The sequence below is a fragment of the Helicoverpa armigera genome, chromosome 11 (assembly GCF_030705265.1).
Source record: "Helicoverpa armigera isolate CAAS_96S chromosome 11, ASM3070526v1, whole genome shotgun sequence".
Taxonomy (NCBI): Eukaryota; Metazoa; Arthropoda; class Insecta; order Lepidoptera; family Noctuidae; genus Helicoverpa; species Helicoverpa armigera.
Window position 1 is genome coordinate 5,351,190 of NC_087130.1, and position 72,089 is coordinate 5,423,278.

Sequence of the window (72,089 nt, forward strand, 5' to 3'; positions counted from 1 at the left end):
TTAATCAAAAGGTAAATTTATTCAACGTTGACAGGAAGCAATAAAGTTGCTTTTCGGCTTGACCACATGGCATAAATGGCGGCCATTGCTCGCATATTTTGTCGCTAGTCAGGTAATTAATTTTATTAACATTAACATAGTAAATATTTTGAATAGTTAAGATATTGGAATCGATAGCTTAAGCACGCTTGATGATTAGATAAGAGAATTAGTTTGATCGAAATATTTAAAGAGAATTTATTGACTGTTGATTATTTGATTTATGGGGTTTTATTTTTAAGTTAAAAATGTAGAATAAGATGGTTTGTTAATTTGATCTTTACTATCATATAACTACCACATCGTCGACAAGTAGGTAATACTTAGGTACCATGCCTTATACCTACTTAGCCTACCATGCTAAGGAAAAAAATGCTTTCTGGGAGTGATAACTTTGTAAACATTTTATCTTTATGTCATCGCACTACATTGTATAAATACCGTAATCCATGAGTCAACTAATAACTCAACTTTATACAAACAATTGTGTATGTCAATTCGAGAGACCCTTTAGTTGATAAAATTTACCACAAAGTATCTACTGCAAGACAAGTAACTAATAACTTCTTAATCTTAATTTCAGGCATTTTTACCTTCCTCTACTTACGCAAAATTAATTTCAACCATAAATCAATTCCTATAATCCCCGTCTCCAAAAAACAGAGACAAAAATGTTCTCATAATTCAAATCTAATTAAAATTACAATAACCATCTGCTGCAACCCTCATCAGTGGCGAATTACAAAATGGCGGGTATAAATCCAAAAATAAAATCCTCTTTGGACCAAACTCAGGTAATTTATTGTGGTACTGCGAATAATCACGGAGGTGTCGTATAAATCGTGGACCATTTGTAAAATAGGAATTACGATTCGCCTTCGAGACCATTGTCACCCCTCTCTGTCCGCTGTAGATAAGTACTTTAGTATATGTTGCGGAAGCCGGGTAGTTAGACATGGATATTGCGTGGAGGGATCGATTTGGCTATTTTTTGAAGTAGGTACTTGTAAAAATTTGGTTATTCTGACACCCATAGCTTTAGTACTAAAGGTACCTAAGGTAAGAAATAAAAACATGAAGCAACCTTTTAACAAGACTGCTTAACTTTAGATGGTCAAATCTCAGGTGCTCAGACCCTGGTTTCTTGAAAACCACTTGATAAAGTTGCATTGATCCTAATCTAATCTATGTATAGTACCTACGTTAATTTCAACTCCTAGTACCTATATTCTTGTTGACCGTCAAACCATGTAACCAAATAATTTGGAGCAAAACCCGATTTAAGCACTGGTTATACCATTCGGGGTATCATGTTCTACTGACATTTTAACCCACACCATGTCCTGAAAATTCAAAACTATACACAACGCCTTCATTTTACTAACATGCAAGCTTTATGCTGATACCTACTTACATAAAACCTTCACAAAATCTTGTCAGGGGAGAGGAAATTTTCTAATAAACGAGTCTTGCACTCAACTCACGAGCTGGGACCGAAAATACACGACGATACGTCGGTTCGGCGGAATTTTTAATAGTCTCACCCCTTCTTGCGTCACTGCCTAATGTATTTGGAATCTGTCTCGAAGCTTTATCTATTGGAAATGGCTGTTTCGAACTACTGTTGGCCTTACGAACTACTTTTAACTACGAGTAATAAATCCAGTGTAAGGCTGGCTACCGGGTCTGCAACTCTGCATAGTGGGGAGAAAGGTGTCAAATAGTTACTGTTATTTTTGCAGTATTTTTGTGATATTGTTCTTTATTGTGTTTGAGTGGACAACGTTGGATTTGTTCGGTTATTTTTGAAGCTAAAACAATTCATTCCACGGAGACAGAATAACTTCATCTGTCAGCAGGTAATCATAATTTCAGTTAAGAATAGTGTAGGGGTAACAGTGATCGAATTATGTGTGTTGATGCTTACTGCTTTCAAAACATCAGCGATATTACAGACCAGACAAGAAAGTCATTTAAATTGAAGCAAACAAACTTAAAACATCATAAAATTAAGCTTGGCAGCTAATCCTTATTTCGACCATAAACGGAAAATTGTTTCCTCCAAGTGCTTGCATAATTAAAATTTAAACGTATTGTCCATTGTAGCCCGACTTCCCCATAGTAGTGTATCGCAGACTGGGGCTTTATACGAATCTCTCCTCTCCACGAAAATGCACATTAATATTAAATGGCTTGGAAATGCTGCGTCGTGGAGGAGGGGAGGAGGGGGGGAGGTGGCTGCAATAAAAAAGCAAACGGGCGTCGATGATACACCGAAGGTGGTTTGAGACTCAGTTGCTTCTTATTGTTCCGATGCAGATTCTGAGCTTCCTCACTCATTAATGATCGGAAATAAGGATGGTTCGATAGCCTGCTACAGAGACGAGGGTAATTAAAATAAGGAAACATTTTATGAGGAAAATGTCGAAGCTTATTAAATGAAGACTTGCTTTTTTGTTTGCTTTATACGATTCCTGTGTAACACCTTACAAATGCATTTGAGTATAATGTTGTTTTTCAAGTACCGGAAAAAACTGATTCAAGCATCCATTTATCTTCCATCCCCGTGTTTTATATCGTTATTCTCATGTCACATACCAACAAACGATTTAACTCAGAAGCGTGCAACTATCAACTCTGAAAATGTCAACCGAGCCATTTCCCTTACAAAGCTTGCCGTACGTGTTTTCCTTATATTAACTACGTAACACTATTCCCCCTTTCTCCCTACCCCCCACTAGTTACAGCATCCAATAAGAGATGGCGCCCGAACAAAACTAGCGCCAGTACTCTCTCTCGCAAGCAATTTACTCCTTACACTAATTAAAAGAGCGAGCGAGATGCCACGCCCACCACTGAGAACAAACAGAAGAGGGGATCGCACCCGCCAATCGGAAAGCTTGATTATTTGTAATTAGAACGACCCGCTCTTCCTTTTGCCAAGATGACCAATGGGATTTTGTATTTAGCGGCATTATTCTGTCGTCAAAAGGAATTTCTGTTAGTAATTTAATTAAAATTTTCCACGATTGTGAAACGTTCTCATTTGCTGAGAGCAATCAGTGTTGCGAAATGGGCGTTATGTTTTTAGATTGGAATGAATTACTTTTTACGATCCGCGCCTCCGCTGTTTTCTTTAATTGATGTTGGTACAGTCATTTAAAAAGGTGATTTGAAATCTTGTTTTTGTTTAGATGAGGTTTTCTATAGATAAAAAACTTTGAGTATCTTTATAATCAAACAGATATTGTTAGCATTCTATGTAACCGTTGCCTTTATAATCATACTTCATCCAACCATTGAGACATACAATATTAAAACATCTCTAGATACAATAAAAACCAAAGTCTTCCCTCAGCTCATAATGAAACAAGAAAATCAAACGTACAAAAGCGTCCGGAGCTGTAGCTGAACAAAAACTTTCTCATTCCGCAGACCATTGAAACAGCACAATCATTCAACTAGGAAGAATCAACCGGTCACAATGAACGGACCAACTTTTAGCTGCCAGTTTGCATATAGAGATAAAAGTGGAGAATATTAATGTGAATCGCCCCAACTCCCTCCCCCCTTTTTCTTGGGGAGTTTGTGGGATGGGAGGGGGGCACTTTCTTCCACGAAGGACCACGGGACAGTCGTGATTTTAATTATATTGCGACGTGAGACGAGAGTTATGGCTCCTACAGAACTTACCAATTTTAGATGTTATGTTTATGCGACTGTTATTTGAGTGGATGGTGTCTCGTTTTCTTTCGTTATAATTAATGCGATTGGGAATTAGGTTTTTGCATTTTGGAAGATATTTTAGAGGAGTTCTATGTAGATCAAGTTTTATGAATATTTGCGACTGTGATTGCAATTCTTTATATTATTTATTGTGTCGTAATGTAATACATGAGGTATATTTAAGTAGTAGGTGACCATACAATCAGTATGTAAAATAGTTCCTAAGTATCTATTAGGCATAAGATCGAAAATTGATAACTTACTCATAGTGGTGTCAGTTTTATAGAAATTGATAAAAAAATAACATTTGCGAGCTGGTAACATAAAAATAATAATAAATTGATTGAAACTGTTTACCGTCAAGTTAAAGCATTTGAAGGCATAATCTGTAACAGGAAAATAGCGATAAAAGTAACCAAATACTCTTCTTAACATCGAATGTATTTATGACAATGCCTTTATTCGATATGCCATCAATCCTGAACATTCAATACATCACGCGATTTATCTCATAAAATAGGTAGATAAGCAACGAAAAAACTAGAAAAGTTACAACAATGGGGGCCCATAAAGTTAACCCCTTATTCAACTAAACATTCAACTCACATAAATATCTTTCGACAAACTAATGTCAATGTAAGAACGCTATTACTTGAGTTAAACAAATTCCAAGATCTGTGTGTATGTGTGCGAATGTGTAGGATTGCGTATGTGTGCTGTAAGGTGCATATACGTCATAGTGGTGTACGTAGGGTTGACAGCTAAATGATATAGAGCGCCGTATTTTTGTTTTGTAGTGTAATGTGTTTTGGTACCGTTAAATGTGAAGGTAAAATGCATGTCTGCATTTGAGTGGATAATTCTTATTACAATTTATATTAAATATTACTGATTACAACAATTAACTACCTAATCACTGTTACTTTCTGTAATAAGCATAATTTGGAGCTGCCCTGTAGACTATACAAATAATTTCCTTTTCGGTCGTTGCACCTTAATATGACATACCTCAAACAGTTACCTCAAACAGCCTTGGTGCAACCATTTTTGTCGCAAAGTTTATATGAAATTGAGTCATGATGTTAGTATTTTCTTTTTAATATCCTTCTTATTTACAATTTCTATGACTAACTGCATCCACTGTGGTTTAGAAATTGAATTCTGTATACGATTGTACAACAACCAACCGCGAAAACTCAAACTGAGAACGGACAACCCTAGTTATAGGGTGAATATGCATATGTGGGAGAGTATGTAAATACGTAAACGTTAAATTGTGAGGATGTGTGATGTTGAGGCTCCAGAGCGAGAGGTCTCCCTCATTATCGACCTCGGGTCACGGCGCATGCTCCAACTTTAGTCTCAACCCTGCTAACGAAGGCCTTATTGCGACAGCGGTTCATCGAAGTAATTGAGTTACGACTTTTTACGTAGCAATTTCGTTTTTCTCTTAGAACCGGGTCGCACGCTAATTGGGGCGAATTTTTTTTTCTCCTGCTTTCTTCTTGAACAAATATTGGATTAGGCGCGTAATTCGCTTCAAATAGGTTAGTCTTTGAAGGTACGAGCATTTCGCTTTATAATGAAAGTTTTTATTTTACCTATTTTTTTGCGTAAACTTATTATTGTAATGTAATGAGTTGTTGTGTTTGAATTTTATGTTCATTTACTTTTTTTACTAAGTTTTTTATTATGAATAGAAAAGTTAAATAGCTAATTATGTGCTGGTTGATATCGACTGAAAGTTTCAGCGAGTCGTGCTCGTCTCGAGAGGTTTTCTCATTTGCGATGGGGTTTTTATGCTTTTTTGCTTTCTTTGTCGTGTCTGCGGGGAGAAGAGACGTATGCAGACATAACTTCGTATTTGTGGAAAAGAGGAAGCTGAATAAGTGCATAGATAGAAAGATACGACGTTATAATTTGATCTTCAGTTTGTTTAGTTGCTTTTACGTATACGTACTTTTATTGTATCTGTGAATGAAATGACGTAGCTACCTATGAGTATTTCGTTATAATAAAATATTTACCAGTGGGAATCAAATAGGGAAAGAAAATAAAATGAGCTGTTTCCATGAATAATGAAATAAAATACTAAAAGATAGAAAAATACCTACCTACATTTTCTATGACTGAGAGCTATTTATTGGTAGGAATGTAACAAAAAACGCCAACTCAACATTAATGAAAATCTGATTGTAAAATATAGACATTAGATAAATATTTCAATTACATATTTTAGCATTTTTCATTTGACGAAAAATAACAGACAGACTTAACTATTTATACAAGCTTGATATATCTATTACATAATAAATCCAAAAACAAACAAAAATATTCACAAAAAGGAAAACATCAAAAAAAAAAAAAAATACGCCGCCATCTTTATTATTCCTCCAGTTTGTTGTATGAACACAGTACAATTGATTCGAATGTGTCCAGCCATACGACAGTGCAATGGGATCAAATATTCATTAAATGGCCTCTGTTGGCTGTGGTACCGGGTTCATATTCAGCAGACGTAGTTGTTAATAGTTCGCCCAGCCTGCCTTATCTTCGACACTCAGACTGCAGTGCGATTGTGCAGTCTTGATACTTGGGTGCACTGTTTTTGGTGTTAATTTGACCATAAAAGATAATTTTATGTAGTGTAAAGATCATTTATATGATAGAATGGTCTTTAGTTAAAGATGTAAGACTAGGAATTTTATATGTAGGATTTTTTGTCATTCATCACAGACATCAGACAACATTCATCCAGTAATTACTCTATCCCATAATAATATAGTTAAGAGTGTTTAGGTACACTACACTGTGTAAGTACGTATTTATCCTTTGTACAATTGACCCGAGAGGCACTGTTAATTTTCTATTGTCTTATTAGGAATGGTTGAATTGAAGACTAAACAAAAAAAAAACAATACAAAAATATAATTTAATAACACAAACTTGCAAGTATCAAAAAGGCTGAATCGTAGTAAATTACTCCGTTCCTTACCTTATATACCTAGCAAGACTGCTACAAGGGTAGCGAGGGATGGGGTTGTTCGTTTGTTAACCAACTACGTTATATTAGAGAGGACCTGCCGACCTTATTATTTGATTGTATTTGAGTTTGCTATGGAGAATTTTAATCTTACGCATACACAGTAAGTACTTACATTTGTGTAGACATTAGTAGCTACGAAAGTATAAAAAATGTCGCGTTATTGTTTATTATATTGATTTCAGAAGTTATATCGCAGGCTCTATTGTGCATTTGCAGTACTGGCTTCTTAGGTTACGCATATTAAAAGAAAATGCAGATTACAAAATGCTATGCAGAGATAACTTTTTGTAATTAATTAACCTACTTCAGACTTTCGTTTTGCAAAAGCCTTATCTTATGTAAATTGTATAGGTACTCAATGGTGGGGAAGTATGTGTTGTTCTTAAAAGGGGAGATTTTGTGTAATGAGTTCGTATACCTACCTATTAAATCAGTTGTTGTCAAGCACATGTCACATGTAATGAAACACGTCACTGTTCAGAATAAGTCTTGTCAAAATAATCAGATTCAGCCATGGAGGGCATATCCTCGCTAAGCTACCGTGGTGGGAGGCTGAGGCGCGGTCAGTGGGGGCGTCGAGCGCAAATTAATCTCCATACGTTGCGCCCGCGCCGTCCGACGCTCGTTACTTTTGTATTACAACTGCTATTTGAATCATTTTTGCAATTCTATTGTTGAAATCTTGTTTATTAGACGTGATAATTATTACGATTTTAATTGTGCTTTTAACAAACTTAGGTACACTTTAGTAAAGAAAATAAATCAATATTATTGCATTTTTAACAGCCAGTTTCTTCATCAAAAGTAAAAGCCAAAGTAAAAGTCAAAGTAATGTCTAAAGTAAAAGCAGCGGTCAAATTCATTTTTTCTATTAGTTTTGCTGTCACTTTAGCCTTGAAAAAACGAATTTGACCTTTACTTTTACTTTAGACATTACTTTGACTTTTACTCTCCAAGTGCACGCCACTGAGCGATTTTCGGATTTTTGTAATGAGTTAAAATATTCACACGTTAGGATTTATAGTATAAGGCATAGGACACATTCGGGAATATGAAATTGGTTGGTACAACAAGTAACCAAACCTCATACTCGTAGTAGCGTAAAGTTCATGATTAACTTCTCAACTACACACCTTACCAATGGGGGTATTGATGGAATAATTATGTTCAACTAACATAGAGCTAATTATTGGTAATAGCATTGAAAACAAAGCTCTATTCGAACCTAAAAAACTCTAAAAAAACCTGATAAAATCTACACAGACAACCCTACCAGCTACTGTCAAAACTTAAGTCTCAAGTACCATTTATTTGAACAATATCCACGGCCATAATGTATGGAGATTAGGTGGAGGACAGACGCGCTTGCTCGTCCGTTGATCCGACATGATACATCAACGTCGCAGTGGACAGTGGACACTCCCCCTTACGTTGGATGAGGAACGTGAAGTGGGAAAATGTGGATATGGCAATGGGTGTTTTGTGAAATGGGAAATATTGTGTTTTAGTTTTGTACCTTACTTTCTTGTGCATTCCTTTATATACTCATATACATACATATACTTCCGTATGAACTACCTCTATGTACTCTTTTGTGTATTTCCCATACATACTCCATTATGCACCCACTGATGTCCCTGAATTTATTGCATGTAAATCAATGTGAATTTTCAATCATACCTCTAAATATCTCAACCTTTTTTGAGGCCTGGATCCGCTCCTGGAGCTTTTAATTAGCCTTAAAGGAATAGAAAATTCAGCAAATATTAGACTTAACACTCCATACAATATTATTACCATACCTACAGTGTTCAAAATCCGAACACACTACTACCACAACATACCGCATCCAACCACCCACAGCTTCACGTACAAGACTAATAGCAAACTAGATGTTTGTCCGTCAGCTTTGCATACTGCGCGCTTGTTAACCGAGGAATTAGCGTTGACCAGATGATTAGTGACGGACCCGGTCATTATGCGAATGCTGACGTGTTGAACTGACGTCAGAGATTAGAAGTGCGTCATATTTTAGACTTTGTGATGATGTAAGGGAGGATCTGTTGAAGTTATTAAATGTATTTATAATACCTATGTAGTAGGTAGGTCTTTATTTTAAGTGGAAAGGTGAAACTTTTTGAAAAATTTCAAGAAGCTTATTTTCATATTGTTGTACTAAGATACAAACAACGTGAACATTTCTTGTGACCATTAGGAGGTTTGGTCACAGACCGAAAGTAGTGACGATTGGTGACTACCGGTTTTGCAACTTCGTGATTTTTCAAAGGAGAACAGCGATCCTTAATTCAATGTTCTTATTTCATAACACAGAATAATTAATGTCGTTAGAAGTAGGTACATTAAATTTACAAGGCTTTGCCTTCTCAGTTCCCGTATCCCAAAGACTCCTCTTAAATCTTTTCACCGAAGAACCTCATGCAGCCTCAAAATATTTGGACGGCGTAATAATTTTCTTACAAGTATATCGGTGCAAGTAGCATCTGTTTATCAAAAACACGCTGAAAACGTTCTCTGAACGCTGGAGCGCTTAAAAGCTTTCGCTGAAGAGGCGTTCGGTATAAGCTCTTTATTAATAAAAATACACCTCCAGCCTGCATGTTAGAAAATCGCGAGGGACACAGATGTAGGGGAGATGGAAAAGACAAAAATATCGTCGTGGTAGCTCTAAGTTTTTTTATGATGACATAAGGTGACCAAGACGTCTTTACGCGAATTGAAATTGCAAAGAGGATAACATTGTACACTGGTTAGGAACTAGTTTGGAATCAATGCTTAATTAAGAAGATTGCTATCAAAGTTTCGAGTTCCAGAAAATAATATCTAAGTCTTCATACTCTACAGTATCGTCGATTAACTGCTATTTGCTACTTCGATGATGCTGCAAGTCACTTCACGATTGTCAAAATGTATGAAAAAATTCTACAGCTTCAGTCTAATAACTTTGCCATCGTTAAGTTAGGCATTTAATGCAACGTGCAAGTGCCATGTTTTCTTAACACTAACATATGATTTTGAAGTCACGACTATCCTCATTTAAGACAAGCGGAGAAGAATTGCCCCGAGTCTTTTCCAGCACACGTAACGAGCCACGATAAGGGCACACAACAATGTTTTCGTTCGATCAGAAGCTCGTGCCTCTGAAATGAAGTTGGGTATTAGGAACGTTGCTATCTCCCGGACTATTTCCAATTTGTTTGTTAACATTTCCTCCGGTGCGCATACTACAAGTTTTCAGTGTAGTTACAGTTAGTTCGTCGAGTGTTCCGGAATTTGGTGGGGATGCAGCATTATGGATGTGGTGCAATTTTGATTATTTCTTTACTCAATTAACTTGAACTTCAAAAGTGAATTATGCTATTGACCTCATGTCACATATCTAGATCGTGTTTGAAAACCAGCAGTCTGCAATCATGAAAACGAGTATTAATAGTATCGTCCATAAGAAACGCATACATTTAACTAACGCGGAACTCGCAAAGAGCAAGAAGAACCCAACAATGACTCAGAAAAAACTATTTTACCTTACCTTGTCAAATGAATATCATAATGCTCATTGAAAATCTTCGAAACCCAAAATAAACTATAAACAGCAAAACTGCCCAACACGAGAAAACCCAATTTTCATCACAAACAGTCATCAACGTAAAGTGTCACAAATAATCGAAATTAGAATTTATTAGTGTTGCGTAGGGGTTCAATTTTGGTTCCGTGTGTAGCAATAATGCGTAAAAAACTCATCTCCGTCACCCTACACCCCCCTTTCCTCCCCTCCACCCCCGGGCCCGGTGAAATATGATGTTTTCCCGTCCCGTGTGGACACGATTAGAAAATTCGTCGCGATGCGTCGTAGGCACTCAACACTACGTTGATAGTTTTCTTATGTAGGTTGTTTCATTTGAATATTACTTTCGTGTTTTGCCTTTGCGAAGAAGGTTGTATATGTATTTGTTTCGGTGTTATGTTCAGTTTTCTGCATGGGGATGCGGAAGACATTGTTATTTTTGAAATGTCATGAAAAACTGTTAGTTCTAATGAAATCTTGAATAGGTAAGGCGCAGTTTTGGTGGCTCAAGAATAAGAAAATATGACACAAAAAAATAATGTTCTACTTACAAGGGGATAAGTGGTAGGAAGATAACGATGACAAGCAGAGTTACTGTTAGTTGCAAATTATGTACAAATTACTTATTTTAATTTCCAGTACCCAATAATACAACAACCACTTACAACTCCCATCCATACTTCTTACCCGTCATCCTAACAAAAATAACCAGTATTTTCTAGTATTATGACGTCACAATTCCTTGGCAATGTGCTAATGTAGGCATAAATCACGCAGGGCTGCCTTGAGTCCAACGGAGGATCAACGCCTATATATCAAGCTAATGCTGATATGATATGTTAAATAAATATCGACGTTCAGGATATTGGGTTTGGGTAACAAATCGAAAATGAATGTGACACGTGTACAAAGTGAAATGCCTTTGAAATATTTGTTGGGGATGAGACAATGGTATTTTAGCGATTATGTTCAATAGTTCTATTTGAGTAGAAGTCGTGGTACCCTAGTGTGAGAGGAGGCCTGTGCCCAGCAGTGGGACTATAAAAAAGGCTGTAACAGTAACAGTTCTATTTGATAGTGTTTTAATTCCAACTATGATTATTGTACTTTGATGGTTTCCTCACAAAAAAAGTTACACAGGTCTTCCACTGAATCTTATCAAACTCAGGATACAAAAGAACGCTTACATTTAGATAGGGACAGTCTAAACATGAGAAATGATACAATGGATTTGGTTTCAATTGAAGAATTATATAGAAACAGTTCATTCTGTCCAGATAGATCGGCAAAATAATATTAAAATATATAGTACATAACAACCATTAGTACCTACTCCTTGTAGCTACCAATACAAAAATAAACATGTTATATTACAGGAAGCTTTTACAGCAATACTTCAAACTTTGTAGTGAAAGAGATACGTGGTCTTGTATTTACTCGGCTGTTGGTCACAATCTATTTGTCTGCAGTATCTGTGATAAAGGTTCTGCTGGTCTGGTTACAATTGTACATTTTACCTTTGAAGATTTTTTTTAAGTAGTTAAGTAAGTTTGGAATTAGTACCTGATGTGTTTTGGAAAAATTAAAACAGATTTCAAATGCACTGAAAATCAAAACCAAATTTACCACATTTACATCGGATTTACTCCGTAGAAATCTCGAGACTCAGATTTCTAGAGCGCTAAGTATTGGCTTAATAGGTTACAGTGACTATCGGAGACATTTTGAATTTGATTCCGAATCAATATTGCTCCTAAAAATAAAAATCTTAACCTTAGTTGCTTCACTTTGGAACCTCGGAAGCTAAAATATATGATTGTATTAAGATGATTATCATATTGAGATTACTTACAATGAGAATAACATAATAATACCTCTATTCTATTCTATTTTTATTTATGGCAATCCATGTCGATGCATACGTCGACGATTCTGCCAATGACAAGTGGGATGAGAAGCAAGTAGTGCTTGTGATTGGCAAAGGATAAAATTAAATTGATCTTGAAGTCAAACTTGTGTAACTTAACGTGTTAGTAGGACGGCACTGGTTTGTCTCCTTTACCTAGATGACATTACTATCATGACATTTGATAACAATATTGACAAGAAGCTGAAGGGTGACCACACCACAAGCGTCTAGGGAAGAAACTATTCTTATTTTATATACTGAAGGATTGGATACTCAGTGCAGTGCAAGAAAATCTACCACTGCATCCAAAAAAGAAAATGATAAATGTGTAGAAAACTAGATAAGCTACTCTTAAATAATAGTTATAAATAAATACCGACAAAGAAAACCTAAGTTTTGTCTTATCTTTTATTTCGTTTCCACTGCCATACAAACTCCAATAGTAGGTAGTACCTATATTAGGAATATTGGCTCCACGTCCCTTCTGTTGACGAAATTTTGCTATCACTACACCGCATCAGAGCCAATAGGGAGTGTCGGTTCACACTATCTACAAAAGAAATTACATGTTCCTCTCTATCAGGTGGGGGGTGGGGGGGATGACGTCAGAGCAACGCCTCGAATAAATGTGATGGAAATTGGAGGATTTGTTTACCCATATTCTCACACTTTTGACACTAAAAGGTATAGCGGGCGTGTTTGTGTGTGCGTGTGTCGCTATTGTTTTTGTTTGCTTGTGTGTGTGACTGTATTCGGTAAAGTGTGTTTGGGGACTTTTATGATGGTTAGTTAGTAAGATGCTTAGGGCTTGTGTACATTGTGGATATTTTAATACTTATTCATTTATTTTATCAATAATATTGCTACTAAGTAATAATACTGCCACATGTAAATCTAGTATGGAACAGGTCGTTTAACATTATCTACCTACCTTTAATTTCTAGACAGCACAAATATTGTTATTGGATTCCAAATAGGTATTGTAGCAGACTGCTCCATATTTTAGGTGACTTTTTGAATTATGGTTTTGGACTGCCTACGCAAAGGATTTTATCCTTCACACTACACACACCAATCGAATTTCATAGCCATCACCAACAATTTCCATGAAACTAGTTACCTTACCTCCCACTTCATAAGCTCATTGTAAGTTAACACCTCGACACGCGGCACCCAGAGTCGTGCCCAATTCAATTTATTTAGCGATTTTCAGAACAAAAATATTTTGGGGCACCTATTTATCAGAGTTCGGGAGACGTAGCTGTACCAACACATTTATACGTTACCTCACATACAAAACTAGAGTGGGATTACGTAATATATTCCGGTGTCGTGTGCCTCTAGCCATTTTTCTATTCGTTCTCGACTTTTGAAGGCGTGCAAGAGACGAGAAATTACGATGCCTAATTCAAACGGTGTGTTTGAAATGAGAATTGTTTAGGTTTTGACGGGCGTGACTGTTAGCATAAGTTGATGACTTTATGTGAAAGCTTTAAAGGATGGAAAGAACTTTAATTCAATTTTTAGTTTTAGTTTCTGCTAGTGCTTAGTTTCTTCTAGCTGCAGTGGACGCTGCTAAAATAACACAACTGTGATTTAGCCAACCAAATACATATGAGGTATTTTTCGAGTTGCATTATATATGATAGCTCAATCTATGTAGATATCAATGTCAAAATAAAGATGTATACCTAGGTAACATAATCACATAAGTTCCTTTAGGTAAATTGTATACTTTCTCATAACATGTTCAGAAGAAAACTTCAATAGTTTCTAATTCACAGATAAAAAGCAACGTCACCCAAACCCATCAAAACTATCCATATAATTTCAGTAGGTACCATCTATCTGCGACAGCACTAACTTACAATAAGTAATAACACCAAAAAACTATAGTACTTCCTCATAACATACGTAATAATATCGCGTAAATTTCGTCGAAGGAAAGAATCTAATAGGAGGGCCGGGCAACAGTCCAAGCTTATCTTGGAAAGCGTAAAATTTATGTTAATGACACCCCTTAGGAAGGGAAGTAACGTTAGTAAAAGAAACTGTATGATAACGTGTCTTTAAATGAACGAGGGGGCTATTGGTGTGGCGTTCGATTTGCATCCGATACGTTATTGGGAGCTTTGTATTGTCTTGGGACTTTTTTTTTAACGACGTAAAAAATCATCAAATGACCCCACCCGCTGTGGGTTAGCAGCGGTGAGGGAGTGTCAGACTCTTACTGACTAAAAACCGTAGAGTACCAGGGCCGCGATTAGGTTATGGCAAATGTTGGCTGGTACTGTTAAGGGCATAATTTTTGATAATTCAAGAGGAAGTTACTCTAATCAATTGCTCATTAAGTAAATAAATGTGAAGCTTCTGAAGATTAGCACTATTGCTTATTGCATCCTTGGTTTTTTTTGCAATAAAAAAATCTGTCTTTCCTGCTGCCTAACTAAGCCCTGAACACAGCTAGCACTGCAACTAACTAATTGTATTATGGGCCACCAACAATTTTATTATTGAGTTTCAACATCTTATCGCGTTAACCAAAACATGATAATCGTCATCTAACGCCAGTCTCCACCCTCATTGCGACTACCACAAAGATGGGATCCTAAAAACTACAGAAGTACGCAAAAAACGTAGCTGGGAGCGAGCAATTCATTCGTTCATTCGTTCTCATATCCGGTTATCGCCGGTTTATCATACGCCCGGGGCCTAGTGTAACTCCTCCCGAGATTATTTTAAGCTTCAACCCTAAATGTTTGATTAAAGTACCATTCTTTGCTGGAATTGCCCCCTTTCTAGTCGCTGTTAGGTTGGGATTCGAGACGTTATTGTCAATGTCATTATGTTAAGGGCATTAAATTCAGCATACATTGCTGGTTTTGTACTATATCGATCTTGAATTGTATGTAAAACTGAGGTTAGTTCAAAATAAGAAACTCTTCTCAATATATTGTTCAACTCTTCTGCAAGTTAAGTAATTGCAAAAAGCTTGTTTTAATATTATTTTATTATTTTTATTTGAAGGTGAATGAATTAGATTTTGAATAAAAATATAATTAACAAATCCGCAATTTGTCAAAATAGAAAATACCCCCGATAACCATAACTTAACTTAAACAGACCAATCTGTTCAACATCAAAGGCCCTGAAATAGAAAATTGTACAAGAAAAAATATCCTATTTTAAATACGGGCCGGGTAAAATTAATAGCATCTCACGTCTGCCCTTTGGGAAGTGCAATCACGCGTGTGGAGGCTGCGTCGCTTTGTCCCATTCTCCCCTTTTCTTTTATAATTTTCTCGCCTCAGGCACAGACTCGGACCGCGGAAAAAATGCAAAGGTTTTTTACCTACTATGTTGCAATTTGGGTGTCGTGAGATAAATGTGTACCTCCCCTTAGTTTGAAATACGTGAAGTGGGTTTTAAGAGCTTTGTGTTTAGGGGTGCAATGAGTATATTTTGTTTTTTGGATACTTAAAAAGCTGCTTTCGTAGCCTCATGACTCGCCAAATCGACAAACTGATAAAGAAAAGCTGAAAAATATATGATGCTATCAATATAATATATTCTTATTGTAATGATTACTAAATAGGTCATAAATCCTCCCATAATATGTGTTTTACACCCAAGTATTTACCAAAGAAAAAGATTTATTTATAAAACTAAGGTTTATTAAGGTATAATGATCCCAAACGTCTCATAAAGTACAGCCATTGATTTACAGCGCCAACACATTTCAACTGAATCCATTTGCAATCCGCTCCCACAACTATTCCAAATAAAAGGAATTCCTCGTACAAAAGGGAAACCTGGGAAAAAGAAATAAAAAATATAATAATTCAAAATGGCGTCTGGCCACTTAATAACTGGCTGACACCATTGGGAAATATAATTTAATTTTTCTTTAGCGCCGTACTGTTCGTTCGTAATTCAAATGTGTATTTCTGTCCCTGTCTAGCGTTTCCTCGGTTGTGTCCCCCTCGCGCCCGCCCCCTCAAACTTCCGTTTGTTCGGGCGCCCCGTGTCACCCAGTGTTCTGGACAAGAAATATTTGCGATATTGTGTATTAGATGATTTGTGTATTCGTATGTACGTGGTGGGAATTTATAGGACGTACAGTCGCGTAGAAATTGTTCGATGGTTACTCGATGTTAATGGTCCTCTCATCAAAAGTTTTTAACAAGCTCCAGAGCGATGTTGTCTGTTTATTCTGCCTCTGATGTATTCCACGTTATTAGTATAAGTTTGAGATACATACAAAGGGAATTTATTTTGCTTTCATACTCGTTTGGAATAAAGAGTATATTGTTTCAAAGAAATAATTATTAATTAGCAATGCATGATTTTATTATTAGTAACACTCTTACAGATTCCTCTTTAGCAATGAATTTTTAAAATGAAGCAATGAAGTTGACTTTCCATTTCCCGTCTTACCTTAAAGTATAGCTACCTCATAAAACCATACTATTCACCATTACAAAAGCAAATTATGACACATAGTTCACGCATTACCATAAATTACTTCCGAAAATCAGCAAGCAAACCTCCTGATGGCTATAAAACTATGGAAAAACTGTATTTACGGGCTCAGCCTAGGGGACAGGTGTGAGAGCAATATTCTAATGTCGGTAGAAGCCCTCCATCCATAATAATATAACCCCCTCCCACGCCTTTTTACATAAAACTACATGATATACTACGTAGCTCATGTGTAGATGTAGATAAGTTGGTAGATCTTTAAATTGAGTTAGATTATTGAAAGCTAATCCTGATACCTAGACAGGTAAATTCTTCTGGATTATCCTATTAATCACATCACACTTAAGTATATTAACTCAAACGTAAAAGTTTGAATGTTGGAGTTTTCTGCACGTTAATAGGTACTCAATGGATTATGAGGTTCCTTGAGATAGAATTAGTGGAACGGCTAGTGTTTAATGTGCATAGGTACGTGGAAGTAGAAGTACGTAGTGAGTATGGATGAATTTTTGGAATTCTTGAAAATTAGACATGGCTTCTATTGTAGAACCAACTGATTTAGAAACGAAACATGATAAGAAGTCCTATTTGACTGTTAACTTGGTTAATCTTGTGACCAGTAAGAAGTCTTGAGGCTAGGCAGTGTTGTGAATGTTCAGTTTTTATGAATAAGTTGTCCTTTTTTAACTTAAATGATGCCAACAAATCGCATTAATAATGGCATCATATATTTTCTCGTACCTTCGACCATTAGGTACCTACTAGCTTACCAGTTTGTAGCAGCTGAATTTATCGTACTGTTTTGGTAAGTACCGGAGTATTGTATATAAATTATATGAGTTAATGAAAGAACACAAAATGATATCTAACTACTACAACATGTAAATAAAGGAAATTATTTACAGAATGAGCACAGAACCTACCGAACAGACTACTAACAACTAACAAATTTTTAATAACCAAGATGGAACGGTCACTGAGGATATATTATTAGATAGGATACTCGGAATTCTATTCCGGTAAATAGTTGATTTCATTATAAATAACAATTTTGTGGATTCTTGGAAACCAAACTAAAATTGCTACAAAGCCTTGATTTTGAGTCCGAAAATAAACGATAAACGCTACTACGCTTTTTTACAGACCAATGGACATATAACATAACAAAAATAGACGTTTTGAAATATTAAAAAAAAGTATGGAAAATGTTAAAAGAAGTTTGTTGAATTTAAATAAATCAACGGTATCCCGGACTACCTTGTACCTGCAATAAGGTAGAAATTGTGATAACTGATGAGTAATCTCGGTGTTTTACAACATATGACTGTATAAGATAAGCTAAGGTAAACTTATTAAAACATTCTTCAATTAAGAGTTTTAAAAAATCCCTTTTTAATTACAATTAATGCGAGACTTAATAAAGCGCCATCTAGTTAGTACATCGGGCAGTTTTTGGTTTGGTACTTAGTTCTCCAGGGATATAAATATTTCATTCAGCGTAGTCATCGTAGCTCCGTGTCACGGGCGAAGCAAACTTTGTTGTGTATTCGTTGCCCACTAGATGTCGCCTTTTTCAAATAAGGAGTATTGCGTATTCTAGAAAAACTATTAGGCGATTATCACACTGCCCCGCATGATGCAGCGTAGTGCGTGGATGCGTTTTTTTCCATTGTATGGAAATATCTCCGTTTGTATGGAAAACACGCGTAGTCCAACACACTGAAAATGCATCCACGCGCGTTCATGCGGATCACGCACATACATGCGGAGAAACACGCACCCCCGCGCGTAGGTGCGGGGCGAAACGCAAGGTATGGCACACTGATCCCGCAGTGACGCGCGTGATTTTGAATGGGCGTGACGTGTATATTTGAAAATGGAACTCGATGAGAGCCGCTGTGCGTGAATTTACAAAACGCACCTACGCGCGTGAGTGCGTGAAAAACCCGCACCTTCAGGTGATCTTCACACTGCCCCGCATCACGCTGCATCTTGCGTGTCGACGCACCTACGCGCGTTCTTGCGGGAGTGCAGATCTGCATCATCGTGCGGGTTTTTCACGCACTCACGCGCGTAGGTGCGTTTAGTAGATTCACGCACGGCGGCTTCCATTTTCAAATATACACGTCAGGTGATATTCACACTGCCCCGCATCACGCTGCATCTTGCGTGTCGACGCACTTACGCGCGTTCTTGCGGGAGTGCAGATCTGCATCATCGTGCGGGTTTTTCGCGCACTCACGCGCGTAGGTGCGTTTTGTAGATTCACGCACGGCGGCTTCCATTTTCAAATATACACGTCAGGCCCATTCAAAATCACGCGTGTCACTGCGGGGTTTAGTGTGCCATACCTTGCGTCTCGCCCCGCAACTACGCGCGGGGGTGCGTGTTTCTCCGCATGTATGTGCGTGATCCGCATGAACGCGCGTGGATGCATTTTCAGTGTGTTGGACTATGCGTGTTTTCCATACAAACGGAGATATTTCCATACAACGGAAAAAAACGCATCCACGCACTACGCTGCATCATGCGGGGCAGTGTGATAATCGCCTAACGCCCATTCAAAATCACGCGCGGCAATGCGGGATTCAGTGTGCCATACCTTGCGTCTCGCCCCGCACCTACGCGCGGGGGTGCGTGTTTCTCCGCATGTATGTGCGTGATCCGCATGAACGCGCGTGGATGCATTTTCAGTGTGTTGGACTATGCGTGTTTTCCATACAAACGGAGATATTTCCATACAACGGAAAAAAACGCATCCACGCACTACGCTGCATCATGCGGGGCAGTGTGATAATCGCCTTGTCTTGAAGATAGCAAATTAGTGTCTTTAGTCTTGTGACTCAATTAACCATATCAAAAATATGACTTTTATCAACCGTTATTGAGTTATTGTTCGTTTAGTATTTGTACTAGTTTACGCTTTATTTGCGCTTATTATTTACTGAGAGATATAACGTCTGCGGGTAATTGAACGCCAGTATGTAGTACTAACATTGCCGAGTACATAGATAGTGCATCAACACATGCTTAGTCAGGTACTGACAAAAAATAAGATGCCACTCTACATAATTGTAAGTTTATCGAATCTCGTTCATGAAATGATGATGAGTGATTGGGAATGTGATCCAAGCTACCTGTAGCTAGGTAGAAATAGTAACATTTATTTTATTCTGATATCTAGCTACTTGACTATATTGGGAAATAGAGTGAGTTGTCACAATTAATTAGCTTAAAGACACGATTGTGGCCCACTTTACGGACACAATTTTCATCTAAGTTTTAAAGTGTTGCTGCTGCAGGTACCCGTTACATTTCCCCTCCGATTTTTCATCGTGCCCTAAAGAACTGAATCTGTATAATCTTTTTTCTTGACGGTACGTGAGTAAGATGATTTCATAATACCTGCAATAATTTAATTTTATTGTTAGCATATGTAAGCAGTACCAATAGCTATTGTCATTATCAACCTTGTGTCGATAGTTGAATCTTTGACAAAGTAAGAAATAAAGGTATTTTCGGTATATCTTGAGGCTTTCCTGACTTCTTTCTTTCTCCTGCCCTGTTCCCAAATATTACTTGGGGTCGGCGCAATATGTCATTTTCTTCCATTTTCCCCTGTCACTCGTCATACTGACACTCACTCCCTTCCTATTCATATCATCTTTCAGGCAATCCATCCATCTTTTCTTAGGTCTTCCTCTTCCTCTCCATCCATCTACACTCATACTTAGCACACACTTTGTTGCATGCGTATCATCCCTCCTCATTACATGTCCATACCACGACAATCTTCTACTTCTCATCTTTTCTGTAACTGGCGCTACTTTCAGACTTCCTCTAATGTAATCATTCCTCACTTTATCCATTCTTGTAACACCACACATCCATCTCAGCATTCTCATTTCTGTTACATGCACTCTCTTCTCGTCCCTCTTTTTCAATGCCCAACACTCCGATCCATACAGGACGACAGGTCTAATGACGGATTTGTAAATTTTGCCCTTCAGTTTGAGGGGCATCCGCGGGTCACAAATAGCGCTAGTTACCTGTCGCCACTTCATCCATCCAGTATTGATCCGATGCGTAACGTCCCTGTTCACCTCACCGTCACTTTGGACGAGTGAACCAAGGTACCGGAAGTCGGAGCAAACTGGTCCTGACTAATGGGCTAAAATTGACACCCCGAAAAAAATTATTAAGCTAAACAATGTGCTATCTAAAAATAGTCACAAGAAAGTTGATACTTATGGACGAAGACTGTGAGTCTCTTTGCTTGAAGAATACCATCTAACAATGCATTAACCAGTGCAACTCAAGTCCTATCAAACGCATTTACACACATCTAAGCACTAACTCAAACATCCACACAGAAAATAGAACTTCACGTTCTCACAACTGCAAACAGTCACACAGTTCGCTTATTTGCCCAAAGATTGAATACAAATCCACGTTTATCTATAATATCTCTCATTGATGTTAGAACATACACTCTGATGAAAACACTTGCCTTTACCACACGTATTTAAGTTTTCAAACATGATAAGAGTACGAACGATTATTCCCGTTTCGCCAATTTACTTCAATGTGGCCGAATATTGCTTGTTCGGGATCATATTAGGTGTGATCATAGGAATTATTGTGTATTACAATGTGATTAATAGGAAGTATAACACGGTGGCTGGCTTTCTGTTTGGTGGGAAGAATATGTCGGTTATATCGATCACATTGGCCCTTATTTCGAGGTAAGTTGGACTTTTGTAAATTGTTTATGTTGGGCTAGAAGTTGGATTAAAGTAAGTTCCAAAAACTATAGGTAGGAGTAGATAGTGTCGTAGATAGATGTACTGACTAGATATTTTATCTATTTATGTGATTGTTAAAAATGATGCTGGGGCTACTACTATTTTACTAACTATTTTATTATCTGCAGGAATATAATTTACGAATATAACATGTATCCCAAAATATCACAAATCGGTCTGCTTTATTGCTGAAAATAGATCTCGTAATAAAGTGCTATAAAACACTACAGTTGCTGATGAGCAGTACCATAACACGTTACAAACAGTGTTATCACCTCGTGTTTCTTCTTTTAGTTTTTTGTAAAAACTAATATTGTTAGTTTTATAATTTACTTAACTCATCTACTTTTCTTAATCGATATATTATTGATCTTATCGATGTGTGCCTATCGTTTTGGCGTCTCCTTAATAGGAAGTTTAATTGTTTTCCTCTGTGTACAAGTTTGTCTGGATTTTATTTCAGTCACCTAACCAGCATTACTCTACTTGGCGTTCCTGTGGAAATATACCTCAGAGGCACACAATACTGGGCTTCAGCTCTCTCGCTCATCATCGTTACTTTCCTTACTGCTGTCATTTATTTACCTGGTACGTACTTATCTATGTAACTACTGTATTTACCTATTGACTATGTTATTGACATTCTTACAAAGGACATGTTTAGGCTTGAAGATGGTATGAAGGGTAAAAAGGTTGTAAGTATTACTAGTTATATTTTAATTAGGGAAATCTTGTATTATGTCTTATTGTGTAATTAGATTAATCCATCGAACGGATACTGCCAAAATCTGGTCCTTATTATTTTAAGGAATAATTCAACAGTTTAGCTTAGGTATTTGGCTCGGCTCATTAAGTGACCATGACTACTTGTTTTCAGTGTTCCACAAGCTGCAACTGTCATCAAGTTTTGAATATCTGGAGATAAGGTTCTCAACACACACTAGAACGATAGCTGCAGTATTATTCGTGGTTAGCAAACTGATGTTATTACCTATCGTGCCCTATGTGCCACTGTTGGCGTTCAGATTAGGTAAGCATAAGATGAATATTTAGCATATCACTAGAAATAATTTATGAACTCAGTGATTTAAATCTGATTCGACTTGAAGATAAATAAAGTAAGTACCTATCTGCTGTATTAAAGATAAACATACCAAAATACTCTTTTTGTGCTCTGGTATCGATGTCTTAGTTTACTCTTTTGATTAAACTGTTTAAAATTGAAATTAAAATGTTAATTGTTTGTGCTTCTATTATTTTCAGTGACAAATCCTCTAACGGGGCGAATAACAGCCGTATTATGCGTAGCCTGTGCTACTTTCAGTGCAGTTGGTGGATTACGAGCAATAGTTGCTATTGGTATCATGACGACTTTCCTGGCTTTGGCTGGTACAGCCTTGCCAAGTGGGTTAGCTCTCATACCAATGGGATTCAAGAAAATGTGGGAAATCGCCAGTCACGGAGGAAGATTAGTTCTTTATGAGTGAGTGATTCTTTTTTCTGGTCTAATATTACAATGAGGACAGATAAGTATGATTGTTGGATTGACATGAACAGGTACCGAGAGTATTTGACCGATTTGAAAAATTATTTCACTTTTGCTATAGCTATATGATCACTGGTGAACTTCACCCAAGACAGCAGAACGCAGAAAACAGCTAGTATTGAATAAACCATACAGATCAAACCCAATAAAATTCGTACTTTCTTTGCAGTCCAGATCCCGAATTGGCTCACCACACGTCATTTTTCGCAGTAACCCTAGCTCTATCAACAAATTGGCTATGGAAGATAGCTCTAAGCCAGTCTACTCTGCAGAAACTCTTAGCTGTGCCAACAATCAGTCAGGCTAGAATATGTTTAAGCATTTCTTGTGTTGGCGTAATACTGATGAAGCTTCTGTCCTGTGTCCTTGGACTGGCATTGTATGCGTGGTATGCTGGTTGTGATCCTTTGCTGACTGGGCAGATAAAGAAACATGAACAGGTAATTAATTAACTATAGATATATTAGAATTTTTTCCTGTATAGACATGATGAAAGTATTATAAGCAATTTTTGTATCGTTTAATTTCAGCTTGTCCCTCATTTTCTCAACAATTTATCTTTGATGTTTCCTGGAATATGCGGAATTTTCATTATTTCAATATTCAGCGCCACGACTGGGTGAGACTTACGAATATAATTTGTTCCATTATGATCCTTATTTTGCTCAGCATAAAGTTTATATTAATTTACCGTTCAGATGTGACTTGTTACAGATGCATAGCGTCTCTAATAAATTCAATATCGGGGGTGCTGTTTGAAGAATTTATACGGCCATGGATGCCTCAAAGTACTAATGAGATTGCTTGTTGCAAGATTATGAAAGTAAGTTTCAGTTTATTTTTCATAACTTATCTTTGAGTTTATCTTTGTTTACTTATCCGAAAAATAGTATCAGCCTTGAACAATTCACTTTAGGATTTAACTTGAATTTTCTGAAATCAAAATTGTTATGGATATAAGTAGTATTGAAGCTTTTTTCCCTATGACAGAAAATATTTATTTATCTGAAGATTACCAAGTGCAATCCAGATCTAGGTACATTATAATTATTCCTATTTACAGTGTCTCTGCGTGCTAGTGGGCATATACTGTGGGTCAGTGGTCTGGTTTGCGAAGGAACTGGATCGACTGCAGCATGTCGCTTCAGGGGTCACTGGAGTCACAGCTGGAACCTTACTGGGACTGTTTACTCTAGGCATTGTCTTCTCTAGAGCTAATTGTTCTGTATGTTGTGATTTTTATTACCTAAGTAATATCAATTGCGCAGCAGAAACTATTATTTGAACTTAATTTAAAAGGAATACCTACTTAATTATGTATTTTCAAAACAATTATGGATACATGCCATCTATTGATTGAATTCGAAACGATTTCCAACTGTTTGCGTGATATTTGATTCGATGCCCCTACGCCATCGTAGCCTTTAACTCATGTTAGTTACAGAATTGTTACACAGATGGCGCCGTATAAGATAGTTTTCGTATAAAAATAAAGATGGCGCTGTCCCTGCGAAAATATAAAAAATATAATTTATTATTCCTTTTATTTTTTAACCTTTTTAGAACAATATTTTCTGATTTCTCTTATATTTTTAGGGTGCATTAAGTGGCTGTTTATTAAGCCTGATACTCTGCGGTTGGCTGCTCATCGGGGCAGAAAATGCACTCGCCACTGGTGCGTTGACCTTCCAGGGCAAACCACTAGCCACTTCTGGTTGCGGGAAAGCTAATTACACGCACGTACTGGCAAATATAACCACCGTAGTGCCTAATCCTGCGTAAGTATTTTAAATGAGTTTTTTATATACCTACATTTTTGTTATCTACACACACTAATGGAAATAGGTATTTATTTAGTGTACTAAATGGGTTCTCGACATTCATTTATCTAGATGAAGTTGTACTTTCCTTACCGAGTCTGGTCCGTGGATCCTGGATACCTGTAGTTTCAGACTACTTGAAAGCTTATGTGATGTGCGTAATCGTATACCTACTTAACTTAGAATCTGAACAGCTGCTTTTTAACCAATAGTATTTTTTTTAAGTGCTTTTCTGTATAAATTTTCATTCCGTAATGAGCCTTATAAGTCTTTCTAATAATTTCTCCTATGGGGCTATAAATCTGTAATCCAAGTAATGGATTACTTAGGTTTAATAAACTATTCCCTCTATGACTCGGCTATTAGTGTGGAGTTTGTGCATGAGAAATTACTAGGATGGGTTGCTTTGTATTAGCTAATACAGCTTATATTTAGTGCACTTCATTTTATGGTACTAGCATGTCCTCAAGATTTTAATTGCTTAGAGCGTAAATTAGGTCCAGCTAACTTTAAGTTTATTCCATGTCAGACAAAGCCAGTATGTCAGAAAAATAACTGTTATAAATAAATAAAAAAATAAAATTGCTAATCCGCTTTTAGGAAGCGCTCTGTGAGGCTAGTCCGGTGTATCGTAGAGGTACAGCAAAAAAGCTGATGACGATGATGATAACATTCCGTACCAAAGGATAAAATATGTCCAAAATACGCACACAAAGCATTTAGACAGTATCGTTTCAAATATCTGACAACGCCAAATCTTCATCCAATACACTCTCAAATCTCTAAGGATCTATCAAAGATTATAGTTTGTCCAACGACCCACATACGACCTTATACGAACAAAACTAACTCCCCAACTCAATTAGGCACTGAAATAAAACCTTATCAGGGACTTTATGACGTACATTTTTACAGCCCCCAAGTCTTCACACTTGGTTAGAGGTGGCTAAGTGGAAGTTTTAATCTTCCGTCGTAAGTTGGATGCGAACTGGCTCAGTTTTATTTCCCCCTTATTAAAACTTTACCCATATTACTACTACCAGATCCCCCTTACTTTTACGACTTTTCTTGGCGGTCTTTTTTTAAACGGTCCTTGAACTATTATTTTAACTTTAACTTGAAGTTCCTTGGAGAAAGTTTTTAATCATACGAGGTACTTGTTTGTGGCCATGATTAAAATATATTGTGGATAGTAAAAAACGGCACAGAAACTTCTGCTTGAGAAATTCTATAGGACAAACGTATATATTAAAATAATTATATGAACAATACATAATAACTTTGCAGCTTATAATCAAACAGCGAATAATTAGTAAACATCAATTTGCCTATAATCGACCACAATTATTTCCATTCCAATGGTATCACTCACTGCTATTTCTGTATACACAAATACAATTCATTAACTTGCACATAGCTTTGAAAATTGTTTTGGATTGCATTCTACACACTTAATTATAACTAGTAATTAAAGCAAAATACATTTAAATTGCGGTTAGTGGTGGTCATGATTTAAATAACTTTTTTGATAGGTTACGTTTACGCTTTAATAGGATACCTGCCAGTTTCTAAGGGTCATGTTAGTTTTGAGTTCTTCTAAAAGATTAGTGATTTGTTTTTAACCTTCAGTTTGAGGGACTACCACTTCTTCTCAGTCCACCGGCAGTAGACCCAAAGTTTCTGCGATACCCTACCTCATTTATTAAAAGGGAAAATTGGTATATATATAGGATTACTTAGTTATTCACCTACTTGTGTGATTTCTTAGTAAAGAAAGATTTTAGAACTATATTTACCATGTTTATAATCTTTAATTTAAATACTCTCTTTTCAGAAACCAGTTCCCAAAGAAGCCACTGCAATCTCTCTTCCGAATTTCGTTCACCTACTGTCCGTTTGCGGGCGCCGTCTCCGTAATCCTGATTGGAGTACTAATGAGTTATCTCACGGGGAAATCCAAGTCTGATTCAATGAATCCCGATGTGTTCTGTCCGTTAACACAGAGCATTCTTCACAAGTCCATGATTAGAAGTCCGACGGCCTCGCTGGAGGCACGGCCGAATACGCAAGAAGTTTACGTAGCTTTGGACGAGGCCCTGAAACATTTGAAGGAGGTTATTGATCGATGAATAAAATGTTTGAACTTTTTGTATATGTTTGTGTGTATTTTGTAGGTAGTACCCAAGTATGTTCGAGGAAAAGTTCCTATGATTCCGTACTTCTATCTCGTACTACTCGCTTCTCGCTTACTGACTGTACCCTCTAATTTTCGCACTTTATTGATTACCATTTTTGTGTGCGTGAAGTATGTAGTTCGGTGTGTAAAGAAAACCGATAGAAACCTCTAATATGTATTCATAATTTCAATGCTTTTGATGTTCACACAAAAGAAAACCTTTTCACTTGAAAAAAAAATCCTTCTACAACATTTTTACATCCGAAGGTGACTGAACTACTCCGAAATTCCAAGAAACCAAATAAAGCCATATACTGATTTGTCGAATAAATAATTGTAACGAGAAATATCAAAGGCCTAATGGTAACAATTGGTATAAAACCCTTGGATTCCCCGAAACCATTCGAGACACGTTCGATTAATGGTGGAAGTGTGAATGCGATTTCACGGTCGACTGCTCTCGGCGAATTTTTGCCAGTGCCTCCCATTATTCATGATATTACGATGACATAGTTGGATGTCATTATGTCAATGTGAATTCTTTATTAAATACTCGTACCTAATGCATATATATAATATCATTGCCTAATGCTGCTTATTATTGCCGGGTATAATCATTTCTCATTTTAGGTCGTATTTTTACGCTGACTTATTTCTATCAACATTGGCAATTTTTGATGGCTTTTTTAGTGGGTTGTTTTGTTTTAGTGGGTTGTTTTGTTTTATAATTTTACATGGTATCATATAGTGAACTGACAATGGTTTGGCTAAACTAATGTAACTCATCCACATACATTTCACCAGCGTACAAAACCTCTATTGAGTTGAAGTTGAGCCCTCACACAAACCCGACTCAGGATTGCTCAATGTGAACTGGAGAGATACTTTTTCTAGGTAAAGAATTCTTATTCTTGTGTTCATGATATCGGTGCATGTAAGTATAGAAATGCAATATCAAAGCTAGCTGCAAGAACGTCTTGAAAAACAAAACGTAAAGCTGGCGAAAACAAGAAGCCGAAGCCTTTTAGTTCTGAAACCATATCATGAGCTATTTGCCTCGTCGCCTACAAAGCAAGTCCCGTCTCTTCACAGCCACAGACATTGTTTTCTATAAGACAAAGGGAAAAACATGCACGGTAGAGGTGCGTGCTACGTTTTAGACACGCCACATTAATTCCTAGACCGCAACTCTGCCTGAGAGCCTACTGTCTCGAGTACTATGCTCACTGATGAAACGGCACAACTTCGCCAAAAATGACAAGCAAAATTCATTTTTGGCGCTCTTCAAATAAAGTTGGAATTTGGTGGAGAGTGTACCAAGGATGTAACTTTGTAGGACTCATTTGTTGCTTTTTAGACTAGAAAATTGAGAGTGCCTTCGAGTGAGTCCTAAAAGAAAACGTATGTAACAGTAATGAAGGACGATTTTTTATTCCCATCCCTTGTTCGCGATCTTAATTTGTTTTTTTACTTGTTGTTTTAATTAAGTATCCAGTTATTATGGTTTCCCCTATTCTATTTAGAGCTTAAGTAATTAAGATTGTTCATGATTCCGAGCAGATCTCCAGTTTAGTTTTACAAAATATACGGTTTAATTTAAATCTGAGAATGGTTCAAGCCTCATCTTCCTGATGCCAAATTAATTAAGTATCGTTACGGTCTTAGATGGTAGTACTCTGGCTACACTTCAGTGGATACTTTATCTATTTTTGGTCATACAGGATGTACCAAAATTTTTTTTATAGATCAGGCAGCAACATATTATGGTATGATTCTATCACAAACCTAACCAAAGGATTACTTGCCGACTTGCAATACTTACAAAGGACATAATACCACCTTTAGTCCACATGTGATATCATTATAAAGCTAAATTAAGCCTACGTGTCGACGAACAGTCGTATCGTGTTACGCAGAAGGATCGAAGCGGCTAGACACATACGTCACTCTACGGTGCCCAGGAATTAATGTCCCATGGCAATGCAGGCCCCATGCCGTAAAAGGCTTACCGCAGCGCTAATCGGTTGACCATTATTATTTATGAATTATTACGAATGAACACCCTGTCGGTCTGTCTGTGGTACGTAAAGTTTTTGATCGATGCGTTTTGGCTATTGCTGTTGGGATGTCTGTGGGTTATCTTGGTACAGAAAAGGATAAATAATTATATATAGACTTGACACACCTATTATTTATTTATTAAACAACGAAAATGACCCGTGCATTGGAGAACACGTAAATATCAATTCTGCGCCTTCGATCTCTCTAAACTCATGTTCACTCATGTCTGACTGTCATGTTAGTTTGCCATGTCATCGGACTATGAGAGTGAAAGAATATTGAGTGCACCTGTGTCTGCGCAACCCTTGTGCACTAAGTATATGTAATTCAACCTGCAGAGCTGGCTGCTTTTCTGAAATTAGAACAGACACCGTAGCCAAAATCGGCTTCGGACCCCGTTATCATTATATTATCTCATCACGCGGACATGACAATATCTTATGAGAAAACGTTTAACACGTCAAGGTAAAATTATATAGGTAAAAATTCGTTCCGAGGCTCAACTCTAATTTTGGCTACAGTTTACTCAATGCAGTCATAGGGCTATTATTATAAAAAGTGTTTTTGGGAAATTCATTTGTGATCTCTTGTGGTCTGAAATCGCTTTCTTTCCCACTATAATTGATTCTCATTGCATAGGCTATACAGAAGCCTGTCACTCCTCTCGTCGAATAAGGTTTTCCATTAAAGGTGAAATCTGCCAAAGGGAATGTGGCGACTTCGTCAAACCCCAAAGACTTGAAAATTTTTTGAGTCGCAACCGCTGTACACAATGCATGACATATTTGAGGCACTTTCGTAATTGGTGCCCTTGGCTTCATAAACGAGTACTTTGGTCCTAGGTCCTGGATAGTCAAAGGAGTGGCCGGAGCGTACTTTAATTTTCTTATTTGTTCCACTGCTGTTCGACACAGTAACATTCCGAGGTTTTTCCTTCTATGTTCACGGTGGGTTCCCAAAAACATAAATTCACAGGCGCAATCAGCATTGTATCTGTAAAAACAAAATTTAGAATTATTTAATGATATTACCTACTATAAGTTTCTGCTTAAATCAGATTATAAAAGACATACTTCTCATAAAAATTGCACTTGGCATCTAACTCAACCATCACGTTGACCACAGCACGAGACGGTCCATGTTTGCAGCGTTCTTCAGAAAATGTTTCAAAAAATGTCTTCTCTGATGTATTTGTGGGTACTTCCTACAAGATTTTTATAGATAATGAATAAACTTTTACATAATTGTTGATATAGTGTGTTATTTTTGATGCTTTGTACCTAATTACAAATGAAGTGGTCCCGATGCCACGTAGTCCGAATCTGATTATGGAAACGTACAGAAATGGCGTAGGTACGACTCTACTTCAATGGTTTAAATTGGAACTGGTCTCATGATAGACATTTGAAATTGGTGAGAGTAATCGATTACTAATTTTACAGATATTCAATAAATGAATTTACGGATGTAACATTGCTAACTGTTTTGAAATACTTTCGCTTGTGGTTAGGTTTCAAATAATTATGTTTTTGTATTGTTGAAATTTAAGAAAAATTGTTTCTAATTTTTCTGAATGTACATGATAAACACATTAATTTATTCCTTTAATTTCATGAAGCATATGTTAAGCCTATAATATACTTTAGTCTTGGTTAAGCAAGTTTGGAATATTGATGTGTAAAATTAAAGAAATTTTATCTTATCTGTTTTCATCATGCACCTTTTTAAAATTATTTCGCCGAGATATCAATAACACGATTTAATTAATTGTTTATATACTATACTTAATTACTATATAATTATCATAAACCCCACCTGCAACTTATTGAAAAGGGCCGAAACGACTTCCTCGCTGTCATTAGAAATAGCTACCAATGACATGCCGTCCAATGCTGCGTCTGCGCACAGTTCTAACATATCTTCCCTTGCTAAAGGATTAATGTTCATTTCAGTTCCGATACACACGGGTTCATCTTTGAAAAAATGTTCATCCATTAACTGAAATCCCGAAGAAATTATATCGTTAATTATATTTTTTTTCTCAATTATATTTCTTTTCTTTTTCTTTTTATAATTTTCAGAAAAGTACCAAGCGGAAAGGGTGTTAAAATACAATAATTTATTTTCAAAAATATATATTTATTTATTTTTATAAATAATTACATCTTTACAGAAATTGACTTACTTTTAAAGCCCCAGACAAAGTCGCAGCTGACAGAGATTCAATTCTATATTTTCCTAAAAAACGGAAACAATAAAGTACATATTAAGTTTTTTTTTATTATTTGTTCATAAATATACGTACAAAAAGACGATATATTTATATTTTAAAACTCTTGATTTAGAACCAAAGATGTTAAACAAAAGTTCGGGATTTTGAACATTAGATATACATAAGCTTTTGGCAAACGTGTTGTGGGTAGTGATTCTCGTACAGACAATTTTAGGAGAAGAAATGGAAACGGTGAAATAGAGTATTTCTTAAAAACTATTTAGTATGTCATGTTATAATGAAAGAGACTTACCATCATTTGTCGTAAACCACTCCATTGCTTATCAAAGAATGAATATTCCGCTGTAACTGCTCCGCATGCATTTACCTTTAAATATTATTTTTATATTATCTTTGTGCAGATATAACCATCATTAAGATATTATCTCACATTTATCATCATCAGACACGAAAACAGTGGTCGATTTTATAAGTGATAGTAAGGACTGTATGGTTGACGGTAACACTTAACTGGGCAACTAGCTTTAGCGAGGATGACGTCAGTACTGCTGTTGTACCGGTAGCTGAACAAGACCAACCAGATGGTGTTCTGCCGGTGTTAAAAACAACTACATAGATGCACTTCCTCCCGAAGTGCGCCAGCAGAAGTGAAAATTTGAATATTAATGTTGTGTATTTTGACCTAACGCACCTTCAATTTGCAGATGACAAGGTATCTCATAATCATAATATATGATATGGCTGAGATGCTGGAGGATTCGAGTAAAATACTCACTTAAAATGAACATGGAATAGACGAAGGTCAATGTAGCACCTACTCCCGTAAAAATGGGAGACTGAACGCTCGAAATTATTTACCAGTACATACCTAGTTTATCATATAAGTCTAATTTCTAGAAGGAGGATTTTTTGTACGATGTATGTGCTGTCAGTGACTTCTATTTTTCTCATATAAAATGTTGATCAACGATTTTATCGGACGTGGGCAGGCAGCTTACTTCTTTCGAGATAAGATGATATCCCTGACTGGTCATAACTGACAGTTAATGTAATATATTCAATAGCATTTTTGGTACAAAGGAAAAATAAGTTGTTTCATAAATATGTCGGATATGGCGGGGGGCGAAACATCAGGATGGCACAATCGTCCGACATCAGTTAGGGTAATCGCACAAAGAGATAACTAAAAACACTCTAATCTCAAAAACGTTTATTCAAATTAGTCAGAACAAAAGACAGCCCCCAAAACGCCCGCCCTTCGCCACTTCCTATGTGTTTTGGCTGGGGAGAAGAAGTGGCGGAACAAACTCCCCAGCAACACATGTCTGTCTGTTAGGTTAGAAGAACCTTTACACTTTAATTTCAAAAGACACTTTACACACTTTACAATATGCAATAACACTAGGTACACTAGACGTGACGTAGGGCAGTTTCGAGATGTGTGCCGCACGACGACTCAACGAAGACAGAGCTCCGTCGACGCCACGCCGACCACCACGACTCTGCCGAGCGCGCCAAAATGTTGTTTCACCAAAAGCGCCACCAGATGGCGCGCTTGCGTCTCGTTTAGTGTCCGTACTATTGACCATCTCCGACAAATATAAAAATTATCAAGTTTCACGTACGCAATTAAAAAAACTAATTTTGACCTGAGTTTTCACAAGTTTCATTACTGACAAAATAAGTGATGTCTGTATGATTCACGAGCACAAAAGAGGTTGAAATACAATTTGCAATGTATTTTTATCAGGCGCTAATATTTTGCAAAGTGAATACACGTGACTGTATAGGGGATATTATTATGTCAAAAACATAAGTGTTAGACCATGTTCTACACTTACACCAAAAAGAGAACACCGAAAAAGCTATAAAAATACATTTATATTTTAAGACAGCGAAAAAAAATAGAAGGCTTTTATAATAAAACTCGACAAAGTTAATAAGCAACGACGCTGCTTAAACGAGCCGAGTGTTAGGTACACGACGCAGAAAATGGAAACACGAATACAAAAGGAAGTCAGCGAAATTAGCCCCGAGTCACTTCTAAACACTGCGAGTTCTCACGTCTGCTACTTTTTTACTTATTTTGACGGATAAAACGCCATTTACGAAATAACCTTAAAAGCGACGATTCCACGGTACTTTAAAGTGCCTAAGAGAGTAATTGGGCATATCAACCGTATAAATTCTGCACAGTATTTGCATAAAATTTTACTGCGTCGAAAGCTGTGTTTGGACTATTTCGCTTAATGTTGTTTTGGTATGGCAAAATGAGCGTTATTGAATAGTGAGTAAGTGTTAATATTCTGTGATAGTTTGGCACGTTGTCGTCTCGATTAAAATGTATGAGCCACGGGTGGTTAACATGAGTTGGTCTTGTAAGAAATCAATTTGGAGGCTGATAGCGTCTTATACTTTTATGGTGAGAATATGAAATATGATCGGGACTGGCGGTGTCGTTTTATCTTAATTCAATTTCAGGATTTACAATAACGGCTGTGGATTTAACTTGTGAAATGTTTTAATCTGCCACCATCTTTCGACCATCCAAGATAAAAACACTATATACAATAATTATTTAAAGTGGTAGAGGTAAATAAGGTTGAAAAAAAATCGTCTGATTTATCTAAGTATAAAACAAATTGGATGACCAAAGCAAACATATCGAACAAGGACCGCCACGATAGAATATCGAGAAGGACATAGCTAACTAAATCAATTACTCGGATCAATTCGATTCCTTTAGTCTCGCGAAACGAATCCCGTCCGAATGGAAGCTTTTCAGGGGAAAACTTTTCAGAAGGTTCTTTCTAGAATATTCTGTTTGGTTGACAGAAATAATTAGTTTCAAGGATTGGTGAACTCTTTGGAAGTTTGGGGGGATAATTTATTTTTGCTAGGAATATTTCTTAGAACGTTGAGAGTTCAGGATATCTGATACTATAGTTTTTACCTTATATTTTATACAATGCTTGAGAACAAATTATGTTTTAAATAGTATAAAAGTGGTAATTAATGTTTGGCTAAAAAACATTGTATTTTATTCCTAGTCACACAATAAGAATATTGCCACAAAACTCTTCCAACAAAAAAAACGAAAAGCACCACAAAGTTGTTATACATATTTATTTATCTATCGTAAAACGTACATTATCTAGGCAATTTTCTTTGGGAAATGAAGTGGGCTGACAGTCGTACAGTTAACAAGGTTGGTTCGTGTTTAGAATTCGTGATGGCTCTCCCTGCGATGTGTTTCATTAAGTTTAGTTCATGACGAGCAACACAATGATTTTGCAGACGTTTTTACTGCCATGAAGGTTGTATGTATGTTTTTATTTTGGCAGTTAATTTTAAAAAAGGAACGCGTTGTGTTTTGTTTTTATGTTGCTTTTAATACTTGGGTGCCATGTCTGGGCAATTTCCAGCTTTAATTTTTATTATTATTTGGTAGCAAGACCTTCATTGACATAACTTATGTGTAGTAATTACTGAACCTTTTAATTGAAGAAGCAATAAAAAGCTAAAGTGTTTATTATAGCGTTGTCAACATAATTAAGTTGATAACACTAATGTGAAGTCTCTGAAAGAACTTCAGGCAACATCTTAAACGCCTCCCAAAAATATGCTGACAAGGCAAATAGCTATGCCATAAAATTGTTATCCAGTCATGTAAACCCAAGACTTGCTATCCTTGTCAAAACTTTTCGAATTTCGTACTTTTTTCAATATTACCTTGTTCAGTGTTCTTAGCACGTACAATCGTATCAAGATCAAGGAACCCGCCGATATGAAAATTCCGAATCTCGTCGACAAGAACATTCAGAATCTATTACCCTTTATTACATCGGTGTGAAATGTAAAAAGCTCTTAAAACTATTGTGAGAGGGCTAAGGAATCCTTCTAGTTAAAATGTGAGAACACTTTAGAGGTAGGATAGCTGTTAGAACTTGAGAAATTGAATTTCGTCGGCGTGGCTCGGCTGCTGATTGCTCTCAACTGAATCGGCTATATCGCTTGAACCTGACTTGTCATATCAGTGAAACTTCGTGTTGCAGCTTTTAGTATTATTGCAATGGAATTATTTTGGAGGAAACTTCAAGAAGTGTTAACTTTACCTTCTGTAAATAATATTTGGTTTAACGTAAATAGTGAACTAAGTGGGAGTGTCTGTTTTGGCGAATGGTGAATCCAATTTAAACGAAACTTAATACAAAGATGGCAATATGAAAACATTTACTTTATAACACGTGAATACTTATAGAAACAGGTGGAACCGCATCTCAGCTCCTAGTCATACAATACGATCGATCAAAGTTAAGCTATGTATAGTCGGTCTGTGTAAGTTAGTGATGGATTAATTTTATATCAAAAAGCCTTCATAGCTACTTTGGAAATCATACAGCATACGTTAGATTGGCGCCCATAAAAGTAAAGCTACGAAGAAGCAAGTTATTTTAAGTCTGGACGAGGCAAATATATTAAATAATTAATTAGAGGTAATTAAAGCAGTTGCAGCTACATTCTTAGCTTTTTTTTTATTATTTTTATTTAAGGGTTTTTCTTTAAACGGTGAAGGAAAACATCTTGAGGAAAGGTCCCAAATCGCCAACCCGCATTGAGCCGACTTGGTGATTAACTCTCTCTGTATAAAAAGAGTTTAGTACTGTGCTGTAAGATAATAAAATGGCTGGTGGTGACGAAATTGCCGTTTTAAAGTCATGATGAATGACTATGTACCCAAAATATAAATTATATTCCTAAAATAGAGATTCATGCTATTCGTCCTTTGTGATTTAGTAGAACAGTCCTACTCAATATTTCACGGAATACGAGAAATTTGGTCTCTCTGACTGCTACAGGGAAATATTTCAACTTGGCCGCCAAGATAAAATGTGTAGTAGCTAGGTCGTACACGTGACGGTTTTCTGAATACAAAATGGGGTAGACTTTACCCTTTGAAGGTCGAAAGTATCTAGCTAAAGGATGGCTACCGAATGAACATGTCTAAATGAAAAATGCTGCTGTCTTACGAAGTTATTTTATATGTGAAGAAAATTTTCTTTATTAACATAGATATTTACAACACAAAAAAAAACTGTCCTAGTAAAACAATAAAAAAAACACTATATCGGGTGTGTCGTTCATAATCACATTAAATTAAATGCGTTAATATACTGGTTAATATATGTCGATTAACACAAAAATAAAAGAAAAATACGTAAAAATAAAAAAATGTTTTTTTCGAACAAAGTAAATGGAATAAAATAGTGCAAAAATTAGAACACCATATAAAAGTCAGTCATTACAAACAACTGAAATTCTCCCTTGAAAACTGACAGCTGTCAACTGATCAAAACATACGATACTCCTAACTTTATCTCTGCTTTACACATGATGTTGTAAATTATAAAAACGAAAAATGACTCCTTTGGCTAAACCACTAAATGGATTAGGTTATTTTTTTTACAATTCGCCATAGAATATCATAATGTATATGTGATATGATTAAATGTGATTGTGAACGACACACCCGATATATACAAGAAAATATTTTATTGAAAACTGTTATTTTTTTGCATTGTAAAACATTTGCCGATATTCAAAGAAAATTGTGGCTATGTTCAATGCTTTCATTTTTAATTGGAATGCAATAAAATACCTATCAGATAGAATACAAACGGTAATATTGTTAAAAAATAATTGAGTTACCTACTTTATTTATTGAAACTTCAGAGAAGAAAATAACAGAACCCAAAGACAATATTAAAAATAATAATTATGACAAGTAGAAAGTTGATTGTTTGTTTAGGTTTAAAAGAGTAGCCTGCGGTGTCTTGAATTGAGATCACATTATTATAAAAGAGTTTCTTCTTAATTTTTTTCTGTTTAATATTTTCTTTTGTGTTCAAGAAAATTAATCGGCCGCTTACTAAATAAGTTGTCAAAAACACAGATTATGATTAAACGAGACAAAATTTAATTTATTCATGCTAAAGATAAATTCATAAAATGGATCAAAATTATGCTTAAGAATTTTCTCGGAGCTCTAAGATAAATATCTCTTTTGAGAACTTAATGACGTCATATTTTAGGAAGTGTATTAAATAAATATTGTTAATAGTAGCTAAGGTACGTTTAGGTACAGGAACACCGTGTTTAAACTACTTTCCTATTATACTGATGAAGGTCGTGTTTTAAAAAGTCGCATGTTTTTTTTTTTATAAAATATTCTTTGCTATTTAATCACTACTGCACTAAATTCTGTTTCTGACTACAAAGCTTCTTCAAACACAGATAGACATTCACAAGTAAGAAAAAAAACCTTAAGTTAAAAGAACATGAATAAAACTATATCGAATAATTAAAGAAAACTAATAAACAGTGTATTAACAGTAGGTAAAGGTTATTTAGTACAAACAAGTTCATTGACAGGGACGTGTGGCCTTACTTAGCACACAAACGCAATTGACACTATTCGAGCGATTACATACATAGTTGACAGCTGTTGTCAGTTGATTGCTGTGAACGGCGCGAGCGCACGTTCCATATTTAAATATTTAAATTCTTTTGTTTTTGTTGTGTTGTGTATTAGTTTTCTGATTTCAAATGGAGTGGTTTACTACAGAGGATGGTTAGTTCACGCTTATATTTATTAATGTAGTATTTTTTTCAAAGAATCATCAAATTGAGGACTTCAGTAGGTTTATACGATAACGGGACCGGTTTTGGTACTGAATAAAAACAACTTGGTTGGTAATAATTGTGTAGGTACGAGACCTATGTATAAATCAGTGGTTTGATTTATGTTTGTATCTGTTTAAATTAATTGATTTTAGTTTTTACAAGTTTCATTGTAAAAGTCTGATCAGAAAATAAGACAATATAAATATTCAGAAAAGAAGAAGTATATTATTGAATGTTTAAAAAAAGTGCTAATTGAGTGAATATTACCAAGTTATGTACCTTCCTGAAAAAATCACTATTGTACATGGTACTTTATTACATCAAATAAACATGTATAACTACATAGCAATTATGTGATACCGGTTGCTAATCATACATAGAAACTGTCAAAATAAACAAGATTATAAAAAAATATAATAGTCAGATTGTAGTTTTAAACAGATTACAACTATAAAGGGACTGATAAGGTCTAATTTATCATTGATAACGTAAAATCGTGTTAACGACTAGTCACTACATTTTTATTCCAAAGATGGTTTGGTTCATTTCAAACTGATGGATTTTGACTTAGATCACGAAACTGAAAGGGATGGGTCTTATTTTTATGAAGTGGCAAGGTTATACACTATTTTGGGTTTACAAACATTTTCGTATACCTAAACATGAACATGATTCTATTATAATTCAAACATCTATTTTTCTCATTACACAAAACATGAGTACTTATATAGGAATAAACCTGGACTCAATGGGATAGATTAAAGTTTACCTAGGACTAAATTATCTATTTAAAGACTGTTTAGCCACCGACCTCTTTCGTTCCAGATAGTCTCATGTGATAAGCCAAGACCGAGGCTTATCGGCTTTCAATTTAAAATTCCTTTTACATACCGAAAAATCCAATACCAGTGCTTACCTTCCTCTGGAGCGAAACTGTTTTAAAATTACTGATATACCTAGTTAAGTTATAGCTATTTTTAATAAGTTGTAGATACTAAATTTTACAAATGAAAATCATGAACATCATCCTTCTGCCCTTAACCCAATTTTATTTGTAGTCAGTGCAGCATGTTTTCTTCCATATCTGCTCACTTGACATCATTTCACTAGTAGCATTCCTTTCATATCATCTTTCAAAGCTACCATCAATTGTTTCTTTGTTCGTCTCCATCTTCCCTTTAAGTTTCCAAGTCAATGCTCAATACCTTGTAAGAAAAATAAATAAAATATTGTGTACCTACTTACCTACGTGTTTCTTGGATTCACTATTTAAAAAAATATCTGAAATAAACTCCAGAGACATTACAAGATAAAAAGCTGCTATTTTAACAGTCTTCATTTATTTTTCCTTTCAGGAAAATACAGAATAGAATCTCTATCAGCTGCTACTTTCCCTGGTGCATTAAGAGTGAGTATTTTCAGTAAATACAAAAAGACTTTCAGTCTTGTTCCGTAGTTTAATTTAAATGCTCCATTTCGGTATTGAATGCAATATTTCTTTACCTGTGTAGAGAATTCTATTTTATATTCAATTATGAAATGCTTATAAATCGGCCTTTATCAGATAGGTTCATAAAAGGAAGTATTACAGTGGGATATTTTTAAGAATCTCAGCATTTGTTTATAGCAGTTTATTATGAAGTAGGTTCCTAATTTATTCTAATATTCGCAGTAAACCTGCGACTGTTCGATGACTGTTAAAATAATTCAATTGTATAAGAATTAATACCTGGTTGAAAAAATGCGCATGAGTTTTTATTATCTAAAAAAATAATAATTTAAATAGTTAACATGATATCCAAGTTACTCCAAGTATATAGTAGTGATTCCAAAATATTCCAGGTAATTAGAGAAGCCTTTTGTCAAGATGAGTCAGTCTGCATCGGCACTGAGGTGAACAAAAACCCAGTAGCAGCCGAAGAACTGTTGGAACTATGCGCAGACGCAGCTTTGGACGGTGTCTCATTGGTAGCAGTCGCTACTGATACTGGAGAAGTTGCTTCGGCTGCTTTTAATAAATTACAGGTAGGTACTTCTGGAAGAACACGAATAAAACTGTGGGACATAACATCTGTTTCCCAAAGTTTGCTGCTTAACTTTTTCGTAAATTAATTTCTTCTAACACCAAGATAGCATCTATGTATAAAGTCCTGCATTTTCTGCACCGTTTTAACCACTTTTTTGAACTACCTACTTGATATCATAAAGCCCTCTTTGTCTGTAAAAAATAAGGACTCGAAAGACTGCGGTAAAATATGTTTCGAGATTGAAACTAATGAATTATTAAATCGTGTCCGTCCGTACTTTTACTATAATTTTTCTTCGAGGAAAACTCTGGACCTCGTAACTAATCAGAACAAGTAATAAATGCTAAACGAGTACTTTGTTATCTTAGTTCGGTTTTGAGACTCGTACTTGAAAGCATTCACTGCATAATATTACGATAAATAAAATAAGTTCATAGATAGTCTAGCGCCTAAAAAAAGACAGAGGCTTCTTTTTATCCAGGTGCGGGAAGTAGTTCTATCGGAACGTGGTAAACAGTTAGTCTTCAATATATTGTATAATTAAATTTCAGGTAGCTACATCAGATTCTTCGGAGAAGCCTTTTTTCGAAGTTTTCGCGGAAGAACGTTGCACACAAGCATCTTCACGGGCGCTCATCGAGTGGATGGCAGAAGTAGACGGCAGATGTAATTTCTTTGAAAAGTAAGGACAAATTATTATCATCATCATTTCAGTCATAGGACGTCCACTGGTGAACAAAGGTCTGCCCATTGATTTCCAAAAGTTGTATGTTGGTTGGCTTTGCTCCGGAGATTCTGAAGCGGTTCAAAAAAGTCGAAGGATCAGCAAGAAACTGCATGAGCACTCTTTCAGTCAGCTTATGGAGTGTGTAAATTGGCATCATCAATTAAGCCCTATTGAAGAACAATATCATAGGTATATGTATAGATTACTAAACATCCAAGCATGCGTTTGACTTTGATTTGACTTTGACTTTTAAATAGGATGTACAAATCAAAAGCAGAATTCTATAGTAGCACCTCTAAACGCTCGAGCAATTTTCAAATCAACTAGAATCAACTAATCGAATGGGTGCAATTGTATGCACCAGGCAAGGTCTACAATATGCATGAACATAATAATACCTATGCATCTTTTAGTCCCACTAGACTCATAAACTATATTCCATTTGAGTAAGAATGGCGTCCAAGGTCGATATCGGCCACAGCGGATGTTCTCATATAAGGAAATCAGTTATCTGCATAGGACATATTATAATGCACAAGCATTTGCGCAGATACGGGTGCATTCTCTATTCCTTCACTCTCATAGCCCGATGGGAAGAAAACTCCGACTCCACCGGAGAGAGATTAGGCTCAGGACCGACATTTACGTGCTCTGCACGGGTGTATCAGTCACCAACTTTAAAAACACTCGTACTTACCTCTGTTTAGACTGGAAACCGACTCCCAATTAGAAGAAATAAAGTTAGGCAGATGATTTATTTATTTTGTGAAAGGTAACAAACAGTAAACTGTACATGTACTCGTCAAATTCATCTCCATACAGCTCCCATAATGCAAGAATTTCATTAATTCTGGTAATCTCGTTTGACATAATGAAACTGCCAAAATAATGGGTACGTCTTATGCATATTGTGGTTATATGCCTCCGTGGGGACTAGGTTTTATATTTTAGTGTCAAAACATGTACACAGATTTCGTGGCGCTGTCCTTAGGACCTTTTTAATCCCAGAATTTTGTGTTAAGTGAAAACATCTATAGATCCGATCGAGTTTTAGACCTATGTTAGCAAGTTTAAAGACTAACTAACTTTCCTCACATCGCAATATTTACTCCGCTGAAATAATTGACAAAAGTAGGGACACACATGGTCTAAAATTTGAAAACGGACATAGGCTACTTTTCATTTACATATCTGCAAAAATAATACGTGGCTGTAACTAGGGGGGGCTAGTAGAACATAATGCCAAGTCTTTAGCTCTAGAATATATCAAGTTACTGAACTAAATTCCAATACAAACCAGTAAGTGTTGTCTGTCATTGTCATTGCCAAGTTAATAGCATACAAGTATGTACTTACCACGCCGTAGATCACGTGAAGCTATAAATGATCACGAGGTAGAGAAGCACAATGTTGACATACTAATAGATAATGGATGGCTGTTAGATGATAGTGAACTCTATAGTCTGAACTTAAAGGTGCAAAATGTTTTTCTCTTAATCACGTAGAAAAAGATTATGAACTACTTGAAAAAGTCTTTAAAATCATTATTGAGATATGTTATAACCACCTGAAAAATTAGAATGTTATGAAGCAATAAGAAATACAAATTAGTTAAACAATAAAATGCTATTACATGTTCCCGATACAGATATGGCTCTTTTATTTGATGTTTATATTTTTAATTGTTTTTTAATACTGAAATGTTTTTTTTTTATTGTTTTAATAAGTGAACACAGCATAAAACAAAAGAATTTTACAATTAATCCTAATAAAGTAAATTGTAGATTTTTTGTAATAGAAAGAAATAAGTTTTTAAATATTTACACATAAATCTCCATAAATACATACATATTCCAAAAAAATCAACATAATAATTACGATCAACACGACAATAATTACGAACTCACTAAATAACTCCTTAAAGCTACCATCCTCTATTTTAAAGTTCAAATGGCAACATTAATTGTTTTCTAGTATAGCCAGCTGCTTAGTAAAGCTCCAGTATATATATAACGTTAACAAAGAACATCCTAGCTGATTGCCAGTTGAGATCCATTAAGATCTTGCTATTGTCTTTCTGGAACTATCTCGGAAATTCTCTAGGAATTTGGCATTTGTAATACGACCTACCAGTAGTTTATATGGAAGTCGCTGAAACATAAACTCAAGGAGAATTACGATGGATTACGGATGAATTATGGATTTACTTCAAGAATATATAGGATTTTTTACGTTTTGATGAATAGTTTAGTGTATTAATTTCATAGCGCAGGGTCTCGTCAAATAATTTTGCTGTCCAAAACTGGCTATTATTTTTGAATACTTTAAAAAATGTCCTATTTTCTTTTTCAGATACAATGTGGATTGCAGTCTCGAAATAATGTTCCTAGCAACACTTCGCGAGCACAGATACCACAAACTCGGCACAGTTCTATGCAGAATCTCTATAGAATTAGCGAAGAAGTTGAAGAATGGTCCCGTTTCTCAAATGACCGTGCAAGATTTGGGACCTAATTATTCGAATATGGTTGCTAGAAAGCCAGTGGCTAAGATACCGAAGATCTGTCAAGCCTTGTGGACGGCTGAACCGACTCAAAAGATTGGGAAAGTCCTTAATTTTGAAGTCGGTATACGTGTGTCTTTCAACGACTTCTACTATGACGGAAAATCCTATTCGGAAAGATTGGGCAAAGAGGTGTTTGCTGAAGCTGCTGCATTGAGGGTTTAAACCTAAAGTGTCCTGCAACAAATGTTGCCAAACCTAAACTAGTGATCATTAGAAAAGTAGAAAATGCATTTAAAATTGTAGGCAATATTTAATCACATAGATAAGATAGGCGCATCACACATGACTAAAATTAATTGAATAATATAATGTACGTACATATTAATAAATATATGTTTATACGCAATATTAATAAGACACAGTTTTTATTTCTTATTCCTTCGAGCTACATGTCTTGGTCTAAGACCCGTAGGGTAAAAATGGAGGTGTCGAAATTTTCTTGAGGAAAAACGCCAAGAATTTTTAAATAAATCTGGACTGAGCTTTACAATGTAATGGGACTATTTCAGAGATTTTAACAACACTTTTTTTTACAAATTATTTCAACTGCCACTAATACAACGTAACATATTATATGGATAGCAAAATCGTTACAGAATGTTAAACATGCTCATTTGGCAATGACATTAGTAACAAAAATATCACAAAGGAAGCTATAACAATAATCCCATGTCAGAAAAATCTTTAAAGTAACAATGTATTAGACATAATTTGAACAACTTTGTTTTCCTTCATTATTCCAAAATCTAAATGAACATAATTAGCATATAAGGTATGGCCATGGTTTTACGACCATAACACAAATACGGCCTTGAACACAACTGGTTAAATATAACAATTTATCGATAGAAATGTCAGATGGGCTAGGCATGTTGGTAAAGAAAAAAAGGGACGGAATCCCTCCTAAACACCTTTCTCCTCAACAATCTATTATAGCAGAACAAATCTGAAGTTAATTTGTTAAAATCAAAATATCTCACCTGTAAGAAAAAGTAACTTTATTTTGAACTTACTATCGATAGTTAGTATTTTCGTGTCTTCATTAGTGAAATAAATTCTACTTAAGTATTACACTCAAAAATAAAACCGATACATGACCATAGATAAATATATTATAACTGCGGGTTACAATAAAAATATCTATCTGGTGTTTTGCGATTAGAGATTCAATTTTGACATTAACTTACCTAAATTACGTCAAATTTCAATATCTAACCGAAAAACAGCGGATGGATCGGTACGGTAATCTGCAGTGACTCAGTGCGGATAAAATTAGGTACTTAGTTGAAAACTGCACAGTACAATTTACTATGCAGCGCTCACAAGTCATGAAAATTTCTATCGATATCGATAGAAGTCGCGTGGATGCCCTATTCATTTGTGTATTACACGCGTTTCCTTGTTAGAATCTATATCTATACTTCTAAGCGCGTCAGTTATCGCGGTATTTAAAAGCAATCAACACACTTCTCGCAACCTTTATTTCTAATAAGTATTAATCTGTGTTAATTGTGTAATTTTATCAAAATGCAGTGGCATACTACTGAAGATGGTAAGTACCTATCTATTAATAATAATGATATAATGTAGGTAAATGGATAGCAAATTGTGAATAATGAATTTTGACCAAGATATGGCTAGGAAGATAATAATTTGTGAGATGAGGGTAAATCTTTTCTATCTACTATGGAAGAAGAAAACATGCTGCACCGACTCCAAATAAAATTGGGATAAAGACAGGACGATCATGATGATTTTAGAAGTTATGTATGATAGTTGTTTATTTAGGTGGGAACAGGGCAGGAGAAAGAAGAAGGTTTTTATAAGTCATCATCCTCCGAGCCTTTTTCCCAACCATGTTAGGGTTGACTTCCAGTCTAACCGGATTCAGCTGAGGACCCGTGCTTTACAAGAAGCGACTGCCTATCTGACCTCCTCAACCCAGTTACCTGGCAAACCGATACCCCTTGGTTAGACTGTGTCAGACTTACTGGCTTCTGACTACCCGTAACGACTGCCAAGGATGTTCAATGACAGCCGGGACCTACAATTTAACGTATGGATTTTCGGATTTATTTCGGATGGCACGTTAAATAGTTAAGTATGATAGTTATTTATCTGGTGTTTCTAAGTAAACTGATTTATTGTGGTTTGATGAGAAAAAAAATAACTGAAGTGATCGCGTATCACATTTTCCTTGTGCATGTAAATTGAAACCTGTTTAGATAATTGCGGTGCACCCTCACTTAGGTACTTATGCATTTTAATTATGATTGGCTTCTTAATGATTAATGAGGTTTATTTTGTGACGTATCAGGTAAATACAGAATAGAATCTCTGTCAGCTGCAACGTTTCCTGGTGCATTAAAAGTAAGTACTATATTATCTACCTTTACAGTAGACTGCACATCAGTGGTAACTGTCATGCACCATAACTCAATAGTAAAAAGTTCGATTTACCTATAAAACTGTTACCACTGACCTGAAGTTGACTGTACATATACGAATACTTGAGCTATCCTCCTCCAGATGTTCAGACAGATCCTCAAGAAACAGGATGTAGCCTAGTTTGAGGTTTACTGCTAATAAAAATATTGTAATTCTTTTGACTATTAAATTATGTTTTTATTTTAATCCAAGTACAGTTAAAATATTTTTTGAATTCTGATTATTGTAAACAGTGATTTTTGATGTGAATAAAAAAATATTATTACCTACTCCATCAGCCATTCACATCATTTATTTACCCATAACTTTAATGTTTCAGGTACTTAAAGACTACTTCTTGAAAGATGAAGCAGTTTGTATCGGTACAGCTGTAGATAAGGATCCTCTAGCTCAAGAAGAGTTGTTAGAACTATGCGCAGACGCAGCGTTGGACGGCTTATCAGTTGTAGCCGTTGATAATGACAGCGGTGAAGTGGTCTCTGTGGTTTTTAATAAATTACAGGTTGGTATGTTTATATTTCTATACTAGCATAAAACACGTAGCCTTCCTGGATTAATGGTCTATTAAACAGTGAAATAAGTTTTCATATCGGTCGGCCTGTCGATCTGAAATGCAAGAATTAAGAATGTAATTTTTATCATCCAATATTTCGAAATTTCTAAGATTGTTTAAATATGTTTTTTGCACATAGAAAAATTTTAATAGTTACGTAAATATATTAAAAATGTTAACTTAGAAATTAGATAAAATAATTCAACTTTGACCTGGATGTGATAATTTAAACAAACAATAACAATAGCCGATAAGTGATTAATGTTTATAATAGAAACAACTCTATAATGATTGTCTGTTTTAAAAAGATAACATTATTATAAGAACGGAAATTGTTTCTAAGCTAATTATAGATAAGGCTGTCTGTATTATTGATAGCGTTGATGAGCTCTCGAACACATGGCATTTTACTCATCTATACTAATATTATAAAGCTGAAGAGTTTGTTTGTTTGAACGCGCTAACCTCAGGAACTAATGTTCCGATTTGAAAATTTCTTTCAGTGTTAGATAGCCCATTTGTCGAGGAAGGCTATAGGCTACTTTTTATTCCGGTACGGGAAGTAGTTCCCCGGGGGATGCGGGTGAAACCTCTGGCAGAAGCTAGTTTCTCATAATTATTTTTTCATAGTGAGGTACAGGTTTTCTACGTATAATTTTTGAAAAAAGGAAAAAATACTAGGGATGAGTTGAAAATAAGGCTTATTGTTTTTGAACAGTCAAACGATAATTTCAGGAAAGACCTTCGGAAACATCTGGGAAGACATTTTTCGAGATATTCACCGAGGAACGATGCAAACGACCATCGTCTCGCGAAATGATGGATTTCATGGTAGATCTTGATGCAAGATGTAACTTTTTTGAGAGGTAAGTGACCTTTAAAAACCTCCAAAATTAAGCAGCTGCAAGATATAATTATTTTGTTTATAAGGAAAATATTTTTTTCTCAGGTACGGCGTCGATTGTTGTTCCGAGCTGATGTTCTTAGGGACCCACCGTGCACATCGCCAGAAAGGCCTGGCGAAATTGGTCTGCAAAACCTCGATGGACCTGGCTAAGAAACTAAAAGACGGACCAGTAGCTCCGATGACAATTGAAGATCTAGGACCAAAGTACTCGTTTATGAAGCCAAGGAAACCTGTGAAGAGACCACCGCAACTGTGCCATGCATTATGGTCAGCTGTTGGATCTAAGAAGGTCGGCCAAGATTTGGGCTTCGAAGTTATCATAGATGTCCCATTAAAAGAGTTCGTATTTGATGGAAAACCTTATTCGGAGAGAATTGGTGCTGAAACCACTTGTGAAGGAGCTGCAATAAGGATTGATAAGTAGCGGAGTAGTATGTTTCAGTTATTTGCATAATGTTATACTGTATTATTGGTTTATCTAGTTTGTAAATCTAAAAAATGTCTAGAAATATATGAATAAAATGTTATTCTAAAGGTAGTTTCCTTTTGTACCTATTCATGAAAAATATCATTTAATTAAGTAAAAATAATTTATTGCCAAATAGAAATAAAAAATATTTGGCCATCCCTGATTCATATTTTTTTTATTATAATTTCATTTCATTTTTATAGCCCAGTATATACATTTTTCCTCATTGGCTCCACAAATTTGGGAAGTCAAAAAACCCTAAATAACAATGTCGGTTAATTTAGCCCGCTGCCATATAATATTTGTGCAGATAATGCAGCTGTTGCATTTAAATACCGACACATAAGGGTAAGCTCGTATTTGGCAGTTGCGTATTTTGGAAGGTAGATCCTCCTTCTATATAAAAAAAACAAATTTTGATTATTTGAAAATCAATGGAGAAGGTTACTACAGATGATGGTAAGTGTAAATTATTTAAAAACAATATACATTTTATAGATTTTTATGTCATGTCTCTTACAATTATTAATAAATGTTAAGAAATATCGGCGTGATCCATTGGATTGCTATTTTTCAGGAAAATACAGAATTGAATCTCTGTCAGCAGCAACTTTACCCGGTGCTCTAAAAGTAAGTTGGTACCAACTTCCATTGGTTTTATAATCTCCATAAATACACTTATCTTACAAAAAACTTATGCTTATAAAATAGGTGCTCGTATGTTGCTAAACAATTACCCGTGAGAAGACGCGCTATGAGCATTTGGCAAATTCGTTAAGGTTTACGAATACTACATTTTTATAGGAAATCATCAAATGACTCCTCCCGCTGTGGGTTACCAGCGTTAGGGTGTTAGACTCTTACTCACTAAAACACATCATGTTCCTTCGTAGGCCTTTTATCTACCAGGGCGGTAAATCTTTCGAACAATCTCGAAGCCCTGACGAATACTACTTACGTGCTATTATTGGGTGTTTCAGATAATAAACGATCATTTCTTCCAAGATGAGGCCGTATGCATTGGCACAGAGGTCAACAAGAATCCTTTAGCTATGGAAGAGTTGTTAGAACTGTGCGCAGACGCAGCACTGGACGGCATGTCATTAGTTGCCGTTTCTAATGATAGCGATGAAGTGGTTTCGGCAATGTTCAATAAGTTGCAGGTGAATGGTTATGATAGTGACTTGTAATAAAATTAAAACAATAAAAAAAATAGTTATTTTAGTCATAAAATGTATTGACTGCAATAATATTAATCTTCTGTCGGTACAATACATTGAATGACTTTTAGATGTGATGGCTACAGATAACCATTTATTATAGAATAGAATCTAAATGTAGCCAACGTTATTTAAAGTACGTTAACTTACCTAGTCAATGTAACATTCAGGGACAGAATGTCCAAATGTAAATGAACACAGTGAGCTATACCGAATCAAATTACTTCTTAATCTTTCAGGAAGTACCCACAAAAGGATCAGAGAAGACGTTTTTTGAAACATTTGCTGAAGAACGCTGTAAACAAGCATCATCTCGTGCCCTGGTTGACCTTATGGTTGAATTTGATACCAAATGCAACTTTTATGAGAGGTAATTATAATTTCGCCGACTAAAACAAACTTTAATATTTACTGTAAAATACCATGCCATATTAGTATATGATTCGTTACTATAGGACTTAGAAATATAAAACGTATTAATTAAAAAAAATACTACTTTAATCTTATCAATTTCTAAATCTAATTATCCACCAACGATGATATTGAATATGTTTAAATACTTAGGATATTATCTATTTACATATATATTAACATATGTTTAATAATAATGATTTTGATATGATTTGTCATTTTTATAGGTACAACGTTAACTGTGGCTGTGAATTCATGTTTCTGGGTACCCATCGCCATCATAGACAAAAACACCTCGGAGAATTACTATGCCGAACAGCAGTAGAGCAAGCAAGGAAAGTAAACGACGTTCCAGTAACTCCATTGACTATCCAAGATTTAGGACCGAAATACTCATTCATGAAGCCGAGGAAACCAGTTACGAGGGTACCAAAGATTTGTACTGCATTATGTTCGGCGATTGGCACCCAGAAAATTGTAAGATCTTTAGGCTTTACCGTAGTCGCCACCTTTTCTTTGACGGATTGTCTTTTCAATGGGAAACCATTTTCAGAGAGAGGGGTCACAAACTTTTGTGAAGGGGTTGCAAAAAGAATAGATTAAATTAAGGAAGTAAGACAATTTTTGACATGCATTGTTCTAATTTAAGCCTGCGAGACACAAAACATTATAATTAGACTGACGTTCTTTTGTTGAAAAACATGTCCTTATGTCCTAAACATTGCTCCATGTAATATCACTTAGACTACATTGAGTAAACTGTAGACGGGTAACAAATGGAAATCATTACGGATAGCCCGTACGTCGTTAACATTGGACCAGTCTTAGCTCGGTCAGATAGCCCGACATCCCTAATTGCATCGTCCAACTTCGCCCAAATTGGTTCTAGTTAATTGATTTGGATTCGACATTGAATTTGTCGCTTTGTCGCTTCGTGTCGCGCAGAGCTTAGTCTATTAATGTGCTATTGTCAAGTCGCTGGTCATTTGCATATTGTAGTGTTTCTAATAGATGTTGAAGATAATATTGCTGTCTATTGTTAATCTCGAAAGTATGCAATAGTTGGATTTCTCAACTAAAAGCTACTGGTAGGTCTCCTTAGCGCCATATTAGTCCATAAAATCATACATAATTCAGACTCATTAAACGTGTTCATATTAATTTTATTTGTCTAAAGATATCATAGGAAAGAAATACATTGTACTAAAATGAAGAAGAAAAATATAATAAAGCTTTAGGTCTAAGAAAACAACGGAAAATATTTGGACCTAAACAAATATGTGAGACAATAAGTAAGTAACTTGGAACCATGTGTTACCAAAATTACGACAAACGTAACTTCTATCAAACGTAGAATAAAAGTAGCGAATGCTTTCTTTTTCTAATTTTCTGACTCGTTGACGTATGAAATAAGCTCTGTCCGTTTAAATATTAATAGTGTCTTCAACCGGCCATGGAGTTTGCTCTCGTTCGTGAATAAAATCAAACATTTGTTCTACGAGTACGAGCTTAGGTGGCTACTTTTTGCCATTGGCCAGGATTTGTGTGTATGAACTTTTTCAGCAATAGAAAATGTCTTACTGGATAAATTAATGAGCTAAGTATTCAATTCCAATGACATTGACAGTAATAAAAACAAAACATATACATACCTAGTGAAAACCGAATATTTCTAAAAAACGAATTTAAAGCCTCAATAGGGTAAGTAAGCTAGATACGAATTCAGAATCACATTCTTTTTTACAACATGCAACAATACATTTCTATTTTTGTTTTCATTTTCAATGACCCATAAATAAAAAAAAAAATATATTATGCTGGAACAGAAACTTTTCTCGTATAACAATGTACGAGAATTTTAATAACAAAAAAAAAAGAAATAATTAACATCATAAAGCGTTGAGATACAATTCTGCTATCTATTTGTTTCCGTTGCGCCTGCAGTACTGAAATGACTGAAACGGATCCGCGTGCAATTGTTTGCGAAGCGTTCGCGACGTAATGATCAATTACAGAGGGAATTTGCATTGTGAAGGTAGTTTTACTTCACATTGTTTACACAGTAATTCTGGTACTTGGGAATTAGATTTGTTGGTATTTCTTTAACAAACTGGTGAAATAAATAAAAAACTAAACTATTTTTGCTTTTTCCTAAAGGTTGAATATACATACCACTCTGATTATTATAAAATATTTATTTATTTATTTATGTAACATGGAAGACTTACAGCTAAAATAACTAGGAATAACACAAGATTAGTTAACAGGGAGCCAATGACAAGTCTTCACTTATAGCAATAGTGTAACAATTGTAAAAAGAATGAGCATACTGAGCATGCACAGGTTTTATAAAATAAAATAATACCTATATATTCCCTATTTCGTCCGTATTAGCCCCATTTAAAATTAACGTTTTGCCGTGAGAGTTTCAAACATACTCGCATGCACATATACCTACATACCCAATTACCCACATACAGCCTTACAAACTTTCGGATTTATAACATTAGTTCGATAGTAGGATGTTCAGTTGTAGGTATAGCCTTTTATATCGACGTCAAAAATCATCAAATGACCCCTCCTGCTGTGGATTAGCAGCGGTGAGGGAGTGTCAGACTTTTACTGACTACCTAAAGACCGTCGTGTTCCGTCGTAGGCATTTTATGTACCAGGGCGGCGGTAACTCTTTCGGACAATTCCGCAGCAGTTGTATAGCCTATGACAGAGGTTGCTTTACTTTCTATAAACTACGGTGGGAGCCTCAAAAACAATTGGTATTCCAGTGAGACAATAATATCCGTGTTTACTAAAGCACATTAAAGCGATCTCGACGGATCCTCAGATCGGATTCGCTTTGCATAGCACTTGAAATTCAAATGGTGCAGTTCATATTGAGCCTCCCCCTGTCTAAGTGCCTACTGTTGCCATGACAACCGTGCAATACGTCCCTTTATACGTACACGTCTACTGTAGGAATTTTAAGTGAAGTGTGAAGGATTGTATCTGTAGCTTGCGTGGATAGGAACGGAAGTTTGTGTGGAGTTTATAACAGGACTTTCACAGCAACTATTGAAAAGCAAAGCATAAACCTTCTATTACTAGTATGTTAGTGTCAGCATATCAAGGTATATATATTATTCTTACAGCTTGTATTTAAATTATATAATTTAACAAACAGTAGTCAGTTCCGTCCCTGCCTATACATATGTATACTCGTAAATCGGGTGTGTCATACCTAATCACATTAAATCCTATGACATAAACTTTTAGGTATTTTTTAACGAATTAAATTTTTTTAAACCAAATTTTAATCTATTCAATGTTTTAGGCACAGGAATTATATTGAAACTAAAGAATATATGAGATGTTTATGTATCTATACTTGGAGTCTTCTGTTGAATCCCTTCTTACTTTATAAGATATTTTCACTTAAACAAGCAACTAAAATATGAATATAGGTCCTCTGTAACTTGTCGACAACGCTTGTAATAAAAAAAAAATTATGAAGAAGCCTTTCCAACAAAAAACAAATATTATGATGCTACATTAAAATGGCGAATACATTAAAATGCTGCGTGTAAAACATTTCAGCAAGGTATATTATTTTAACCCATTTTCTGCTTCAAAAATCGTGGAAAAATCCAAACTGTTTTTATACCTTTAAAAGCCCCTAAAACTACTTCGCGGTGCTTGAAATTATTATCTCCATTTTCCCAAAAGGGACAGGTAACTTTAGGGCAAAAAAATGTACGCAGATGTGGCGGGAAAATTTTCAAAAGTGCTTGGTTTAAGTTTATTTAGCTAAACTGTTTTAGTTCATTTAAGTTGAATTAACATTTTAGTTAATGTTTATTCACTTATAATAAAAAAATCAAGGTAAGTATGTATTTCAATGTTATCCTATTTTAAGATGGAATTATTGAAACTAATAAAAAGTACCTAATCAGTGCAAACCGTCATCATAGCTTGTATTTCAACAGTACGGTCTGTCCCTATTACTTTGCAAATGTGTGTAAATAGTATAATAAAGCATGCAATGCCAATATTAATTTGAGTTAATTTTTAGTTGATGTTGTCTCTTTTTTCATAGAGATAAAAAGAGCAATAGTAAAAAAAAATTTAAACAAATGGAAAATAAATCTTAGTTTGAAAAAATATTGCCCATATTCTGGACCATATGATGATAATATATCAGTTTCAAGTGCGATACTTTCTTGTTTGAAAGCAACCTTAACTTTGACAAGATATCACATTCAAGTGCAGGTACAGTTATCGGCACGGATATTGAGCCCTGACCTTCACCTGCGCAAAAGCGATTTACTGCCTTATTGCCTTATGCGTACGGGTGCGCAAAGCGATCCCCACTCTTCCGCCGAGAGCTCAATATCCGTGCCGGTAACTGTAAGCCTGCAAATTGTGGTTCCAATTGTTTCGCCCCCTCTTTGCATGGCATTTTTCAATACTGAACCCCTTCAATGTGTAGGGGTCTTGAATACCCCGTAATACGCACTTCAGGGTTGGATTAAGGCTGATACAATTTTAGGGGGAGCGTTATAGATAATACGTATTAAATTCGAGAAGAGGATATCATCTGTTGTATGTGCTTGTGAAAGATTGTGACAAAAGAGAAAATGTCTATAGAGATTTTTGAAGCAAGAGATGTGGATGGAAATGGGTAAGTATGAGGAAATAGATGTCCAATTCCAAAAAAAGGTAGCTAAGGGTGAATATAAATGTCAAAAGCTAAAAGTTTTCAAACGTAGTGCGTATTTTTATGTACCTAACTAATTGTAATTTTAGAACTTGAAAAATGATTTAAGTATTGAATTATTTTATTGAAAAGACAGTGTACCACGTCTTTTACGACGTATGCCACATTCACCGTCTTCATTACTGCTTCACGCAACGCAGTAGACATGAGACCAGGCCTATCTGGCAATTCCACGGAATCAACAAGACGGTTCCGTGCATTTGTTTCATGGCACGTGACCCCCCATACGTCACCATAAACCTCGCAAAGGACAGATCCCGATGAAATTTGCCTTTTACGACCCACTCGTAAAGTAAATATCACTGATGTCGTCCGAAAAAGATGTTCTCGACGTAAATGCGTGCTTATTAAACCACTTTATTGGCTTATTTAGGTTTTACTACGGAATTTATTTTGTGTACCTTTTTATTAGTAGGTTCTGTACTTTTTATGCTGCATTGACATTATGGAATGATGGACTTGGGGTATAAAAAGTGAAGTCTTTATCAATTGAGGTGGAAAAGGTGGATTTGCTGAAATAATTTGATGATAAGATTTCATCCAGAAATATTTTTTATTATCATTTTTGTGTGGTATGGTATGAAAAAATTTCCATCTACCACATAATGGATCTTATGGCCGAATATATAAACGTCATTCAATTTGAAATGCTGTTTTAAGATGATTCTATTGGAGCGTTTTCACACTAGCGGATGTTTCGCTTGGTTTATCCAAGTGCCGCTGCTCGGATCGTACACATGAAATAGCGGGTACAGAGGAGTGGGAAATCCGCCAGTGTGAAAGCACTGTCACTGTCATACCAACGTAAATGTCTGCAGCTGAAAGACTCGACAGTAAGTAACGTTTCAGTATTTCGAGGTAAAATTCATTCAATGAAAATCTTGGAAACAATATTATACTTACTAAAGAGCATAAAAATACTTCACTCCAAAGTAAATACAAAACACTTTCGCAGTACCAACATCAAGCGGCAACCTCTTTCAATACCCACACTATTTATTTCTTCTCATACAATACTAAAAGGTATCTCAGTAAACAATACAACGATTCCAAGAACCGCATAAATTTTCTTCCGTAGATATACAAAAACTATTGTGAAAGAAATAAATAAACACAATTCTTTCACGGTCCCGGAGCTAGTTAAATAAAAAGACGAAAGTTTTTTGCCAATGGGATGTAAATAACCGTCCTATCTGACAACCTCAAGGGCCTGAAAGCAATCTAGGGGCCTACTATTTTTCTTTTGATGGCAACACAAAGCAATTGTTGGTCGGTATTGCCATCAGCGAAAAATAGGTGTAGCCATTCGCGGCCTGTACTGAATAGCTTTTTTCTATTCACAAAAAGATGATAGGGAAAAGTGTTGTGTATGAAGGATATACTTTCTTCTTTTTCGATAGGATTACGGGGGATTTTAGAAGTGTTCTCAACGTATAAAATATCGTTTTCATCGTTGCTTAGACACCGTGAATAAGTGATAACTAATAGACTTACATTTATATAGAAGCAGTTTCACTAATCCCATCGTTTTATCAACCTTTATTTTCTGAAATCATTTTATGTACAATAAAGTCAACTCGGATCTAAATAAAGCTAAAAACTTCAAACCCGACCCAATAGAATGAAGAAGGAGTGCATTATTTTAGACCAACACTTAAAAATACTATCCCTACACCAGCAAATTTTCAATTTATAGCTATACCAAACCTGAACTGGCACTACTTACCGATATACCGTCAAATAAAATCACCCTTACCCGACGATACGAGCAACTAAGCGTTTTAACCCTGCCCTGCTAATGCATGGCCGTCCATTTTTCTAGACAGCCGGTCGATGTGGCCCAAACATCAGTAAATCGCTATAAAGTACCCCGCGGGTAGTTTGGTGAATATAAAGTTGGCAATTCGGTGAAAACTGTTATTTATGTTTTAAGGGTTAGATGTGGGATTAGGTTCGAGGGTATGAAATAAAAATGTGTTTATGTGATTATAGATTTTATCGGAAGAGGGTTGGGTGATAAAATATTTAGTGTTATGTACTTACAAGCAGGTCAAATTGCTGTGAAACATAAAATTATTATACTCGTAGGTTTTAATTCGTATTGCATAATAAAATGCAATAATTATTTTGATGCAATTGTAGGCACTTTTATAGCAGCAGCATATTAGGGTTGAGGATGGCTTAATAAAAACTTCAGTGCTCGTTAGGTACCACTCAACGAAAAGTACCACTTTATGAGACCCAATTATTTTATATCAATGAAACGTAAAAGGCTTTTCATGTTCGTGTTCATACTGAGATCTATTTTTCAAATAATGAAGTGAACTATATTTATTAATCAGAGCGGTTTGTTCTTGTGGAAAGCTGTATTATCTCTTTTAGTTTGTTTCATCATCATCATCATCATCATCAGCCTAACGCAGTCCACTGCTGGACATAGGCCTCTCCAAGTGCACGCCACTGAGATCGATTTTCGGCTTCTCGCATCCAGCTCAAATAGTTTCTTTGTTTGTACCAAAATGCTGTGAAATTACTGCACCGATTTGAAAAAATCCTTCATTGTTGGAATGGAAAGCTACACTCTTCCCAAGTATATATTTTCTCCGGGTAGGGGAAGATGTTCCTCTGAGACGTGGGTTCCTCTGTGAAACTGTTAGTAGTAAATAAAGAAAGAATTATTTTTAATTTGTTTTCCATATATTCTTACATTTCAAACCAAAAACTCCGGGGAAATGATAACAAAAAGCTGAAGAAAGGAAAACGGTTTCCACACACCGTCCGTCTTATCCTGACGAGGGTAGCTTATTTATATGCAAAAGGAATATTCTCGATTTATGTAGGTCAAAACCTGAGAAATACATGAAACAATAAACATAATGTTCATATATTCCTCTCGACCTAGTAAATCTGAAGATCGGGCAAAGAATATTTATCCCGTTATGTTTTTCATCAGTTACATCATTTGTTGCCGGTCAATAGCAGGATGTCTGTTTTACAGGAGATTAAAACTATAGGACAAAACGGTATCAAAGTGAAGGTCTATCAAACTCAAACGAACTAAAGAAAAAACTTTTTCCGAACCATACCTTCCTCAGTTACCAACCTTAGTTTATTTATAAAAGTAAAAGAAACCCAACTGCAAAATACCCGAATAAGTTGCCAAGCAAAAAAGTGTCGTAAAATTATTTCTCACGTTTTTGCAAATTAAGTAACATAAACACCAAAACTAGGCTACGGAGGCACAAACTTATTCACATAAATAAGGCTGTAAGGAAAATAAAAAGTTAACATAAGGCACATTACAGAAACTTGAGGCCACTTGTTTTTAAGGCATCCTATAAATTGTGAGCCACTCCCCACCTGTGAAACTGGAGACACAAATTATTTTTATTTTAACTTAATTGCATTGCTACACTGTTCTTAATTAGGGAAACAAGTCATCTTGCTTTAATATTCATTAAAAATATTGAGTTAATTATGATTACCAGTATTGGTCTATTAAGTTAAGGAACCAATGAAAATGAACAGCTTAGAATTCGTATTTTGAATTAGTTGCTATTTCAAGCAATGAACAATAACTTAACATTCAGTATATTGTCTTCATGAACAATACACGTCAATTTAATTCAGAATCAATAGATAATTACTGCATATGCCAAAACACCCCTTTTAAATGGCAAACCCCTAAATGGAAACTTCTACTAAACAATTTAACAGCAATCAAGGAAGTCCCCATCGCTCCCCATACATTCAAAGCTACCTTCACGTATTTATCACATACATATCAGCCATAAATCCCTTGAAATGAACAATAGTTCCAATCAAGATACGACTGCAAGGCGACCAGCATAATCCTATTGCTTTGTGGGGGCGCTACTTGTAAAGGGAAACGCCAATAACATATCGGATTCAGTACATTTCAATTTAGTTCCGAATTCCTCCGCCTACCAAGTTAAACTGGCCACTTTGGAGGTATTCAGACTGGGGGATCAACGATCCAGCGATCATATCTCAGGTACCCTAATAACGGCAATTTTGCTGTTTCAATCAAATATCTATACTACACTAATATAATACACTATCCCAGAATTTCTACTGCTATGAAGCAAAACGAGGTAACTTTAAATTATTCAGAAATAATTGATTATGTTGAAATAAATTAATTAAGTACGACGTAATTGAAAACCTGGGTTTCAAAAGATGTTTTAATGGCAACGGGAGATTTTCGGTTATTTCGTATTGAAAATTGTGATTCTGGGAACGGTTAACTCGCTATAGAAGTGAACGACTTTGATGAAACTTTCTCTTTACATTTTGTAACTGATTTAAACGACATGAAGCTTTTTCAGTAAGTAATTAAATTAGGAGGAATTGATCTTACCAAATTAATTACTGAACTAGACACTGACAATAATTACTTTGGTATAATTGAGAAAGTTATTAAAATTCAAAATGGCGTCCGAAAAATCATCCTTTACATTAGGATCCCATTGATTTTTCCAATCAATCCGACCACAAACACGTTATGAATAAATCTGGGACACACTCGCATAATAATTTATGCGAAGTCACGCCACATGTCAGACACTCATTTTTTCCTTTGCACAGCCCTAAAGCTGGGTTTCCCTTCGTGATCCAGTGTGTGGGGGATAATCAACCCCTTCATCAGGGGTGTGCGACGTGAATAATTCAAAATGCTATTTTATATAGACAGTGTGTGTTTGCCCTTAGCTGCGACGGATTTTGGTGGAATGCTATATTTTATTTACGTGTTAATGTGTTGACTTGTTAATGTAGCGGGTGGTTGCGTGAGTGCATTGGTATGTGTGTCTAACTGATTTTATACGTTTTGTAGACATGTTTGACTGTTAAAGTTGTATTATAAATAAAATAAGATAGTGACATAAGCTCGAACGATGGAGTATTTTTAGAAACTGTCTATCACTCGCAAATGAAAGCAATTAAACCCGCAAATATCTAAATGAGCGTTTGAAATCAAAGGCGTCTAAACCATTAATCCAACGTTCTTTAAATATAAATTTCTTGCAAAATCTTTATCGAATTCTTGTATAAATAGGCAGCGATCCTTTGATTTCTGGCTTTCATTTCAATCTATTGACTTCCCAAAATAAAGGGTGGAATTTTAATCTCGGATTCTTGACGAACAATCTTTTGGTTTTATTGTGAATTTGAATGAATCCTTTGGAGATTTTATTTGTAATAGGTTTTCATGGCTCTAATCAACATCTTTGTGGTGTAATCATGCGACCACGTGCGATTGTTCGAATGAATTACAAAGGGAATTAATCTTCCCCTCTGATGATTTCTTATCATAGAAAGAAAATGTGAGATCACAGATCTTATGTGCGGTTGTTTTCCGTTTGAAGAATTTACGCTTGGTAAATTCATATTTTGTTGGGACTCCCGAAGTCCCTTCAAAGTTATCTTGGGTAAAATCTTTTGACCTAGCTAGAACACTTAAGTCCTACTTTATGATACTGTACTCACGATATTATACAGGATAAGAGAAAACTTTTCTATAAAGTCAGTGTTTGAAAGAATAAAAACTGCAAGTGACATTTTATTTTTCAGTACGTCCAATAGAGTACCAGAGAGTGGTAGAAAACCCAAAGTAAAGAGTGATAAAACTTCTCAAATGTCTTGGAACAGTTCCAATATGCAAAAAACGTAACATCTGCTCGTAACGTCCACTTAGATTCCTTTGCCTTTACGTTACATGAGAAAAAAGTTATCTTTTAATGGCAGCACAGTGTGTATGTATGTATTTTTTTTCTCTCGGTACCATAACATTTACCTTTTACTTGAACTATCTCTTCTATTTGTAGATTGTATTATAGGTTTTAATAAATGAGTTGCTATCGATGGACAGGTAACTTATTTGTCAATTTACGAAAAAATGTGTAAATAAGGTGAAGTTTCATATTCAAATACATCTGCCACCTACTGTCTCATCAATCTCTTATCTTCCTAACACATAAAGCAGCACTATGATTATGGCCAGAACTAATTTTAAATACGAACTGTCGTCTAATTTGCATTGGGCCGACTTTAAGAAACCGCATACATGGCATATCATGGGGTCTAGTCGTCGTAACCCCATACCTTCTGGCTGTTTTGCGTCAATTCCATCAACAGCACCCTTGAGGCCATCTGAAGGTGCCTTAGAGAATTCAACTAACTGGACACGCCACTGCCGTTCCTTCGCGTCTGTCAAAGGTACGAGATTGCTGCCCATGCTAGTTTGTACACATGTACACCTATGCGACGTGTTTATTTTTACTTCATCATCATCATCATCATCAGCCTATCGTAGTCCACTGCTGGACATAGGCCTCTCCAAGTACACGCCACTGAGATCGATTTTCGGCTTCTCGCATCCAGTAAGGTACTGCAAATACATACATTTACGCTTGTATGTATTTGTAAATTTTTTCGTGTAAGTGTGTAATGATGTGATTGAAAATTTGACATCACTGGAGTGGTCTATCATTTTTTATTACCTAGCTTCGCGGGAGATTTGTGCTGTTGGCGTCTTCAGTTGGTTAACACTCTAAGCCCGGTGCCCTTTGTGGCAATAAGTATATATTTGCATATAACTGTGTGATGTTAATCAAGGAAGTTGTATACATTCGAGTTTTCCGCGGAATTTGGGGTGAAACGGGCAAATTTTCTTAATTACCTTGTGTTTCTGTTGTTGTGTTAAAATAATAAAGGGATCAAATAATGTTGCGATTGCAATATGTGTTATACACAATTTTTGGGTTTTGAATATTTTGACTTCATCTTGATAGACGTTAATATGATGTTATGTTGTATTATAAAAGTTAGTTAGTCTCGATAAAAATATTGATTATTAAAATTCAATATAAATCACCCAATTTAGTATTAAGCTATTAATTTTGTTTCCTTTTCATACACAGATTTTATCTTCAAAGCTGATTGCAAAAATATTCATACCTTTAATCCACCTTAAGTATATCATGCGCACCCAACGCACCCTTCTTCAAATAAATATAAAATTAATGCAAATTCAAAACAAGGCTTTTCATTAAACATTACGTTCCACCAAAGGTTGAGGAACTATTTGCTTTATGGGATAACCATAAAGGGTCGACAATGTTGGTTTACGCACCGTTACGTACCTTATACGTTACGGTAACAACTTACTGTAAACAGGTTTATAGCCCAACAATTAAAGCTGAAACTCTGTTCAGTTTTAGCTAAATATTTAGAGTAACACACACTGCAAACTTTTAGAAGGACAGAAAAAATATTTTATTGAAAAAAACTAATTAAAAAGTAAAGGAAGAAAGGACACAGATAATGAAATAGCAACTAAATAACTAATAGGTAACTAAAAATATAAAAAAGTGGTGCCAACAAGGTTACAACCCAACATATTTTAGTTGTTCTTTGAGCTCATAAATTTGTGTAAATATGAATGGTACACACATTACAAAGATCAGGTATTTAGCCGGTATCAAAACAACTGAAAGCTTTGTTTGAAATCAAGATATTCTTTAAAAACAATTGCCAATCATCGGATCAACTTTCGGCCGATTGTTTAGTCTTTAGTCTAGTGTGCGAATACTCTTACCTGTACGCTAGACTGCACATCAGTGGTAACTGTCATGCACCTTAACTCAGTAGTAATAAGTACGATTTTCCTATAACTGTTACCACTGACCTGAAGTTGACTGTACAAGTACTGTTTGTTTAAGCCAACGTTGTAAGTAGGAATACAAAATTATTAGCCTTGTTAAATTGGATTACTTCTTCAAATGCAGGAGAACTGACGGAGGTAATCCTTGGTCAAAGCAAACAGGCTGATTTAATATTCATAATTTAGCTAAGTTAATTAGTGAAGATTGTTTATGTATTCTCTTAACTTAGTACCTACTGCATTGTTTACTTATCTATAATATAAAAATGAATCGCAAAATGTGTTGGTAAGCGGATAACTCAACAACGCCTAGACCAATTTGGCTAATTCTTTTTTGTAGTGTTTGTTATTGTCAGGAGAAGGTTCTTATGAAAAAAAAATTGGGTAAAGTAGAGAAGTCAGTTGACGGGAGCGAAGCCGCGGGCAAAAGCTAGTATATTATAAAAAAATATGTTTGTTAGTTTTTTTTTGTGTTCTAAAGACTCTGAAACTTCTTACAATGTCTATATTCTATCAGAGAAATGAAAGAATTACCTCCATAAGGATAACATACATACATGAATTTATATTTAGACTACATTAGGGTACAAAACCATCGTGAACATTCAAGTTTAATAAACTTAGATAGATAATTCCTTAGTTCCCCTAACTCTATATCTAGCTTTCAGTAAAGATAAGGCTTTCAGTCTTGTAGTAAAGTGCCTAAACGATACCTTTAGCCACAATTTATTGCTTAATTGTCTGCGAGAAGGGATACCAGTATAAATAAAGAAGACATTTATTATTAGTAAACTTGCGAGCCGTTGTTTTATGTAAGATACACAACGCAACACAACACAAATATAAGATACACAACATGTAGAGGTGTATTACCGTTGACTACTAGAAATTAAATAGTTTGCTAAAACGCATCAAAACAAATTGAAAATATATTTATTAACAGGAAAGTTATTAAAAAGATGTAGCTTGAAATTCAAGGTTTCATAAATTTTTATATACCTATGTCACTCTTATTATAGATAGTATGTACTCTTCTAGTAAGTACATTACCAAGAAAACATATGCAATCTACTAAAAACTTACACGTCTTTTAAACAAACTTTTCCTTTAAACCGCTCCTTCTAAAGCACACCTATCGGTGCCGATTCTACAAACAACACGAGACTCTTGGAATCGGAATGAAGTCATTTCCGTTCCACTATTTCCCTTCCATTTGCAAGTCGCTCCCTAACTTCCTGTCTCAACGTACTTTTGTTCTCGTCAAAAAATTGTTAATCTTGATAAAAATCTCTTTGAAATCAGACCTCTTTACTTTAACACTATGAATAATTAACGGAACAATTTAAATAACCCTTCCTTACCCTGTACTAGCTACGTTAGATTGAAGATCAAGATAGAGGTCATAAAATAGCTTAACCCTTTCTATTATACATCACATAACCAGTTAATACTTAATAGATACGTAATTGCGTTTCTCCAGGGTTTTGCAAAAAGGTTTCCATCAGCTTTCATCTGAAGATTAAAAGGGGACACTTAATCCTGGCTATAAACCCATCTAATTAAGATGAACGTAACACTATAATTCTAGGGGGAGGGATGCTGTGATCTCGGCTAATACAGGTGCATTAAGAGCAAAGAGAATTCTTGAAGAGTAGTCTACATTTACATTAGGTGCAATTTTTCGTTTCCCCGGTTCGTTTGCGGCATAATATCGTGAAATTACGTCTCGACGAGTTTTCGAATTGCTACGTTCGATTCGAGTTTGATCGAAATGGGTATTTAAGTTTCCAGATCTCGTGCGAAGTGCGATCTCGTGTTGACAGATATGTTTTCGAGAGATGTGCTAGCATATAGAACTTTGAAGGCTGTTTGAAGGATTGGGTTGAAGACTTGGTAGTTTTGAAGCCTATTTCGTGAATGTGAATTTCTACAAAATAAAGAGTGTGTGAATAAAATGGTGTAAGGCCTTTAATGGCGGAAAGTGCTTTTGTTTTTTTAATATTTTTGCTTTTTGTTTCATCGTCACAGTGGACTCATCAGCATACTGAATAGTATCCATATTCATTTTTAACAAAATACAACAAAGGTTCGTAAAAATTAAGCGCCCTCACAAAACAGAAAATCGATGGCCAGATATCGGTTTTAAACTTTTTGAAATACGTGCAGTATCGGAACGGCCACAACATCTGCTCGTACGAAACAAAACTAAACGAAATCATTCCGCGCTTTTCCTACCAGTTATTTTGAAATCGTCGCCGTTTTTACGCCTCTAGGATTTTTAATTAAAGTTGTCGGCGCGATACGGGCCCCGGGACCGTTTTAAAAATTCATTAAAATCCTTTAGCGGAAAAATTTTGTACACAACTAATTTATTTTACGCTTTACAGCGGAAAGTGAAGCGATTTAAGCTTTAGCGATGCGTCGTGATGGGGAAGTTACACGGTTAAATTGTGCAGTGCACGGCAGGTGCAGTTGCATTTGATGTATTGTGTTTAATTACTTTTAAAGTAAATGTACGCGATTTCTGCCTTTACTGCTGAGCATCAGGTTCTTAATTGGATACCTGTATGTTCTGTGTTTATCGTTGGCTTGAAATGTATTTACTGATTAATTGTAATTGACGATAGGATGCAAGAGTCAGAATGTTGGACTGTAAATTATAAAAATGTTGATAGAAAATAATCCTATAAAGAAATGGAATAACCCTCAATCAACGCTCTTATACCATCCTTATTCACCTTGTACCATCAGAAGAACTAAAGAATCCTTAACAAGAAAGACAAACTAATTACCCGATACAACAACCACCTAACTCCCCATAACGCCTTAAATACACAGTTTTCCACCATCTTCCCACTTTACCTGACTACAGTCTCCTTTAATTTACTCGACATCCATAAATCGATCGTCTCGTAAGCGTCTCGTGGACGACTAAACGCGTTTTCAATAGCTAGTCGGTGGATTACGGGAGTTACTATCGTATAAACTGAATCTCCATTTAGCTAAAACTGGGTAACTCATTACCATTTACACTCGGAATGGGCCGAATATTAAACAGGCGTAGGATTATGGGAAAGTGGCGAGGTGCGAATTGAATTAAATGTAGGTTTGTTATTGTTTGTGTTGTTGTGTTGTGTACTGTTTTCGTTAAGGTCTTGTTAGATATATTTGGATGTGGGACAGGAATAACTTAATTTATCCACGGGTACGTTCAGATAGATAAGATGTATTGGTATTTTCATTATAGGCACAATTGTTTATAATTTTATAGCTTGAAACATGATTGATGTATTTTAATGAGATGTCCGTACTGTGGCTAAGTACTTAATCCTTTCTTTTTTTGCTGAAATAGGCTAAAATGTATTATTGTTATTTAAAGTATTTTTAATTCGCATTTTGGTGAAGCGAACGAGAAGAATTTCCGTCTATATAATCATGCTTATGTGCTATTTTTATTAGTAAGCAAGCCTAAATCAAAGTTTACATACCCTACAGTACTTGAGAATCGGGAACGTTGTTTGAGAAGTAAACTGCGTCTGCCGACAGTATTAAGGAGCAGCATGAGTGCTAAACGCTGTTCACTCGTTGCTTCAAGTAAATGCTTGAAGAAACAGTTCTTGAATAACATGTTCTCCATTCCATGAATCTGGTATAGCTCAGTAAGAATTCGACAATTAAATAAAAGATTTTTTGGGATGTACTTGTGATGATGTAGGTAATCATAGTTTTAAAAGTCTATCTCTTATACCAAAAGCAGGCGATCCCATTAATACTCGAATGCGAGAACAGGATTTCATTTTTCGACTAAGAAATAAATCAAAATCGAAATCAATAATGGCATATCCATCGATACTACATTACTCATGTACTCAATATACAATGTACCCACTCACACAAATCGGTATCGCCATACAAAATCGATTGGTTCAAGCAGTTATCGTAACTATAATGCTTGTAACACAATCCCGATCACAATGACACCCCATTAGTACAAATCGGTTCAGTCGTTTAGACGATGCGGATAAAATACATACGCAATAGCTTGTATGTGTGAGTGTATTGTCATACAATGAGTTTTACGCATGGTGCTCTTTTGTTTGTGTGCGTATCAATATCCTGATTTGATATTGCAAAGGATGTATGGGTACCTACTATCAGGAGAAAATGTGGTGCTTTATTAAAATTGGTATGGATATGATTTTAATTTAACAGAATATAAAAGTCTGGACTATATAGTCTGAAATCACCAACCCGCATTGAGCAAGCGTGGTGATTAATGCTCAATCCTTCTCCGTGTGAGAGGAGGCCTGTGCCCAGCAGTGGGACGATAAATAGGCTGTAACTAACTAACTAGAATATAAAAGTGAATCCCACCCAAAACAAAAATGTGAAAGACTGCCAAGTTCGATAATATGGGAATGCTTCGCCTATAAAAGAAGTGAGATCTGAATAAGTACCAAGTTCCATACACATACCTCAGTTAAAAATAGTTACTTTTTACACGCTTTTTATTAGCTTCACCTGTATGTTTGTATGTTTGTATGTTTGTTTGTAACCGACTTCCTTGGGCGCGATTTTGACCCACTTTAAACGGCCAGATTTCGTTCAAACTTTGTAGATTTATTGAGGACCGATGACAATACACTAATTTGATAAAATTATTCCATTTTTAACCGACTTCCCAAAAAGGAGGAGGTTACACATACACATCGATTACTCCTAGGTTTATAGACCGATTTACGTGATTCTTTTTTTGTTCGACTTGGAATAGCTGCCAGTTGGTCCCATAGTCATCAGGTCAGGATCTGATGATGGAAACCCTGAGAAATCGAGGGCAACCTTCAAAAGTTACACTCAGTAAAAACTTGACACTCAGGTGTACGCCTAAAAGCACTATTCAACTGTGAAAATTTGGAGCTGACCTGATGATGGAGACCAGAGAGGGTCGAGGGAACTCGACAACTGAATATGTAAACTACCTCGTGTTTGGGCTTAAATTATTTGTATTGACAAGAACTTTGCAACAGTGAAGGTTTGGAGCTGACCTGATGATGGAGACCAGAGAAAATCGAGGGAACTCGACAACTGAATATGTAAACTACCTCATGTTTGGGCTTAAATTATTCGTATTGACAAGACCTATGCAACAGTGAAGGTTTGGAGCTGACCTGATGATGGAGACCAGAGAGAGTCGAGGGAACTCGGCAACTGAATATGTAAAATATCTCGTTTGGACTTATATTCTTTGTATTGATGAGAACTTCCCACTTGTATGGATAGTGACAACTATTCGTATCACTGAAAAGCTTTAAATAAATAACCTTTGTACAAAAAAATTAAACCGACTTCCCAAAACACTAAAAAGCAAAAAAAAACTATTTTTAGGTGCATCGGCCTAGAAGTCGGTGGCAAAATTAACTTAGTAACATCCATTAGACACCGACTTCTAGGGTTCTCAATTTGCAAAATATGATTTTTGCTAATTTATATAATTTTCATCTATAGTCGATAAGGTAAGAAAATTAATTAAAATTTTCTAGAATTTTTCTCTACAGTCGATAAGGCAGGACTCGATGTTAATTTTTATTTCCAATAATTATCTTTAGCCGTTTTCTCTAATATTGACAAATTTTTGTATACTAAAGAGAATTTTAATTCTACAAAACAAATAGTAGTTTTAAAACAAACTAAAAAGTAGAAAATAAATAATAGTTTAAAAAAACTAAAAACACGCTTTTTATAGAAAAACGAACTAAAAATTAGAAAATAAATTTTAATGAATTTAAATTAAGAAAACAGTGTTAAAAATTTCAATGAATATAAATTAATAATAGTGTGAATAAAAAAAAAATATTTAAAAAAGCGTGGGGTGCTTTTTAAGATATTATCGAAATGAAAATCACTGTACTCATATCTGTCAATAAAATATTTATAACTATTGACACCATGCACCCCACGCTTTTTTTAATTTTTTTTTTTATTCACACTATTATTAATTTATATTCATTGAAATTTTTTAATGATGTTACTTGGCAATGGCATACTTCTGTCATTAGAACATCTTTGGTCGTTATGGGTATTCAGAAGCCAGTAAGTCTGGCAACCAGTCTTAAGGGAGTTGGGTTGCTCCGGTAAATAGGTTGAGGAGGTCAGATAGACAGTCGCTCTATGCAAAACACTGGTACTTAGCTACATATGGTTAAATTGGAAGCTCATCCCAACATATTTAGTTGAGAAAGGGCTAGGCAGATGATGAAAAGTTAATTACATACGTGATTCCTTTGAGACTGTACACGAGTTTATGCCTAGGTATAAGAAGCCTAAAGTACAGCCAGTAACACATGTCTTTGTTTAATTTAAAACAAAGTTACTCGGCGTGAACAAGGAATTAAACAAGCCCTAATTTTCGCCTGTGAGCGAAACACGCGTAGATTTTAAACCACCCTTAAATTCGTTTAAAACAGACTGGTTACTCTAGTTAGTAGTTTATTATGCAAAATCAACACGGTCACTCCTCACATAATAGAAACCCTTGGTTACGTAGTTTTACTTTAATTTGCTTTAATGTTAATTGTTGATTCAATTTAAGGTACTGTATAGTTTGTAAAATAAGCTGAGTCTTTCGTGGGTTATTAAAATACCGAATTATACCAATTTCATCCAACTGATGAAAGAAGTGTTAAGAAAAGAATTTGAACAAACAAATCTAGGCAAATAAAATCTTTGTTAGTGAAGACGCGATAAACAGATACCATATAGTTTCACAATTGGTCTGTACATATATAAAAATTTAAGACACATGGGAAACGCAGCGTGGGCTGGCCACCGACTAGATGGAAGGACTATCTAGCCAAGATGCGGGTTGCAGCAAATTGGCGAACCTTGGGGGAGGCATTTATCCAGCAATGGACGTATTTCAGCAACGATAAAAACATAGGAAAAGAATCATTATAGTGTGTACATTGTATAAAATAAATAAAGCCTATTTAAGAAAATTATGGAATGAAAATCGATTCCCACAAACGCACCTTAATAATTTTTTTTTCATTCTATTTTCAAACTGTTTAAATGTTTTATTTTCATCGGAAAATAAGCGGTATTTAAATTAAGTTTAATCAGGATAGATGTTAAATCAAAAATCAAAAATCAAAAAAAAATCAAAACTTATTTATTCAAACTTGGCTGCAAAACAGCACTTTTCGAACGTCAGAAAAAAATTACATAAGACAGTCCCCAAAACGCCCACCCTTCACCACTTCCTATGTGTTTTTGCTGGGAAGAAGAAGTGGCGCAACAAACTCCCCAGCAACACATGTCTGTCTGTAGGTTAAAAGAACCTTTCAACAAAGTACAGTGAGTATGTTGCAGTATGCAATACGCAATATTGTCATAAAATAAAATTACATTTAAAAATGATTTATAAAATCGACCACATGCTAGCTAGCACTCACCCTACGTAACTTGTCTAACTCAAGCATTGAATAAATATGATGTGAAAAAAAAAAATTGTATAGCCTCCAATATTTATAATAGTTTATGAGGGAGTGCCCACCTTCATGTGATATTCTATTGCAACCTTATGTCATGTACAACATACATAGGTAAGTAATGAATCTAGTAAATTGGACCGCTCAGCCAGAAAAAAAGAAAAAAGAAGTATAAGAAAAGAGTTTACAAAATTATATAATACTACTTATAGTATAGTCAGTAAGACGACCTGGCACCACAAGCAGCACCCGTTCACGAGCATAACGCGAGGATCAGCCATCGCCCCCCTCGCACATCTTTGAGGGAGGGAGGCAACCCGACCGCCGACGCTACCGCAAGCAGTGCCGTCTAAGGGAGCATGACGTACTCACTGCTACACAACTCAATATTAGGATCAATTATCGCTAAGTAGTGGTCCTTATTTACTATAATCCAAAGGAAAAAAAAAAATATATATAAATAGATGATTAAAATAAAATATAATAAATACAGTAAATGTATCCTGTCAATAATGTAAAACCAAGTAATGTCAATAATAAAATTATAAAATTGTAAAAAAAAAATGAATAATATTAATTGATTGTAAAATTAGGATGTCATTCACAAAAAAAAAAGACAATTATAATATAGCTGTCTTGCGTTCAACATGGCGACCAACTATTTTTGTCATTCAAATAATCGTTAATTGTATAATATGCCTTTTGAATAAGAATAGCCTTAATTTGTTCTTTGAATTTATTAAACGGCTGTTCTAATAAAGACAGAGGAAGTTTATTATAGAAACGAATACCTAGACCCAGAAATGAACCATGCACTTTATGAAGCCGGTGAAAGGGTACACACAGTTTATGCTTATTTCTTGTATTAATGCTATGGACTTCACTTTTTTTGGTATATAAATGTAAGTTCTGTCTAATATACAGTATATTGGCAAAGATGAATTGTGATGCCACAGTAAGAATACCAATTTCTTTAAACAGCTCTCTGAGGGAAGTTCTGGTACCTAATTGGTATATCGCACGTATAGCACGTTTTTGTAGAATAAATATATTCTCTATATCAGCGGCTTTGCCCCACAACAGAATACCGTAGGACATAACGCTGTGAAAATTACTGAAATACACCAATCGAGCTGTGTCGACGTCCGTGAACTGTCTGACTTTCCTAACGGCGTAGGCGGCAGAACTAAGCCTTCCCGCGAGGCTAGAAATATGTGAACCCCATTGAAGTTTTGTATCTACTGTTATACCCAGAAACACGGTAGATGCAACGGTTTGAAGAACCTCGTTGTTTAGGATAACATTAGGACCTAGGTTTTTTACATTAGGCAAAGTGAACTTAATGCATTTTGTTTTTTTAGCATTAAGTACTAAATTGTTTGTGGTAAACCAGTGCGTAACTAATGAGAGTGCACTGTTTACCTCTTCAAATTGCTCTCTATTTCTGTCAACTTTGAAAATGAGAGACGTATCATCTGCAAATAATACAACGTCACAGATATTATTGAGGTGGTAAGGCAGATCATTGATGTACACTAAGAATAAGAATGGACCTAATATAGAGCCTTGTGGCACGCCTAGCTGAACTGGAAGGCCTGATGATTTAGAACCATTTACATCTACACATTGCAATCTATGTTGTAAATACGATTCTATTATGCTGAGAGCTCCGTTTTGGACTCCGTAAAACCGTAATTTGCGTAAAAGTGTATCATGATGGACGCAATCAAAAGCTTTGGAAAGGTCGCAAAAGACTCCAATAGCATTTTGAGAATTTTCCCATGCGTTATAAATATGTTTTAAAAGTGCAACACCAGCATCTGTGGTAGAACGACCTTTGGTAAAACCATATTGTTCTGTATGAAGGAGGCTATTTAAATTGAAATATCGTAGTAACTGCTTGAGTATTAACTTTTCGAAAATTTTACTAAAGGCAGGCAAGATAGAAATAGGTCTAAAATTACTAATGTCTGACTTATTGCCTGATTTAAATAGAGGTATGACTTTGCTGTGTTTCATGAGGTCAGGAAAAACACCAGTGTCAATGCACTTGTTGAATATTATAGCAAGGTAAGGAGCAATGACGTCAATTATATTACCTAATAGTTTGATGGAAATGTCCCAAAAATCACCCGTATTTTTTAATTTAAGAGTTTTAAAAACATTAATTACATCCATTGGAGTAACGTGCTCAAAACTAAACAAAGAATTACATTGAGGCACACTAGCACGCATAAGCTGTTCAGCGTCAGTTGAAGATGAATTTAAGGAGCGAGTCGTGGTTACAGGTATATCCGCAAAGAACTCATTAAAAGCTTTGGCTACATCAGCCGCATTACTAACAAGTTTGTCGTCCAGTTTAATCTCTAACTTGTTGTTCTGGTTCACTGACTTGCCAGTTTCATTATTTATAATTCTCCAGGTTGTTTTGATTTTATTTGAGGAGTTTTTAATAGAATCACTTAAAAATTTTGATTTTGCAAAATTACAGACCTTTTTAAATATTTTGGAATATTGTCTAACATAGTTTACAAACTTATCGTCAAATTGACAAGTTTTCATACCGTATAACTCATATAGTCTCGCTCTACTTATATAAATACCTGGAGTGGCCCATTGGTTGAATTTGGCCGAGGTACCTTTAATATTTAAGGTTTTGGTCTTAAATGAAGAATTGAACTCATTCTGTATTACACCAAGAGAGATGTA

General features: G+C 35.5%; 5 protein-coding genes across 5 annotated transcripts; 4 read left to right on the plus strand and 1 right to left on the minus strand.

Annotated features, from left to right (window-relative positions):
• Nucleotides 1-21,273: 21,273 nt before the first annotated feature.
• Nucleotides 21,274-27,108, plus strand: LOC110370112 (sodium-coupled monocarboxylate transporter 2). The gene is made up of 10 exons (XM_049850965.2): nucleotides 21,274-21,530; nucleotides 22,054-22,178; nucleotides 22,468-22,620; nucleotides 22,854-23,073; nucleotides 23,306-23,576; nucleotides 23,667-23,755; nucleotides 23,851-23,959; nucleotides 24,200-24,361; nucleotides 24,733-24,914; nucleotides 26,791-27,108. The coding sequence occupies exons 1-10, from the start codon at nucleotides 21,325-21,327 to the stop codon at nucleotides 27,083-27,085; spliced, it is 1,812 nt and encodes a 603-aa protein (XP_049706922.1). The 5' UTR covers nucleotides 21,274-21,324; the 3' UTR covers nucleotides 27,086-27,108.
• Nucleotides 27,109-29,296: 2,188 nt separating this feature from the next.
• LOC110370210 (uncharacterized) lies at nucleotides 29,297-31,818 on the minus strand. Its single transcript, XM_049850977.2, has 5 exons — nucleotides 31,719-31,818; nucleotides 31,379-31,431; nucleotides 31,009-31,191; nucleotides 30,267-30,397; nucleotides 29,297-30,186 (listed from the first exon to the last, which is right to left on the minus strand). The coding sequence occupies exons 1-5, from the start codon at nucleotides 31,741-31,743 to the stop codon at nucleotides 29,709-29,711; spliced, it is 870 nt and encodes a 289-aa protein (XP_049706934.2). The 5' UTR covers nucleotides 31,744-31,818; the 3' UTR covers nucleotides 29,297-29,708.
• Nucleotides 31,819-37,911: 6,093 nt separating this feature from the next.
• On the plus strand, nucleotides 37,912-43,787 carry LOC110370207 (uncharacterized). Its single transcript, XM_021325955.3, has 5 exons — nucleotides 37,912-38,057; nucleotides 39,466-39,518; nucleotides 39,953-40,135; nucleotides 40,689-40,819; nucleotides 43,217-43,787. The coding sequence occupies exons 1-5, from the start codon at nucleotides 38,033-38,035 to the stop codon at nucleotides 43,590-43,592; spliced, it is 768 nt and encodes a 255-aa protein (XP_021181630.3). The 5' UTR covers nucleotides 37,912-38,032; the 3' UTR covers nucleotides 43,593-43,787.
• Nucleotides 43,788-44,682: 895 nt separating this feature from the next.
• On the plus strand, nucleotides 44,683-47,813 carry LOC110370168 (uncharacterized). Its single transcript, XM_049850978.2, has 5 exons — nucleotides 44,683-44,982; nucleotides 45,748-45,800; nucleotides 46,198-46,380; nucleotides 47,167-47,297; nucleotides 47,381-47,813. The coding sequence occupies exons 1-5, from the start codon at nucleotides 44,958-44,960 to the stop codon at nucleotides 47,760-47,762; spliced, it is 774 nt and encodes a 257-aa protein (XP_049706935.2). The 5' UTR covers nucleotides 44,683-44,957; the 3' UTR covers nucleotides 47,763-47,813.
• A 559-nt stretch (nucleotides 47,814-48,372) lies between these two features.
• LOC110370191 (uncharacterized) lies at nucleotides 48,373-49,409 on the plus strand. The gene is made up of 3 exons (XM_064036746.1): nucleotides 48,373-48,437; nucleotides 48,788-48,970; nucleotides 49,267-49,409. The coding sequence occupies exons 2-3, from the start codon at nucleotides 48,860-48,862 to the stop codon at nucleotides 49,399-49,401; spliced, it is 246 nt and encodes an 81-aa protein (XP_063892816.1). The 5' UTR covers nucleotides 48,373-48,437; nucleotides 48,788-48,859; the 3' UTR covers nucleotides 49,402-49,409.
• Nucleotides 49,410-72,089: the final 22,680 nt, after the last annotated feature.

Bases quoted from the DNA above. Each gene is read 5' to 3' on its own strand.
- LOC110370112 (XM_049850965.2), top strand. From the start codon at position 21,325: ATGATAAGAGTACGAACGATTATTCCCGTTTCGCCAATTTACTTCAAT. The intron at 23,960-24,199 runs GTAAGTTTCAGT...TCCTATTTACAG, and splicing joins CTTGTTGCAAGATTATGAAA to TGTCTCTGCGTGCTAGTGGG. The intron at 24,362-24,732 runs GTATGTTGTGAT...TTATATTTTTAG, and splicing joins TCTCTAGAGCTAATTGTTCT to GGTGCATTAAGTGGCTGTTT.
- LOC110370207 (XM_021325955.3), top strand. From the start codon at position 38,033: ATGGAGTGGTTTACTACAGAGGATG. The intron at 38,058-39,465 runs GTTAGTTCACGC...TTTTCCTTTCAG, and splicing joins GTGGTTTACTACAGAGGATG to GAAAATACAGAATAGAATCT. The intron at 40,820-43,216 runs GTAAGGACAAAT...TTTCTTTTTCAG, and splicing joins AGATGTAATTTCTTTGAAAA to ATACAATGTGGATTGCAGTC.
- LOC110370168 (XM_049850978.2), top strand. From the start codon at position 44,958: ATGCAGTGGCATACTACTGAAGATG. The intron at 44,983-45,747 runs GTAAGTACCTAT...GTGACGTATCAG, and splicing joins GTGGCATACTACTGAAGATG to GTAAATACAGAATAGAATCT. The intron at 46,381-47,166 runs GTTGGTATGTTT...CGATAATTTCAG, and splicing joins TGGTTTTTAATAAATTACAG to GAAAGACCTTCGGAAACATC.
- LOC110370210 (XM_049850977.2), bottom strand. From the start codon at position 31,743: ATGGAGTGGTTTACGACAAATGATG. The intron at 31,432-31,718 runs GTAAGTCTCTTT...TCCGTTTTTTAG, and splicing joins GTGGTTTACGACAAATGATG to GAAAATATAGAATTGAATCT. The intron at 31,192-31,378 runs GTAAGTCAATTT...TCGGGATTTCAG, and splicing joins CTTTGTCTGGGGCTTTAAAA to TTAATGGATGAACATTTTTT.
- LOC110370191 (XM_064036746.1), top strand. From the start codon at position 48,860: ATGGAAGAGTTGTTAGAACTGTGCGCAGACGCAGCACTGGACGGCATG. The intron at 48,971-49,266 runs GTGAATGGTTAT...TTAATCTTTCAG, and splicing joins CAATGTTCAATAAGTTGCAG to GAAGTACCCACAAAAGGATC.